This window comes from Eleutherodactylus coqui, chromosome 2 (genome assembly GCF_035609145.1).
Source record: "Eleutherodactylus coqui strain aEleCoq1 chromosome 2, aEleCoq1.hap1, whole genome shotgun sequence".
NCBI lineage: Eukaryota > Metazoa > Chordata > Amphibia > Anura > Eleutherodactylidae > Eleutherodactylus > Eleutherodactylus coqui.
The window spans coordinates 197,773,562-197,844,361 of record NC_089838.1 but is presented as its reverse complement, the minus strand read 5'-3'; the positions used below and the strand labels follow the sequence as shown (position 1 = coordinate 197,844,361).

General features: G+C 46.5%; 1 protein-coding gene across 1 annotated transcript; it reads right to left on the bottom strand.

Moving 5' to 3' along the window:
- Window positions 1–19,540: 19,540 nt before the first annotated feature.
- Window positions 19,541–60,981, bottom strand: LOC136610716 (transmembrane protein 53-like). The gene is made up of 3 exons (XM_066589928.1): window positions 60,725–60,981; window positions 27,458–27,974; window positions 19,541–20,497 (listed from the first exon to the last, which is right to left on the bottom strand). The coding sequence occupies exons 1-3, from the start codon at window positions 60,782–60,784 to the stop codon at window positions 20,133–20,135; spliced, it is 942 nt and encodes a 313-aa protein (XP_066446025.1). The 5' UTR covers window positions 60,785–60,981; the 3' UTR covers window positions 19,541–20,132.
- Between the last annotated feature and the right edge of the window lie 9,819 nt (window positions 60,982–70,800).

Below are 70,800 nucleotides of genomic sequence, written 5' to 3'. Positions count from 1 at the left end.
GTCCTGTGCAGAGCTGAGGAGGAGCTTGCCTTCTGAGAGGGGAGCAGTACAGCTGCTATATGATCTACGATGTAGATGCCACTGTAGTTCTCCACACACTTAGGCCTTATTCACACAAACGTTTTATCGCAGGTATTTTGCCAGAATAAAACATCGGCTAAAAATGGCGACCATCTGAAGCATTGACTTCCAATGCATTCGTTCAGATGGGCGACTTCCCAGTGCATAAAATCATCCGGCTGGAACAGACAGCACATATGCTGTGGATGCTGGCCAGTTTTACGCGTCTTGCCCTATCTTTTAGCTACGATTAACCGGCAGCTCCCATAGAAGCCTGTAAAAGTCAATGGCCCTGCAGTGTTTTACGCATACACCCATGGGCATGAGCCCTTAAGCCTCATTGACACGCAAAGATCATTGCTCAAAATTTGTGCAAAAGACAGTTTGAGTGACAGTTTTGAGCAATCATTTTGCATAACTACTAATGGGCACTAATGCACTAACTGAATGTAGATAAGAGCGGGTGGTCTATTATCTGCATACAGCTCCATTGTTCTCCCATGGGACAGCACCTAAAAACAATTGTCAGAGCTCCTGTGGAGAATTGCAGCATGTGGTCCCTGCAATCAGTTCTCTGGCTGAACAATGGTTTTTATGCTGAACTAAAAATCATCGTTCGGCCGAAAAGCTAACAATGGTAGCATTTACATGCAACAATTATCGCTCAAAAGACATTGTTTGAACGAATTCTGAGCGATAATTGTTGTGTGTAAATGGGCCTTTACACTCTCTATAGTAGACAAGGTATTACCTTCTAGATTATGTAATAGGAGTAACTAGACAGTTTGTCCAGCTTTCAAATCTCTCTATGTCAAAGTGACCTAAACTACAATTGTTAAAAATACTCTGACCCGAGTGAGCTCATTGCTCTTTACACTTGGCACATACAGGTTAGTGAAAAAAAACTGGCAATCATCTATTTCAGGAGTCACTTCATTATAAACAGATGGCACAAAACATCAGCGATTCTGTGATTATTTCTACCTGTGCCCTTTGTAGCTAACAATTTGTACAATTCCCTGTTTATCATGTGTACGGCTACATTCTTATTATCATGGTCATTAGCCTGAACAGACCAATCCTATCTTGAAGGAATGCCAAGTTTTAGGCATAACAAACAAATTAACACATTAAATAGATTTGGAAGTATTTTAAAATATTAAGCTGAGGGCTAATACGGTAAATCACACTGCTATGAATGGCACCATTGACACACATTAATACAATTTTAATGCAATTTCCATGCACCGATAAGCTCTCAAAAAGCCCATTTACTGTGGATAAGCATCAGTGTTGACAGAATAACTAGGCTAAATTACAGCCATTGCTGACTACTGCATGGAGAAACATTACAGCGCTGTAGTGGTCACAAAGCTAAAAAGGTTGCCAAATTATTCTACGCACTTATTTTTGATGAGCCCATTATTACGAGGGTGAATACACGTGTCACATTTCTTTGCAGAAATGTCTGCCGCTGTCACATTCAGCTGAATGGGGTTTACAGAAATCTAAGTGTTCGCTGCAGGGACCCAACCATTCAGGTGTATAGGACAGATCTTTAGTCATTCCCATGGCAGACCGTTAAGGCCAAAATTGGAATACCTAACTCTGTGGCAACCAAAATTACAAAAAAATTAAAAAAAACAGCCATGCTGGCTCTGCTACACTGGCTCTGCTACACTGTATCCAAAACTCCCATTCATTTCTGGAAGCAGTAGCACAGTCAGCTCCTGCAACCACACGCAGATGAGTTTTCCCACCGGAGCCGTAACTGTCTGAGATGGGAATAACCCTTTAAAAATCAGTATTTTTAAATACACAGCAAATATTAGGGTACATTCACACATCCTGGAAATGCTGTGGATTCTGTGTGGATTTGCTCATGGAAAATCTCCTATGAACTATAGTATCAGGTATATGGATAGGATTTAGACAGTTCTTATCCACATGCAGTGGATTTTTCCTGCATGGAAATTAACTGGGTGTTTGTTTTTCTCAATCCACAGCATGTACATTTGTCCAATGGATTATCACAGTGGATTTCACCTCTTTAGATGTAGCAGGGCTGCACAAAATAGCCAAATTCACTGGTGGATTTTTCTGCTGTGTAGACGTGCCGGTAATAAACCGCTCTGGAACCAGTTATCACCACCTTTGGATGTGAGATCACCCTCCTTCACAAAGGTTTTGTGCTCTAGTAACATTGTATGTATCCCAAAACACATGGCATGTACCCCACGCCAACATCCTCTAGTCTTTTATACCCAACAGTTTAATAGTACCTTGTGCTTTTATACTCCATAGTATACCGGTACCTTTAATGGTACATTATGCCTAGTGATTTGGTGCATCAGGTAGTAACTTGGTTGGATGCAGCTAAGTGATTACCTCGCTCTTCTCTACAAGATGCATTTAAAAGACTTAAAAGATGTTCATTTTCCACACTCAGTTTATTGCAGAAAACCGACCCCTTGAAGGGAGGCTCTAGTACCCTGTTGTACCGCCTCTAGCTTGGATACAAGATGTGATACGGGCGCGCATGGAGGCTCTAGTATCCTGTTGTACCGCCTCTAGCTTGGATACAAGATGTGATACGGGCGCGCATGGAGGCTCCATTAACTTGTTGTACCGCGTCTTGCTTGGATGTAAGATGTGATACAGGCGGGCATGAAGGCTCTAGTACCCTGTTGTACCGCCTCTAGCTTGTATACAAGATGTGATACGGGCAGGCATGGAGACTCTAGTACCCTAACGAAAAGTGTATCCACAACAGCAGCACTTTAAATCCCCATAAGGGTGGGACGAACCTGCGATGCAGCAGCCACTGGTACACGGATCAAATCCCAAAATTGCAGAAATAAAGATGAAGTGGCAGCATCAAATGGTGCAAAAAACTTCAAGTGCGTTTATTCTCCCATACAGCAGCAACGTTTCGACTAGCAACCTAGTCTTTGTCAAGCTTGACAAGGACTAGGTTGCTAGTCGAAACGTTGCTGCTGTATGGGAGAATAAACGCACTTGAAGTTTTTTGCACCATTTGATGCTGCCACTTCATCTTTATTCCTAAGACTCTAGTACCCTGTTGTACCGCCTCTAGCTTGGATGTAAGATGTGATATGGGTGGACATGGAGGCTCTAGTTACCTATTGTACTGCCTCTAGCTTGGATGCAAGATGTGACACAGGCGGGCATGGAGGTTCTAGTACCCTGTTGGGTCACTTCTAGCTTGGATATGCCCCTGGCCCACAGTAAGAGTCTGATTAGCAGGCAATAAATCCCAACTGGATTGCATTATAACAAATACACGTGGGCATTCATCTCTTTAATGTAGCCTCAGACTTTGGACCTGTGACTTTAAGCAATCATATTTCACCATACCTGTAACCTATTTTGACTCCATTCACAGTTATGTTTGGTTTATGCCCTGACCTATGGTATTGCATCCATTTTTATAGGTCAGCAGAGCAGATTAGGCTTTGATATCCAGTAAGAAAAACAATGGGGCTATGCAAAAGCATTCCAGCAAAGAGTATGCAAAAGGGACACTCTTAGAATATGGTAGACACATCAAGCCCCAGGAGGTATATTCAGCGCTTATCTAGGAGCAAATATCAAACATATTAACAGGTGAGTGAATAGAGCCATAAAATGATTTTTTTTATTATTTATACATTTAACGTACTCTAGAGACCCATTTTATGTTTCTTGCACTTGAAATCTGAAATTCATTTTTGTAATGATATCACTGCAGTTTTCTATTTATTATTTAATCGCTAGATCATGGCACATGTATGTTTAACTGTTTGAAACATTACAGCAATATCACACCATAAATATTTTATATTAAATTTCTGTTGCAGACTATTTCAGAGTTATGATATATATAATTTTTTTTTTTTTTTTTAAGCTGCAGGGAAAGCTATGAAATATCCTAAAACCCTCCATTCAGTCCGCCGCCGGTCAGTGCAGACACTTTAGTCCTTCCTGCAGTATTGATGTCCTGTCTGCACACAACCTCTGCAGCTAGTAACTACCCTCAGGGGTGTACAACATGAGACTATTGAGGCCAGTGATCGGCTGCAGCAACCCTCTCTATACTGTAAGGTTAAGTATTACATATTTTATAACATTCTCAAAAGTTAACGTTCTGATTTGTGACTTTTCCTTTTTTTTTTAACACTATTACCACATAAAGATTGTATTACCTGTCACAAGGCACAGATTGGAAGAGAACTGGTTAAGGCACATTTCATCATGCAATATCATTACAAATCAAGCTGAATGAAACCTGAAACTTGTGCATACAGAGCAGTTCGGTCACCTGACAGTAAACACAATAAGAAAAGCTTAGAAATTACACACCGTAAAAGCAATGAGCCATCGGAAATTTACTTATTGTTTAACCCCTTAGTGACGAAGTCTGTTTGCGCCTTTGTGACGGAGCCAAATTTTGGAAATCTGACATGCGTCGTTCAACGTAGCATAACTCCGTAAAGGCTTTACATATCCAAGTGATTCTGACATTGTTTTTTCGCCACATGTTGTACTTCATTTTGGTTGTAAAAAGAGACTGATATAATTTGTGTATATTTATTAAAAGTACCAATATTGGAAACATTTAGAAAAAATTGTCATTTTTTTCACATTTTCAACTGTAATATCTCAAATATGTCCAAACATACTGTACAAATTTTTTGATAAGATATATATTTCCATCTGTTGACTTTATTCTGAATGCACACTTGAAAAACTTTAGTGTTTTGTTGTTTTTTTTTTAACCATTTATAGGACATACAAATTTAACATTACTTTTCAGCATTTTGAGGAACACTTTGTTTTCCTGCACCAAGCCAAGTTTGCAAAGGCTCATGAGTGTCAGAATAATAGATACCCCCCCCAAATGACCCCATTTTAAAAACTACACCCCTTAATGTATTCACTGAGGGGGGTCAGGAGTATTTTGACCCCACCAGTTTTTTTTCAGGAATTAATTCAATTTAGAGGAGAAAAAATAAAATTTCATACTTTTGCAAATATGTCATTTTAAAGACATATTTTTTTTCCTATAGTGCCCATGAAAATTTGGATTTACACCCTAAAATGGATACCCCCGTTTCTCCCGTGTTCAGAAACATACCCAATGTGGCCCTAATCTTATGTGTGGATGCACAACGGGGCCCAAAATGAAAGGAGTAGTTGGTGGCTTTCAGAACAGAAATTTAGCATGAAGGTGATTTACGCCACATTGCCCACTTGTAGAGCCCTTGAGCGGCCAAAATGACAGAGAACCCCCACAAATACCCCATTTTGAAAACTAGACCCCTTAACGCATTCATCTAGGTGTGTACTGTGTATTTTTACCCTACAATTTTTGAATAAATCTAAGCAAAGCAGTAGGAAAAAAATTACAATTTTCATTTTTTTTGGCAGTTGTATCAATTTAAAAACTGGGTTTTTTTGTACAGCACACATAGGAATGAAGACTTTCACCCCAAAATGGATACCCCTGTTTGTCCCGTGTTCAGAACCATGCCCCTTGTGGCCCTAATCTACTTAAAGGACACATGGCTAGGCCTATAATGGAAGGAGCACCCGTTGGATTTCAGGGTACAACGGAATAAATTCCAGGCCCCATTGCCCACTTATAGAGCCATTGAGCATCCAAAACGATAAAGAACCCCCACAAATGACCCAATTTTAAAAACTAGACCCCTTTAACGAATTTATCTAGGGGTGTACTGCGTATTTTGACCCCACAGTATTTGAATAAATCTAAGCAAAGCAGAAGGAAAAAATTACGATTTTCATTTTTTTGGCAATTTTGTCAATTTAAAAACAGGTTTTTTTGTACAGCGTACATAGGAATGAAGACCTTCACCCCAAAATGGATACCCCCATTTGTGCCGTGTTCAAAAACATACCCATTGTGGCCCTAATCTACTTAAAGGAGACATGGCTAGGCCTATAATGGAGGGAACACCCGTTGGATTGCAGGGCACAACTGAATAAATCCCAGGCCCCATTGCCCACTTGTACGGAATAAAAATTGACTCCCTCTAAATATACCCCCCCCCCTCCCCCTCCGCGCCCTTTTCGGCGTTCCCCAAATCTTAGATAAAAGTAATAATGTGAACTGTGTGGTATTTCCGAAGACAGGGGTAATTACGGAGGCTGGTTGGGATGGGTACATGGGGCAATAAAACCGTGTATCCCCCCTCCTCTCATGCTTTTTGGGGTATTTCGTGACCTCAGTGGCGGGTATGGGGTGTTAAAAGTGGCGCTCTGTGAGTCTCCGTAAGCTTGATGAGGTGCGGCGGTCTCACACAGAAGACGCTCAACAAGCTGCTCCTGGAACTGCAGGAAGGCGAACGTTCCCGGGGCTTCTTGTAAATTGCGTATTACAGGTAGCGGTCTGAATAACGCCGGACTCACGCAGCCGTAGGTGGAATCCGCTTGCGGAGGCCCACAGCGGATCCCAGCTGTGAGCCCGGCTGTGACCCTGCGTACGGCCGCGTAATGTACTGCGCATAACTGCCTACTCACACAGGCGGTCATGCGCAGTTTTTTTTTGTTTGTTTGTATTTCCCGCACCGTCGCTTAGCGATGACGCTGGTGCCCGTATACAATGTAGTTGCGTATGGGCTGTGGGTATATCCGCGACCATGGAGCACAATGGGATCTATGTTGCAAATATCCGCGGTAAAGTAGAACCTGCTGCGTTCTCTTTTCTGCGAGTGGATTACACAATTTCAACCCACTAATGTGAGCGGAATTGTGTAATCCAATGCGATTGATCTGCGTATTACCGCGGATCAGAAGCATGCGGAATCCGTAATTCCTATCTGGTCATGTGAGACTAGCCAAAGGTAGATCGCTACCTTTTTAACACGTACCGGGGACTACTCAACGAGGCCACCCGTCACTGCTCCAGGCTCTCGGCGACCGTTGGTCACTGGGAGCAAGGAGATTTTAAATTTCCTGGGCTCCCCGACTCCTGCGCATGTGTCCGGTGTTTTGCTGGCGGTCGCATGCGCAGAATCCGGGAAAGTTCACAGAGGAAGATCGCGTCGGGGTGCAAATACGGAGGCCTCCGGTAAAAAGTTTCATCTCCTCTCACTGATTGCATCAGTGAGGGGAGATGAACCTTCACCTTTTTTTTACTTTTACGTGATCGCCATTATCAATTGGATAACAGCGAACACGTGATCAGGAACCGCTCACCGCGGCCCCCCGTGAAATCTCCAGGCTCTCGGCTAAGTTTGGTAGCCAGGAGCAGGGAGATTTTAAATTATCCTGGCAATCCACGGCTTTTGCGCATGCGCCCGCCATTGTGGCGACGGGCGCGTGCGCAGAAGCTGGGATAAGGTCCGCGGATAAATCCGTGGGCCTTAGGTACGTCATTTCATCCTCCCTCATGGATATAATCCGTGGGGGGAGATGAAACGCAAGCTTTTTTAACTTTTTTAAAACTTTTGTAAACTTTTTTTTTTTACTTTTACACTTTTTTTTTTTTTTACTTTTTGCACTTTTTTTTACTTTACATGATCATCATGTCCCCGGTATAATCTCTCTGCTCCTGGCTACACATGGCAGCCAGGAGCAGAGGGATTTTGAATTTCCTGGGGCTCGAGCCCCTCTGTGCACGCGCCCGATGTCAATCATCGGGCGCGCATGCGCAGAGGGCGACTTCGGGTCCCGGAACACCGGGGACATCGGCGGACCTGAGGTGAGTATTTTCACCTCCCCTCATGGATCAGATCCATGAGGGGAGATGAAAATGACCCTTATTTCTTACTTTTGTAACTTTTTCGCGTGCCCAGGGACCGCTCACAGCGGTCCCCTGTAACACCTCCTGGTTCCCGGCTACCTTCAGGAGCCAAGAGATTTCAAATTTCCTGGGGGCTCCAGGGCTTCTGTGCATGCGCCTGACGTCATCGTCTGGCGCGCATGCGCAGAAGGCCGGCGGCGGGTCAGGGAGGACCCGATCTTTGGGGGACACCGCGGACAAGCCGGGTGAGTATTTTCAGCTGCCCTGATGGATCCGATCCATCAGGGCAGCTGAATAACTAACTTTTTTGACAGTTTTGTTTACTTTTTTGCGAGCGCCCATCGCAATGCCGGGGGGGAATTGCCCGCATCCTGGGATGACCGCTCCATGCTGTCGGCTACCTGCGGGCACCGACAGAATGGAGCTGTCACGTCCTCAGGAAAGTGGGCATTAATCCAAAGAGGATGCATAAAACTACGTCCTCTAGGATTAAAGCCCACTTTCTGAGGACGTGGTTTCCCGATGGGGCCGTTGTTAAGGGGTTTTAATTAAGTTCTTATGCTAATTTTTTTCCATGGTGCTATGTATATTTAAAAGGCATCTTAATATCTTGCAATTTGCCACTGAGGCCCATAATAGACCAACACATCCTTTTCTGTACAGATCAAATCTTAGCAGTTATCTAATTAGCACAGGCAGGATTACAAATGTAAGGCAACACTTATATACAGATAACTTTAGTGAATAGTGGATGCTGTGTTGATGTCACAGCTCACCTCCTCCCCCTCTCTGCACAATGACTTCTGCCCATCACAGTGCATGCCTACAACTTTCTCCTTATTTACGACTCGACTCGTAGGGCTACTAGACATAACAGAAAGTCTCAGTCTATTACTAAAGGGGGTTGTCAAGGACTTTACTAATGATGACGCATCCTCAGGATAGGTCCCATTAATAGTTGATCGGCAGAGGTCTGCTGCTCGGGCAACTGAACGATAAGCCAGATACTGAGCCTGCTGTCATTGCAGGCAGAGCCAGAAGCCTATAGTTCCTTCCATAGTGCAGTAGCCCAGACTGGTATTGCAAGCGAAACCCCCATTGAATTCAACGCGACTACCCGGTTGCATCATCAAATGGCGCCACAATGCCGTGGGAACATTAACCTACTGTGAGTTATTGCTTTATAAGTCCTCTACCTGTATGTAATAGCTATGCTTGAAGACACCGTCTTACATGCCGAAACACGTTGCAGCTATTTTTTTAGGTCTTTTTTTTTGTTTAGTTGTGTTGTGAGCCACGTGCATACTGTAAGTGCATATGGCATGTACATATTGAGTCTTTTAACGTCTGTGTATGATCTGTAAGATTAGAAGATTAGAAGATTTCTGTAAGATTAGAAATCAATATAATCCAAAGGCTGACACTACAAGTGGATTGTGATTAACGATTGCTACTTAGGCGAGTCTCTGATGCACCTGAAGGCTCCCCTCATTATGTAAGTCTGCTTTGTTCATTCTCGCCAGCTATAAAGTAAGCACAGATCTGATAACTTTTTTTATCATCTCCCATATTTTTTCTAGTATTTTTTCTGGATTCTTTGCTATAGTGCCCAGTGTTATACCAGTCATGCTGTTCTCCACTGTCTAGTGGATATACTTTTAATTGTAGTTATCTTGGTTGAGATATATAGGCTTATATTTAGTACTTCAAGTGCACTTTCATTGTTGCTGTGGTATTATTGTATCTTGACGCCACTAGGAAGTCCTGGTGGAGACAAGATTGACAGGGGGGGTGATGCCCCCTGTACCTGATTGGCTGCACAGCTGGCTCGGCTGCAGGTCCTGGCAGACCACTAAGGTAATCCTGCTGTTGCAGTCCTTTATATCAACGGCGGCCGTTCCAGCCGCGCATTGCTCCAGCAGAAATGGGCTGCACCTCCATTCCTTCATGGCCCCCACTGCACGCGTGCATTGCCCCAAGTGAAAGGCCCTTCCCCGCCGGCGGGCCAGAATGCGGCACCCCTCTGTGTTGAAGCGCAGAGCGGGTCGGCATGAGGGAGGCCACACTGACGTGAAGCAGCTTTGCCGGCGGTGCAGCACAAGGCGCCCCTCTCCATCCTATGTGTGTTTTACATTGCGGTCTGCAGCAGGGAGGACACAGCGCCGGGGGGGGGACAGTCACTCACACACAGCGGCTGCACACAGCAGGAAGCAGTCAGCGGCGCAGGACAGTCCCTTACATGCCTCCCCCACACAGTTCATTAGGACAGCAGGGAGGCAACAGTGGCTGGGGACTGTGAGTTAAGGGCAGTGGCCGCAGACAGCAGTAGTAGGACAGCAGAAAGGCCACAGCGCCGGAGAGGGGGAACAGGTGGTTATCTGCGGTAACTGCGCTGGAGCAGAGCACGGAGCACGACTCACTCACATAGAGTTTAGCACCTTCTAGGAACTGCAGCTATTGAGCCAATCGCAAGCTAGGGGTGTGACAGGGGCGTTCCTCCATGGAAGCCCTGTCAAACCCCTAGCTTCCGGTGGTATCAAGCTACAACAATACCCGTTGTTGCTTAGTCCTATATCTTACCAAAGTGCTCTCCTGTTTTCTCTTTTTCTTTTTTTTTTTAATCAATTTTTATTGAAATTTTCACAATAAAAGACAAAAGAGAATTTTACAGCGTACCGTACATATGTAGAACTGTAGACAAGGATAAACATATGCATTAACAATCTGCTATATCTAGACATTACCGCGGGGCATGTACAGTATCTTTGGGTTAAGAAAGAGAAGGAGGGGATCATCAGGTCTCAACCGAGGCCAGTATTGTGAGTAATTATTGCAAGGACCTGTTCCAACAGAACATACTGTAGAAGAAAAAAAGGGGGAATGGGAAGGGTTAAGAGAGGATGGGTGAGGGGGGGGAAACAAGGGAGGGTGAGGGGAGAGTGAGCTCCCGAGAGGGGGGGGGGAAGGTTATTTCCAACGGTGGGGCTCTCACCAGCTGTGCCCCCAATGACGTTCCCGATGTCAGCTTCGTTCTAAGCCAGTAATGGAGGAGGAGGGAGAGGAAGTATTATTATTATTATTATTAATAATATATAATATTATTATAATATCATTATTAGCCAGTAGGGCTAAGGTAGAACCTGAGCTGTGAGGGATAGTGAGGCTGTCTCCCTCCTGTGTGTGGGCCAGAGAAATATTCCCTTCTCAGCCCGACTGCTGCACGTCGCTGGCACTGGGAGACCCTCCGACCACGTCGCTCCTAATAGCCCGTCATGGGCTCCATATTTTTAGAATATTATTATGGGTCCCCTTAGACCACCTGTAGAGCTCTTCCAAGTTCGCCAAAAGATCCGCTCTGTCCCTCCAGAGAGTCAGAGTAGGAGCATCTTGCTGCTTCCACATCAGAGGGATCAGGGCTTTTGCTGTATCGATCAAAAGGGCAATCAGTTTGTGTTTACGAGGGTGAAAGGCAGGGGATGGCCTCCACAGAAGAACCACCTCAGGGGAGAGCGCCAGATTAGGGGAAAGCTTTTTCAGCACCATCTCTATGCCTTTCCAGAAAGAAGTTATAACCGGGCAATCCCACCATATATACAGAAATGAGCCAGTAGCAGATTCACATCTCCAGCACCTGTCCTGTAAGGCCAGCTTATGGTCAAACAACCATTGCGGAGTCCGGTACCACCTCACCAGGAGTTTATAGTGGGATTCCTGTGAGGTGACACACGGAGACAGGCCGAATGCATAATTAAGGATGAGCTTTCTTTCATCTCTGGATAGAGATATGCGGAGCTCCCTCTCCCAAGAAATGAGGAAGGCAGGTTTCGATATCAGCGGAAGGGAGATGAAATGTTTGCGAATATAAGCTATTCTCCTAGGGGCTACGGAAGCACCATTGATTGCGGATTCGAAAAGGGTCAGAGGCCTGGTCGATTTGTGTATCCCGAAAAAGTCCTTAAAGACTTTCACTATGTGAGTCGCTACTAGAAAAGGCAAGTTCCGGTTTGGGAGGAGATCTTCCAATAAGGAGGAAGGAGGTTTATGGGAGCGAAAGAGGATGTCCTGAAAGCATTTACCTTCAAGGATCCTCCAAGCACCAGCCGAACATGGGTCTAAGGTTAAACCCATGAATTTATATAGCGCACATAAGTGCTAGGAGAGGGGCTAGGAGCCAGAGTCTCTCTCAGAGTCTACCATGTCTCAAGAGGGCCTCTTAATAGGGGGTTGAGTCCACGGCCCCTATGAATTTTCCTGCCAGAAAACCATAGATCTTCTATGAGAGAAGGGCCATACGTTCTTCTAGCTAATGTCTGGATAAGAGGATCTCTGCTCGGACGGGAAAGTTCCATCCAATAATTCAATTGATTGGCAAGGTAGAACTCCCGAACACAGGGAAGATCCACTCCTCCCTCACAGTGGGCTTTTTCCCATCCACAAGTACCTCGAGAAAATTGATCTGAGAGTCTTAAAAAAAGAGGTTGGGATGAAAATAGGAAGGATTCTGATCTTATATAAGATAATGGGGATGACATACGATTTTAGAATGTTTTTCCTACTTAGCCAGGAAATAAAGGGTAAGTCGTAGAAACTTAGTAAACTTTTAATTTTGGTTATTAGAGGGATAAAGTTTGCCGTGAAGAGGTCTTCTGCTTTTTTAGTGAAACTTATGCCCAGGAAATCGATGTTAGAGTTAAACCAGGAGAAAGGGGAGTTGCTGCTAAGGACCTTGTATCTGGAGGAAGAGATGGAGATGTTGAGAACTGTAGATTTACTGAAGTTAATTTTAAAATTAGAGAGGACTCCACATTCCTCTAAGAGTGACGTAAGTCTGGGGAGGCCCTGTTCAGGATTCGTGATGAGAAAGACTATGTCGTCCGCATATGCTGCCACAGACAAGGTCTCTCTGCCAATTTTCAGTCCCAGAATCAAGGGGTCCCTCCTTCCTTACCTTTTGAAGAAAAGGTTCCAGAGCCAGTATGAAAAGGGTAGGGGATAAGGGGCAGCCCTGGCGTGTTAAAGGGGGGGGGAGTGAATTATTGATTTTAAGTCTGGCATGGGGCATAGCATATAGGGATAGGATTGCAGAGACAAATTTGGGTGGGATGTTAAAATGGAGGAGAACAAGTTCCATGTAGAGCCAGTTCACGCGATCGAACGCTTTTTCGGCGTCCGTGCCTACTAGCACCAAGGGAATATTGTGGACTTGGGAATATCTTGCAGCGTGGAGAAGTCTAAGGCAGTTATCCTTGCCTTCCCTTCCTTTTACGAAGCCCGTTTGTTCCGGGTTGACTAATTTAGTAATGTTTTTCTAATCTTTTTGTGAGCAATTTTGGGAGATAGGGCGATAACTCTGGATCCTTGTTATCCTTATGCACTACTGTAATATGGGCTTCTTGTGTTTGCTTGGGAAGGGGGGCACCCTGCAAGAGCGAGTTAAAAAGTTCGGTCAGATGGGGGACTAAGGTGGCTCTAAATGACTTGTAGTAAATTAGGGGGAGGCCATCTGGGCCCGGGCTTTTACCAGATGGAAAGGAGGTGATAAGATCCTCTATTTCTTGAGGGGAGACAGGGGACATGAAGTCTGCGGTTTCATGGTTTTCTATTTTAGGTAGATTTAAGTCTTCCAAAAAGGATTCTATGCTGGTCTTGGCGTTAAGTCTCGATTCGGGTGTCAGGGTAATATTCTAAGTACAGCACCAATCAGGCCCACCCCACTTGCCCCGCTGCCGGCGGTAAGAAGAGACACCACACAGAGGTCTGGTATAGTTTCTCACTCGGGGACATGGCTGCGCTTCGCGCTTTATTACAGATTACATGAGATCTTATACCCTTTGTCTCATCACCAGGAATGGGTGATGGGCTCATAACCATATATGGGAAGTCCGGATTTCCGGCCTGAGACAGTGAAAGTTATGTACATAGTTGAACAGTCGTTATCTTAAGACTGGCGCCTCCGGGAAAACAGCCAAGTACGCGTCCTTCGTCCGATTCTTCTTTGCTGTGTTTAAAATACATTTTGTTCAAGATACATTTTGTCTTCGCCTTGCAAGGCCTTTGGAATATCTGATGTAAGGCGACATATAAGTTTTTTCTCATTTGGAATTGAATAGAACTTGCATATAGGTATAAAGCATAAAAAACATTTGGCAATATATACATATACCCTCACACTGGTGTTAGTCTCAAAGTATAGATCCGCGCCACCACACAGGGATCCGAAATGGAGAATAAGGGGGTTTTTTACTCACCTCGTGCAGAGCGGGATCTCCACCTCAGGGAGAATAACCCGCTTGCACCGATGATCCCCGATCACCTGTAAAACTATAGATGTTCTTCTTATGCAAGATCCCCAAGAATCCTCAAAAGAGGAGATGCAGCAGTAGGGAGAACCCCAGTGGGTATTGCACCACACAAATGGGGAAGAAAGCAAATACAACTATGATAGAAAAATCCTCCTGCGCTCTTTTTTCGGGGTCTTGCAATTCAGTAAGGGAAACTATAAAGTCTCCACAGTGGGGAAAATATATTTAATTGTACAATTGTACATAAAAAACATATATAACATATAAGGCCTCATGTCCACGGGGAAAATCAGATCCGCTGCAGATTCTCCATGGAGAATCTGCAGCGGGTCCCTCCTGCCCCGCGGACATGAGCGCCGAAAATAGCAATTTAAAGGCATTTACCTATCCGGCGCGGGCGACGAAGATCAGCTGTTCCTCACGGCCGGATCTTCATTTTCGGCCGGCGGATGAATTCCTGACGCCGGCGGCACGTCGCCGACGTGCCGCGCGCATGCGCCGGGCACATCCGCCGAGCCGAAGCAAGGGAGATGCGGCCGTGAGGAAGAGAAGAGCTTCGCGGTCCGCTGCGGGTGAGTAAATGCTTTAAATTCCTATTTTAGGTCTCCCGCGGATCCGGACGGCTTCCATAGGCTTCAATAGAAGCCCGCGGGAGCCGTCCCCGCGGGAGACCCGCATGAAAATGGAGCATGGTCCAGATTTTTTCATGCTCCATTTTTTTTTAAATCACTTTTATTGACGATCCGCGGGTATTTATGTACCCGCGGGTGGTCAATGCATCCCTATGGGATGCGGATCCGCATGCAGGAAATCCGCTGCGGATCCTAAATCCTATTTTCCCCGTGGACATGAGCCCTTAAGAATCTTGCAGCGCCTGGTGTTAGGGATCTCGGAGATTGTAAAGTTGGGAATAGAATAGCTGGAATTCCTTGGCTATCTCTTGGGTGGAAGAGACCTTGGGGCCCGCTTGGGTTTTGATCGAGTTTCTGGAGTTTCTGGAGCAAGCCTTTTTAATAAGGGTGGACATATATTTGCTACCCTTATTACCTTGTTTCTCTTTTTCCTATTGAATTCAATGGGAGATGGTGTTTATCATTACCAACCAGGTCACTGTACTATGGGTGGAGTGGTTGTCTTCTGGCGCCTGCAGAAACAGCCAGCTCAATATTAGCTGACTACGAGTGGTGGACCCAGATGATCAATTACTGATGACATATCCTAAGGATAGATCAGCAGTAAAGTCCCAGAAAGCTCCTTTAAAAACTTAGTGCCAAAGATGAAACTGCAGAAAATTATTTATTTTTTTGTTAAATGTACATAGTGACATACAAAAGAGATTAATATAAAGACAAGTTTATGCAAGAAATCATTCTTTTGAGGCAACTCTCACACGGCCAAGAAAATCATAGATTTCTGCATTGCAAGAAGGACAAATATGAACCCCATTTTTTTGAATAAGGGTCATATACATAAGCCATTTTTTTTCTCGCATCGCTGTAGAGGAAAAAGAATGTCCTATTTTTCAGTGTTCCCTTGGAATGTCTCGCCCATTATTTTCAATGGGGCCGAAAAAAAACATTGCATGGCATGCGAGGTGCACAAGAGTGTGATGCGAAGTTTCCCATTGAAACCAATGGGAAACACTTGCCGTTCCTCTCTCTGTCACCTCCCCTAGCAGCACCACAACTTAGTTTATAGTGCTCTAGGGACACAACAGGCTCCCTTTGAAAAACCTACAGGCTTAAATTGCAGATTCACAGAAGGTGCCAGTATCAAAATTTGGAAAATATCCAGCATTGCCAAGTTTGGTGCATTAAGTATAGCAACTCTAATTCAATAAGTAGTTATCAGTTCCCCTTGACATAGGGCAACAAAGCACAGCAATATGGGCCAGTATACTGTTTTAGGCTGCATTCAGATGACCGTATATCAGCTGGGTTTTCACACCGGCTGATATACGGCGTCCCTGTCTGAAGGGGGAGGAGGCTGGAAGAGCCGGAAGCAGTGCTCTGAGCTCCCACCCCTTCTCTGCCTCCTCTCCACCCCCTCTCCGCCCCTCGCCACTATTTGCAATGGAAGGGGCCGGAGCGGAGGTGGAGCTAAGTCTTGAAACTTAACTCCGCCCCTCCCATTGCAAATAGGGCAGAGAGGGGGCGGGAGCTCAGAGCACTGCTTCCGGCTCTTCCAGCCTCCTCCCCCTGCAGAGAGAGACGCTGTATATCGGCTGGGCATGAAAATCCAGCCGATATACGATCGTCTGAATGCACCCTAAGACTGTGTTGGCATTAAAAAAACTGGCACGTTAACACAGCCTAAAATAAAATTTAAAAAATGTTATTTGTATAGCGCCAACTTATTCCACAGCGCTTTTTCAAGTAATTTTATGTATTACCGCCCAGCAATCTGGGTGCTCATTTTACCAACCTTGGAAGAATTGAGGTCAACTTTGAGCCGGCTACCTGAACCAAGCGGGGATTGAATGCTCAACCTTCAGGTTGTGAGCCAGAGCTTAGAACTGCCTTAACACTGTGTTACACACTAAAGTCACCTCATCCCCTTCATTGTCTTCCAGGCCCAGCTCCAAAACTCAGTCCAATTCAAGTGAACATATTCAAAGTCTATGCGGCTGACGAGGATAGCCGAATACAGAGCTTGGCTGTTTCTGTTGGTCTCCTGGATACCGAGCAGTGTGGAGCATGCGTGACCTTTGATCCATTGAATGTCCTCCGCATTACAGTCGTGCAGAGAGCAGGAGTGAAGGGCTCAGTACTCCTGTACTACCCTGTTTCCCTGAAAGTAAAACCTACCCAGAAAATAAACCCTAGCATGATTTTTCAAGATTTTTGAAGATGCAGTATGATTTTTCAGGATGCTTGAACTATTAGCCCTACTCCAAAAATAAACCGTAGTTACATGTTATTTAAAAAGTCTATTTAAAATCTATTGGGGCCTAAATTAATTTAAGACCCTGTCTTATTTTCAGGGAAACAGGCGGAGCTCCCACTAATCATACATTTATCACCGATCCTGTGGATGGTTAATGTTTTTCATGAAAAGCCCCTTTTATTAAAAAAAAAAACATATCTTTTTTAGTTTAGAATTTATAATCATTTTGTACAACCAAAGTCCACAACATGGTGGTGGGTGCAGCGATCAGTCTCTCTCGTTGACTAGGATATCTTTTATCTTCAGCTTTACACCCCGGACTGACGGGGAAAAAAAATTAATTACTTTTCTTGTATTTACTTTTACGATATTCACAATGTGGTTTAAATATTATGTCACCTTTATTCTATGGGTCATTACAATGACCCCACCAATTTCTAGAGATTTTTCTACTTGTCACTACACTTGTCACTACACTCCAAGACCAGAGTATTTTTAATTTTCTCTCGACAGCGCTGCATGTGAGGTTGTTTTGTGTGGGCCAGATTGCAATTTTCATTCGTACTATTTTGAGGTATATATGGCTTTTTACTTTTTATTTCTGTTTTGGGGGAAGCAGGATGAACAGAAAAAAGACTATTTTCACTGAATAAGGCCCCCTGTCCACGACCGTGAATTCGCCGACAGTAAATCACCGGCAAATTACGCAGGCTGGAGCTTTCTGTAGCGTTGCTATGGAAAGCGCCGGCCCCATGTCCACGAGCGGAGAATCATTGTGATTCTCCGCGGTCAGCCTATCTATTAGACTAGGCTGACCGGCGGAGAAACCTGTGCGGCTTCTGCCCCCGGGCAGCGGCTCACGCGGTGTAGATCTGCCGCAGGACTTTGCAACACCCGTGGACAGCCGGCCTTAAGGGAGACTACCGACTAGCATTTGCGAATTTGCGTTTTTTTTCCAGGTGTCTATGGGGCTTTCTAATGTTAAAAACGCATTGCGGCAAAATCGCAATTTACCACAAAATCGCGATTTTGTGCAATGCAATTTTAACCTTAACAAGTCCCATAGACCCCTACATAAAAAAAACCCTGCAAATTTTGCAGTGAAAAAGAACTGTAGTGGGTAGTCACCCTAATTGTGCTGGATAATGGATGTAATATTTCATAATATGGGTTGTTATGAACGTGGCTATACCCATTTTTTTCAATATTTAAAGCCTTCTGTGAGGTGGAACTTTTACAATGTTCTGTAAAAAGGTTTACATGCCACGGTCAGCATTGACTGCAGCATCTGCAGGGCTAATTGGTGTGGAGATTAGATGACCAAGTTCTCATCAGTTCATTCTTTTTCCCTATCTGTGAAAAAAAAGACCCCTATGTGACAACGAGAGCACAAATATGCTCTCTGATTAATGGGGATAGAGGAGTTGTAGAGGTGATAACATGAGGAAAAGTCCATGTCACCTTCCCCAAACGTATGTACGGATACAACCAGAGCTACACTAGTGTGAAGTTGACTGAGCTGTGTTCGTCGAAAACTATGCCCTTTTCCTGCAGGATGAACATGGCTGGTCCTAAACTGTAGGGAAAGAAGGAGTGTTCAAAGCAAGCAAAAATAAAATAAAAATTGTAGCATACTGAATAACCTTTTAGAATTCGTTAATTTAGAACTGGCAATTAGACAGTAGGCTGGTAAAATAAAGAAATTAAAAAACAAAAAAGTATCATTAACCTTTAAGTGACAGCCCAAAAGTGTTTTTATATCCTGCCATTGTAGAACGTGTATGGAGGAAGATAAACAGCTGACACCCGTGATGCTATTACAGCTGACACCCGGGGACAACAGCCCCAACACACCGCATGGCCAATCGGTGCTGTTAACCCTTTAAATGCCACTGTCAATTCCGACAGCGCCATTTAAATCACCCAAATGATGTTCGGGGTCTTGTACAGTCCTCCCGCAGTGAGATCGGGGGAGCCGCATGGGTGTCACGACAGCCGGGGTCCACCCGTGGGGTGGCTTGATAGACTACCTGTCAGAATGCAGTATTATGTAATGCTATGGCAGGAGCGATCAAAGCATTGCAAGTTGTGGTCCCCCCTGGGGACTAAAAGAAAATGTAAAAGTGAAATCGATTTTTACTAAAAGTGAAAGTTTCTTACTAATTGTCTAAAAAAAAAAAAAGAGTAATAAAAAAGTTAACAAAAAAAAAAACCCTTTTACCATATTTACAATAAAAGAATCTAAATAATAAAGCAAAAATAGTATTTGGTATCGCTGCATCCGTAAAAGCCAGACCAAAGTAACGTATTATTTGGCCTGCACAGTGAACGTAATCCAAAAAAATAAATAAATAACGCCAGAAATGCACTTTTTTTGGTCACCCTGTCTAAAAGGAAAAAATGTAATAAAAAGCTATCAAAAAGTCGTATATATTCAAAAATGGTACCAATTGAAAAGACAGGACATACCGCACAAAATGAGCCCTCACACAACTATGTCGATGGAAAAATAAAAGTTATTGTGTGCAGAAAATGGAGACAGAAAACAATTTAAAAAAATTTAATATTTGAAAAAAATAAAACTAGTACTACAGCAAAAAAAAATTATTCATCGTACTGCCCCATAGAATAAAGTTATCATGTCATTTTTTGTTGCAGTTTGTGTGCCGTAAAAACAAGAGGCACTGAAAGATGGCGGAATGTCATTTCTCTCCATTTAGAATTTTTAAAAAGTTTTTAAATACATTATATGGTATATTAAATAGTGCCATTGAAAAATACAACTTGTCTCGCGAAAAACAAGCCCTCATACAGCGACGTTGATGAATAAATAAAGGAGTTATGATTATTTTAAAAGGTAGGAGGAAAAAACAAAATGGGGGGAAAAAACAAAAAAGCTCCTTCACTAAGGGGTTAAAGGGGAACCTGCCAATTAGATGAGTACTGAATTGCTGGGTATGCAGTTTTATTGTTTGAGCATCAGTTAAAAAAGGGAAATGAAAACGTGGCGATTTGTAGAATCGCCCTGAGAAACATCCGGAAAACCAAAATATTATAATTTCAGCATACCCGCTCTAATCCAGTATATGCCGTGAAAGAACTGGGCAGCACTCCAGCTACAGTTTGCTTTTTGGTACTCTTGCCTGTAGACCGTTAATGAAATTGTTCAGGATATTGGTGTACTCCTGTGTGTGCTCTCGAAGATGCCCTGCATGTACAGACTTCTCCCATTTCTTGCCCTGTACTTCCATTCCCTTCTTCTCCCAATCCCGCAGGAGTTTATCCACTGTAGTATGGTCGCTCATTGGGTCATCTACGCTGTAGAAGAACAAGGCAGGACAGGCGACTGGGGTTTCCCAAAAGGCTTCAATCCCTTTCCTATAGTAATCCGTAGTGTAGGATTTTAGGAGTGAGAAGTACTGTAGTGTCATGCCTACGACCAACACCTTTAGAAGAGGGAAAGAAACCATGCGTGCCACACCTGCAAAAGAGTAGGAGTAAGTTTATTATACTGTGGTATGAATAGTATACAAAGACATTCACCCTTTTTTGACCAAGGGTTATTGACGCGGCTGCATCCAAGTCACATTCTGCAGTTCTGGTATCCACACTTGCAAAACATAATAACTTTTTTATTTTTCAAGTGACATCTACAAGATATATTTGTATTTTCCAATGGCACCATTTAACGCATCAGAATGTACTGGAAGATTTACAATAATTTAAAAAAAAAACATTTTGGTGGGGGTGTTATTTTTATAGCGTTCATGTTGCATTAACCCCTTGAGTGGCGGGTTTCTTACCACCCTGTCAGACCCACCAGGGCAGGTTTTTTAAATGGGCCAATAATGTAATTTCAACTAATTTTGCAGTCGCCTTCCAAGAGCCATAACTTTTTCATTTTTCCATTGACGCAGACATATGAGGACTTGTTTTTTGCGGGACAAGTTGAACTTTTTGATGGCATTATTTTTTGTTATATATAATGTATTGCATAACTTTTGTAAAAAAAAAAAAATTGTAGGGAGACTGGGGGAAAATAAAAAGAAATTCTGCCATTTGTTTTTTGGATTTCATTTTTACGGCGTTCAGCGTGCAGAATAAATAATGTGATTATTCTGAGTCACCACGATTCCGGCGATACCAAGTTTAAACAGTTTTTTTTATGTTTTGCTATTTTTGTACATTTAAAACATTTTTTTTCTTAAAGGTTTGCTTTTGTGTCGCCACATTCCAAGAGCCGTATTAGTTTTTTTTCCCCATTGCCACAGCTCTAGAAGGGCTTGTTTTTGGGGGATGAACTCTAGTCTTCATTTATCTAATTTATAGGAACATGTAAAGTTTTGATAATTTTTTATTCCATTTTTTTCTAGGGGCAAGATTAACAAAATCTGTAATTCTGGCATGTTTTTTTATTTTTCACAGCATTTTCTGAGCAGTCTACATAATGTATTAAAGTCATTCTACAGGCCAGTACTATTATGCCAATACCAAATTGTAATAGTTGTTTTCTTTTTCGCTACTTTAAAAAAAATAATTTTTTTTTTTTATCGCAGCACTCAAGGACCCCCAGCATTTTAATTTTATCAACGGAGCTGTGTAGGGGTTTTTATTTTGCGGGATGAGTTGTACTTTTTTATTAGTACCACTTGTCGATCCGTGCAGCATTTTGATCACTTTATATTCCATTTTTTGTATGGTGAGATAGGCTAGATTAGCTATTTTTACTATGTTTAAAATTTCTTTTTTTCATGCCGTGCACCCTGCAGATTAAATAATGTACTAACTTCCTTCTCTGCATCATTACAAACGCCGTAACGCCACATGTGTAATTTTGTTTTTAATTTTTTTACAAAGTAAAGGGAGAAAGGTGGGGTTTTGGCTCTTATTTTTTTACAATTTGTTTTTTTCTTTTTAACTTTTTTACATTTTTGTCCCTTTTAGGGGACTTGCATAATCCTTTTTTTTAATTCTTCTAATACTCTGCTATGCTGAGGCATAGCAGAGTATTGGACAAGCTATGATGTTCAGACAGAGTCTGAGCATAATAGCCTAATTTAGCTGGCAGTCCAGGAGACTATATTCAAGCCTCCGGGTGCCACAGAGACCCATCAGGACCTCCCTGATCACATTGCAGGGGGTCCGATGGTGACAGTCCTTTACATGCTGTTGTCGCACAGACAATGGCATGTAAAGGGTTAAACAGCGCAGCTCTCCCTGCCACGGGGACCATTGGATGGCTTCTGACAAGCCGATGGTCTTCGTGGCAACTTGTAAATAGTGCAGGAGTTTGAAAAAAGAAGTGGGAAGTTGCCGGCAGATCGGTTATATCTTCACGCTTTTTTTTAAAGTCCTGCACTGGTTCTCTGTAGGACTGTGCAGGCGGTGTGTGTGCAGAACACAATGCCACAGCTTATGGCATTGTGTTTTGCATGGTCCCATAGTGAAACATAGCCCGGAAATCTTCCAGGCTATATCACTATGGGCAGTGGAGCTAGTCCTGGAAAATTTCCGGACGTGCCACTGAAGGGGTTAAGAGTGACACGTCTTTATTTGGTGGGTCAGTAAGAGTATAGTGATGCCAAATAGTATTTTTTTTTTTTTCCCATCAATAAGGTTATAGGAGGACTCCTTTTTTAGAGGGATGATCTCTATATTATATTGCTATCATTTGTGCGGAACATTCGACTTTTTGATAGTTTCCTATCCAAATTTTTTCTTGGTGACGGAATGACCAAAAATAAGCAATTCCTGCATTTGGATATTTTTATTCTGACAGTTAATCATAAGGGATTAATAATGTGATATTTAAAAAAGGGGAAAAAATGGACCTTTAAGATACAGTGATAATCATTTTTAGATGTAATGACTGAAAACTTTTTTTTTATTCGTTTATTTTTTGAACAGGAACTTTTGTGCCTGACAATATGCGTCTCCCATAAGGCCTAATTCCCACGGACGGATTTCCGCTATTAAACCTAATAGTGCAATGCTCATGGTGCGGAATTCCACCGTGGAATTCCACCCCGTGAAAGCACACGTAATCACCTGTGGCATGTTCTATTTGTTGCGGGCGGACGGCTTCCATTGCAGTCAATGGAAGCCGTCTGTCACGTTATCTTTCGCTGTAGCACAGCGGAAGATAGCGTGAAAATGCTTCCCCGCCCACAGACGCCCGCATCATATGACGCGGCCGGCGTGTCATGTGACGCTGTGGGCGTGTCATATGACACTGCCGGCGCGTCATGCGCTGTGCTGCGCATGCGCGCCGGCACAGGATGCGGGACATCGGGTGGCGGATCCGGAGGTGAGTATGGGGTCTTTGAGAGGGCACCGTGACGGACTCCGCTGCGGAATTCCACTTGCGGAGCCAGTCATGGCCGTGGGCACTAGGCCTTAGGAGGTCTTTAGAAATGGAGCGCTTGCTGGACATTGACACAGATTATACAACAGGGTCGGTCCTCGACCACCTCCTTTTTCCAGCCGCTTGCGGGGAGGGAGTAATGGGGGGGACGAGCTCAGTTAGGGTTGTTAAGTTCGTTCCTATTTTTCTACATTTCAGGTTCGGTCCTGGAGGAGCCTTCCACCTACCAGAGAAATGAGAGGGGATGGTTATTTAAAAGGTTTACATAATTTCACGGGTCCTTGATGCTCTGGGTTCATCATTTGAGACCTCATGCGTTTATATATATATTTAGAGTGGTCGCAGCCGAAGGGCACGTTCTAACCCCTTGAGCGCTTTCACTTTCCCTATTGGGTGATGGAGTGTGACCTCTGGCAAGTCGCTAGCGTTCAAGGTTTACCACGTAACGGCTGTTCTATGCCATTCACAATTTTTCTCCTCTTTATTCCTGCTTTCTCTTTTTCTCTTTACTCTCCTATTTCCCATCCTCTGTCCCTTTTCTGTCCGGTCTCTGAGGGATATCACACAGCAGTCACATGATGGCTAATTTCCCATTTGGCACCTTAAATGTAAATGATGTCTTTCTGGAGATGAAGACTATTATAGGTTATAAATCCTAGGTTAATTGTTATCTGGGTTTAAAGGCAGGTAGGAACTATTAGAGATTGATCCAGGAATAGTCTGACTGCCATTAGGGAGTCGGGAAGGAATTTTTTCCCCAAAAGGGATATTTGGCTCCTGCTCTTGGGGTATTTTGCCTTCCTCTGGATCAACAACACAGAAGGATAGACAGGCTGAACTAGATGGACATTGTCTTCATTCGGCCTTACGAACTACGTTACTATGTTACTTCCTAAGCAAACCAGCAAAAAGAGGGCAAATACTAGACTATTTGCACAAACATTGCATAATGATAGCACTATATCAAGAGACGCATTTTCAAGTAGAAAGTATTCCTGGGTGCAAACCTCGCCATTACACAACCTGGTACCACAGCCCTCATCTGCAGACAAAAGCGGTAGGCACATCTTTTGCCATTCATAAACAATTCCTGCACAAACTCCTTTTGTCTGAGATAGGGACTATAGTTACTACTCCCCAGCACACAATAGTTACCACCGTCTGGATTATTTATTCATTTCACATGGACTACTAGACAGAGGTAATAAGTGTTCCATTGAGTCGATCCTATGGTCAGACCATGTTTTGGTCTGGGGGTCTTTAGAGTGGCGCCAGAGAAATAGAAATAACAATAACTAGAGGCTTAATGACAATCTGTTAAACGATGCGGTATGCCTACAGAAGATCCAACAAGCAATAGAACAGTTTAAGATCGATAGCTTATCAGATAACACTCCGGCTCCAACTAAATTGGGGGGCACCCAAATGCGCGCTACGAGGTATTTTTATTTCGCACGGGGCATGATTGAAACGGGACAGAGCCAGGGCCTTGGAGGAACTGGTTGCTAAACTGAGTCTCCTGGAGTCATCCAACAAAAAGGCACTCTCGGACCAAAAGCCAATAGAAATATCAGATGTTCGCAATAAGATCCTACTTCTTTTAGACCAAGCTTTGCTATGTCAGTGAGACAGAGCCAAGGGGAGCTTTTATAAATATGGGAACAAATGCAGCAGGGTGTTGGCTAGGGCCCTTAACCCGAGGACCCCTCAGACATATGTTTTCTCCATCCAGTTGCAGAGAGGAGGGCAGGTATACACTAACACGGTGATCTTGGACAGTTTTCATTCCTTCTATCACAGTTTGTATAATCTGCCAAAAGACCACACGGGGAGGTTAAGGGACAGACTGGGTGCGGGATGCCTATCTATCACAGAACGCCTGAAAGTATCCCTGAGGTTAATAGGCGTTTATTAGAGGAGGATTTTTCCCTCGAGGAGATGACCAATATATATTTCAGACCCTCAAGGTGGGCAAGAGCCCCAGGCTGAACAGTTTTACACCACGCTTCTTTAAACTGTGTGGGGAGGTGATAGCTCCTATAATGTTAGACTGTTTTAATGCCGTCTCACATGAGTGTTCTTACTCACCACAGGCCCTGCAGGCCACCATAACGGTTATTCCTAAACCTTGGAAGGATCCCTCCGTATGTAGCAGCTACAGGATATCAAGATTTACTCTGGGATGTTGGCAGCCCATCTGACGCCATTTATCCCCTCACTGATAGACAAGGACTAGGTGGGATTTGTTGCAGGAAGGGAGGCAGGGGACAATGCAATTAGAACTTTGGCCATCGTGTCCAGGGCATGTTGCTCAGGAGACCCACTGTGCTTACTATCCGTAGATGCCAATAAAGCATTTGATAGGGTAGATTGGAAGTTTCTCGAGACGACTCTGCAGATGGTTAGCATAGGCCCATGATTTTTGAGCAAGATTCTGGCCCTCTATTGTGGCCCTACTGCCAGAGTGCGAGTTAATGGACAGTTGTCCCAGCCAATACAGATCAATAACGGTACTAGGCAAGGTTGTCCCATCTCCCTTCCTCTATAGATTAGTGATGGAGACATTAGAGAATGAACTGAGAGCCAATCGCAGCATCCAGGGGGTCAAGATAGGCAGTGCGGAACATAAGGTTGCTCTATACGCAGACAATCTGCTGATATACGTCACCAACCCTAGAGTAGCACTCCCATGTATTTTGAAGGAATTTGAGTTTAGCAGACTATCTGACTTAAATGTTTGTGAGTGAGGGACCTTTGTCCCCTTATGGTAGTCCTGCACACTAATTCAGCCACTATGGTGAGAAGTGGGAGCTCTGTACGCAGCTATTTGTAAAAACTCGCTCAACCTTACTCCTGAAATGGCACTGTTGTCCATGATTCCGGGGTCATTGTCACGAGCAAAAAGCTCCCTCGGAAATGGAAGTCCATGACCCCCTCTTTGGGACTGATGTGGCTGGAAGCCATGAACAACCTAAAACACATGGAGGAACTTTATGCCAAAGACCAGATGCGATTTTCAAAATGTTACTATACCTGGGAGGTTTGGCTACAGTTTTGGGCTTTGCCTGAGCTTGGTGCATGGTTGATTAATGGTGTTGTCGCCCCCTGAACAGACTTGACACACCCTTTAACACTGAAAACATGCTATGATCCACTGGTGAAATTGCCTTGGAGATTTACTCAGACTGGACAGACTTCCCCTGTACCCTTACCCCCCCCACTCCTTTCTGGGGTCTTTCTCACCTTCATAATCTCATTCTATTTCTTTATAAGGTTTTGATACCTGCATTTTTCTTCATAGTCCCCAGATAATGGGATATTCTGCGACAAATGCAAGGAGGACTGTTATGTTTTGTTTTACTATGTTTTATCAGAAAATCTTCACAGGTTGTTGATTATTCCCGAAATTAATCAATATAACCTTGTCTTTATTATATTTTGATTTATCCTGTGAATGTATTGTTATATCTGTTGCAGCTAATAAAATACTTTTGAACCATAAAGAAAATCAATAAATAAAGCCACACAGTCCAAGGCCTCATGTCCACAGACATGCATTGATTACAAGTGCAGAATCCCGCAGCAAATTCCACCCGTGTCCACAGCCATGGACATTTTCTCACCTGTTCAGATGCGGTGCGGGTCTTTTCTGTCCCGGGCAGATCTTCTTTTTTAATGCACTGCGGTATGCTGCGCGCATACGCAGTGCATTTTTTTCAAATCTCCTGGTTTCTCATGGATCCGTGGCATGTCTGCAGTGTCAGCTGTGGGTGTGCCAAGGATCGAACAGCTTCCATTGACTTCAATGGAAGCAGTCCGTACGGGAATCCACAGAAAATGGAGCATGCTGTGATTTTTATGCCGCGTGTGTGGTCCGCATGCCCAGATAAAATGACATCCGCAGGTATTTAATTGTCTATGGGCATATTGAACTGCGGATGCCCCGCAGGGATTCCGCAATTCAATTTCGCCCATGGACATGAGGCCTAAACCATCTAATTATCCATTTATAAACTCACTCGTGTTTTGAAACACTCGCTAAAGATGGATTCATTTAAACGTAGGTGCTACACTCACCTGTTGCCATCCTTTCTATGCTGCCAATAACAAGGCTGTCGTACACTTGACCATGAATCCTCTCCAGCATCTCCCGCTGCTCCTTGGAAGACTCCACCAACATCTGTGCAAATATGTAGCCTCCGATGGACATTGCATGGAGGTAAAGTTTGCGGGAACAAAGATCCTTTTCTCCCATTAGGAGATCTAACAAACGTGCTGCATATTCCAGACCGCTCTTGGGCCATAAAAACTGGGATAATGAGCTTTCTGCCACCAACACATCAAAGCCCATTTTAAAGTACAGCTGCATATATTTCTCCCAAGATCGAACATTTGAACCCAACCAAGGAAGGAACAATAACAATGGACGAGAAGATGGACAATTTTCAGATCTCGCTGGGTTAGTGTACAAGGAGACAGAGTTTGAATATTTTTTCACATGAGGCAATGAGGTGGTCAAAGGTTGTTCTCCGGAAGTTGCTTTCATAGTGAGGTTGGCAGGTGAAGTGCTTGATTGATACTGGAAAAAGTCACCCTGTAGTAGAGGAAGAATCAACAATATTAAAATTCACTAAGTACAGCAACACCTGCTACCAAGGCAGCACCTTAATCTTGCATTGATGTTGCAATAATTAATATTGTGTAATTAATTAACTCCTTAACGATGTGACCCCCTCTCCCCAATTCTCTTTTTTTTTTTTCTCCTCCCTTTCAAAAAAAAATCATAACTTTATTTATCCATCAGTGTACTCCTCTGATAGCTTGTTTTATGCGGGACAAGTTGTGTCTTTTAAAGGGCATAATTTAATGTACCATATAAATGTACTGAAAAACTTAAAAAAAATTCCTAAGTGGAGTCATATGGGAAAAAAACAAATCTTAACGGAGTACACACTGGAAAAAATGACATAACTTTATTCTATTGATCAGTAAAATTACGAGAATACCAAATTTATATGCATTTTTTGCTTTACTACTTTTAAAAAAATAAAATATATTTGGAAAAAAACTATTTTCTGCTGCCATCTTCTGATAGCTATAACTTTTTTACTTTTGCCATTGACGTAGTTGTGTAAGGGCTCCTTTTTTGCAGGACGTCTTGTAGTTTTTATGGCTACCATTCTGGAATACATACAACTTTGATTGCTTTTTTAAAAAAACAAAAAAAAAACACCACACGATTTTTGGAGATGGGGTGACCAAAAAAAGCGCAATTTTAATGTTGTGCATTTTGTTTTCCTGATAACATTCACCATGCGGCATAAATAATGCATTACTTTGATAGATCAGACTTTGGCAGACATAAGCCGATTGCACACGAACAGATTTGATTTGCGGAATCTGCGGTCGGTGTCCGCACCCACCGTGGTTCCGCAGCAAATACCATTTGTAGCTTACTATGGAAAATTGCTTCTTCCTGCACACTTACGGAAATCAATTGCGATTTCCACGAGTGGAGGAAAAATCGCAGCATGATCTATTTTTGTGCAGTGCCCGCACGGACAGCTTCCATTGAAGACAGTGGAAGCCGTCCAACCCACGACCCGTCCGCAATTGACATTGCAGATAGGTGGCAGGTACTGTGTCATCGCCTACTGACAGTGCAGGAAAGAAATTTTTGGAAAAAAAATATCTGTACTGCGCATGTCCGACAGCAGTTCACCACAGCCATCTGCAATACAGATGAAGAAAAGAGTAAGATAGACGCAGACGCTGGCCACGGTCAGGGCTGGACTCAACTGTGGGCTTCCGTATGCAGAATCTGACTCGGTCATGTGCAGCCGGCCTTAAATGAGACCAACATTATAATTTCATGTTCTTAAAAAGTAATAAAAATTATTGACAGAAAATTTACAAGATAAACTATTCGTTTTGCGGATCACATTTTTCACAGTCAATATTTGTGCGTTAAAACAAAATAGTTCTTTACAACATATAGACCTCATGACTAGACAAAACATGTGGAGGCTGCCATTGTTGTCAAAGGCGGCGCAACCAAGTATTAGGGAATGTGCTTTTAAAGGAAATCTTTAACGTCCCCATAGCACCATCTTATATATAACTAGCTGATTACCCAGCGTTGCCCGTGTAATTAATTTTTAGACACGAAAAGAATTTAAATGGGTGTGTGTGTGTGTGTGTACACTGATTTAATACATTAGTATATAAGGAGGAAGAGGTCGTCTGTGTAATATATTAGTATATGAGGAGGAGGTCGTCTGTGTAATATATTAGTATATGAGGAGGAGGTCGTCTGTGTAATATATTAGTATATGAGGAGGAGGTCGTCTGTGTAATATATTAGTATATGAGGAGGAGGTCGTCTGTGTAATATATTAGTATATGAGGAGGAGGTCGTCTGTGTAATATATTAGTATATGAGGAGGAGGTCGTCTGTGTAATATATTAGTATATGAGGAGGAGGTCATATGTGTAATATTAGTATTTGAGGAGGAGGAAGTTGTCCATGTAAGATATTATTATCTGAGGAGCAGGAGGTCTGTGTAATACTGGCATAATTAAAAATTATAAACTCACCGACTTCCCCTGTAATTTTTGTTGCCAATAGCAACCAATCACAGCTCACTTGTTGTTCTGCTGAGGTAAAATGAAAGTTGCGCAGTGATTGGTTGCTATTAGAAATGAGCGAGCGCACTCGTCCAAGCTTGATGCTCGTTCGAGTATTAGGGTGTTCGAGATGCTCGTTACTCGAGACGAGCACCACGCGATGTTCGAGTTACTTTCACTTCCTTCCCTGAGACGTTAGCGCGCTTTTCTGGCCAATAGAAAGACATGGAAGGCATTACAACTTCCTCCTGTGATGTTCCAGCCCTATACCACCCCCCTGCAGTGAGTGGCTGGGGAGATCAGGTGACACCCGAGTGTTAAAATCTGCCCCGCCCGCGGCTCGCCACAGATGCATTCTGACAAAGATCAGGGACAGTGCTGCTGATGCTGCTGCTATAGGGAGAGCGTTAGGAGTTATATTAGGCTTCAAAAACCCCAACGGTCCTTCTTAGGGCCACATCTGACCATGTGCAGTACTGTTGAGGCTGCTGTGAGCAGTGTTGCACTTTTTTTTTGTATATCGGGCGTGCAGAGCATTGCGTCCTCAGTCTGCAGTCATTGTACAGAGTAAAGGGCCAGTACTGGTGAGGCAGGGACAGTGGTACAGGGAAAGAGATATACAGGCTATATAGGCAGTGGGCTTTTTCAAAAACATTGGGGAAAAATAGTATATTTGAGCTGCCTGTGACCGTCTTCAGTGTACTGCGTGTCTGCTGGGGGTAGTAGTCCTAATTAATACGCAGCTAAGCGTTACAGCAGGCTTGATTGCTTCTGCGCTGTGAATTCCACTAGCTGAGTCATACGCACCTACGTCACAGTGCAGGCGTGCGCAAAATTGTTTGCTGGCTCTGCTGTCTCCGTTACATCACCGCCGTCATCCCGCCAGAGGGAAACAGTATACATAATATACGCTGCCTACAGTATCTGTCTGCTGTACCAGCTCTGCATTTAAAAATATTAGAAGCTAAATACTTAGGGCCTACTAGTGGCCTTTGGCCACTTGACTGCTTCTGCGCTGTGAATTCCACTAGCTGAGTCATACGCACCTACGTCACAGTGCAGGCGTGCGCAAAATTGTTTGCTGGCTCTGCTGTGCGTTCCGTAAGTGAAGTCAGCCTCCAACCACAGGCCAATAAGCGACACATTTAATTACAGCGTTCTGTTTCTGCTATACTCGTAATACACCATGCTGAGGGGTAGGGGTAGGTCTAGAGGACGTGGACGCGGGCGAGGACTCGGAGGCCCAAGTCAGGGTGTGGGCACAGGCCGAGCTCCTGATCCAGGTGTATCGCAGCGGACTGCTGCGGGATTAGGAGAGAGGCAAATTTCAGGGGTCCCCAGATTCATCTCACAATTAATGGGTCCACGCGGTAGACCTTTATTAGAAAATGAGCAGTGTGAGCAGATCCTGTCGTGGATGGCAGAAAGTGCATCCAGCAATCTATCGACCACCCAGAGTTCTACGCCGTCCACTGCTGCAACTCTGAATCCTCTGGCTGCTGCTCCTCCTTCCTCCCAGCCTCCTCACTCCATTACAATGACACATTCTGAGGAGCAGGCAGACTCCCAGGAACTGTTCCCGGGCCCCTGCCCAGAATGGGCAGCAAAGGTTCCTCTCCCACCGCAGGAGTTTGTTGTGACTGATGCCCAACCTTTGGAAAGTTCCCGGGTTCCGGGGTATGAGGCTGGGGACTTCCGGCAACTGTCTCAAGAGCTTTCAGTGGGTGAGGAGGACGATGACGATGAGACACAGTTGTCTATCACTCAGGTAGTAGTAATTGCAGTAAGTCCGAGGGAGGAGTGCACAGAGGATTCGGAGGAAGAGCAGCTGGACGATGAGGTGACTGACCCCACCTGGTTTGCTAAGCCTACTGAGGACAGGTCTTCAGAGGGGGAGGCAAGTGCAGCAGCAGGGCAGGTTGGAAGAGGCAGTGCGGTGGCCAGGGGTAGAGGAGGCAGGGCCAGACCGAATAATCCACCAACTGTTTCCCAAAGCGCCCCCTCGCGCCATGCCACCCTGCAGAGGCCGAGGTGCTCAAAGGTCTGGCAGTTTTTCACTGAGAGTGCATACGACCGACGAACTGTGGTGTGCAAGGTTTGTCGCGCCAAGATCAGCCGGGGAGCCACCACCACCAGCCTCACCACCACCAGCATGCGCAGGCATATGATGGCCAAGCACCCCACAAGGTGGGACGCAGGCCGTTCACCGCCTCCGGTTTGCACCACTGCCTCTCCCCCTGTGCCCCAACCTGCCACTGAGATCCAACCCCCCTCTCAGGACACAGGCACTACCGTCTCCCGGCCTGCACCCACACCCTCACCTCCGCTGTGCTCGGCCCCATTCACCAATGTCTGTCAGCGCACCGTCCAGCCGTCGCTAGCGCAAGTGTTGGAGCGCAAGCGCAAGTACGCCGCCACGCACCCGCACGCTCAAGCGTTAAACGTGCAGATAGCCAAATTGATGAGCCTGGAGATGCTGCCGTATAGGCTTGTGGAAACGGAGGCTTTCAAAAACATGATGGCGGCGGCTGCCCCGCGCTACTCGGTTCCCAGTCGCGACTACTTTTCCCGATGTGCCGTCCCAGCCCTGCACGACCACGTCTCTCGCAACATTGTACGCGCCCTCACCAGCGCGGTTACTGCCAAGGTCCACTTAACAACGGACACGTGGACAAGCACAGGCGGGCATGGCCACTATATCTCCCTGACGGCACATTGGGTGAATTTAGTGGAGGCTGGGACTGAGTCAGAGCCTGGGACCGCTCACGTCCTACCCACCCCCAGAATTGCGGGCCCCAGCTCGGTGCTGGTATCTGCAGCGGTGTATGCTTCCTCCACTAAACCACCCTCCTCCTCCTCCTCCTCCTACGCAACCTCTGTCTTGCAATCAAGATGTGTCAGCAGCAGCACGTCGCCACCAGTCGGTGTCGCACGAGGTGGCAGCACAGCGGTGGGCAAGCGCCAGCAGGCCGTGCTGAAACTACTCAGCTTAGGAGAGAAGAGACATACGGCCCACCAACTGCTGCAGGGTCTGACAGAGCAGACCGACCGCTGGCTTTCGCCGCTGAGCCTACAACCGAGCATGGTCATGTGGGAAAACGTCCGTAACCTGGTGGCGGCTCGGCAGCTCGGCAGCCTCACGCACGTGCCATGCCTGGCTCACGTCTTTAATTTGGTGGTTCAGCGCTTTCTGAAAAGCTACCCACGCTTGTCAGACCTGCTTGGAAAGGTGCGCCGGCTCAGCGCACATTTCCGCAAGTCCAAAACGGACGCTGCCACCCTGCGGACCCTGCAACATCGGTTTAATCTGCCAGTGCACCGACTGCTGTGCGACGTGCCCACTCGGTGGAACTCTACGCTCCACATGTTGGCCAGGCTCTATGAGCAGCATAGCTATAGTGGAATACCAACTCCAACATGGGCGGCGTAGTGGGAGTCAGCCTCCTCAATTCTTTACAGAAGAGTGGGCCTGGTTGGCAGACATCTGCCAGGTCCTTGGAAACTTTGAGGAGTCTACCCAGATGCTGAGCGGCGATGCTGCAATCATTAGCGTCACCATTCCTCTGCTATGCCTCTTGAGAAGTTCCCTGCAAAGCATAAAGGCAGACGCTTTGCGCTCGGAAACGGAGGCGGGGGAAGACAATATGTCGCTGGATAGTCAGAGCATCCTCATGTCTATATCTCAGCGAGTTGGGGAGGAGGAGCTTGAGAAGGAGGGGGAAGAGACAGCTTGGCCCACTGCTGAGGGTACCCATGCTGCTTGCCTGTCATCCTTTCAGCGTGTATGGCCTGAGGAGGAGGAGGATCCTGAAAGTGATCTTCCTAGTGAGGACAGCCATGTGTTGCGTACAGTTACCCTGGCACACATGGCGGACTTCATGTTAGGATGCCTTTCTCGTGACCCTTGCGTTACACGCATTCTGGCCACTACTGATTACTGGGTGTACACACTGCTCGACCCACGGTATAAGGAGAACCTTTCCACTCTCATACCCATAGAGGAAAGGGGTTTGAGAGTGATGCTATACCACCAGACCCTGGCGGACAAACTGATGGTAAAATTGCCATCCGACAGCGCTAGTGGCAGAAGGCGCAGTTCCGACAGCCAGGTAGCAGGGGAGGCGCAGAGATCAGGCAGCATGTACAGCACAGGCAGGGGAACACTCTCCAAGGCCTTTGACAGCTTTATGGCTCCCCAGCAAGACTGTGTCACCGCTCCCCAGTCAAGGCTGAGTCGGCGGGAGCACTGTAAAAGGATGGTGAGGGAGTACGTAGCCGATCGCACGACTGTCCTCCGTGACGCCTCTGCCCCCTACAACTACTGGGTGTAGAAGCTGGACACGTGGCCTGAACTCGCGCTGTATGCCCTGGAGGTGCTTGCTTGTCCTGCGGCTAGCGTCTTGTCAGAGAGGGTGTTTAGTGCGGCTGGGGGAATCCTCACGGATAAGCGTACCCGCCTGTCAACCGACAGTGCCGACAGGCTTACACTCATAAAGATGAACAAAGCCTGGATTTCCCCAGACTTCTCTTCTCCACCAGCAGACAGCAGCGGTACCTAAACAAAACGTAGGCTGCACCCGCAGATGGAAGCATCGCTCTCTATCACCATCCAAAACGGGGACCTTTTAGCTTCATCAATCTCTGTAGTCATCCTCCTCCTCCTGCTCCTCCTCCTGAAACCTCACGTAATCACGCCGAACGGGCAATTTTTCTTAGGCCCACAAGGCTCAGTCATATGACTTTAGTAAACAATGTTTATACGTTTCAATTCTCATTAAAGCGTTGAAACTTGCACCTGAACCAATTTTTATTTTAAAGGGGTTGTCCCGAGGCAGCAAGTGGGTCTATACACTTCTGCATGGCCATAATAATGCACTTTGTAATGTACATTGTGCATTAATTATGAGCCATACAGAAGTTATAAAAAGTTTTATACTTACCTGCTCCGTTGCTGGCGTCCTCGTCTCCATGGTGCCGACTAATTTTCGCCCTCCGATGGCCAAATTAGCCGCGCTTGCGCAGTCCGGGTCTTCTTCTTTTCTGAATGGGGCTCCGTGTAGCTCCGCCCCGTCACGTGCCGATTCCAGCCAATCAGGAGGCTGGAATCGGCAATGGACCGCACAGAAGCCCTGCGGTCCATGAAGACAGAGGATCCCGGCGGCCATCTTCAGCAGGTGAGTATGAAGACGCCGGACCGCCGGGATTCAGGTAAGCGCTGTGCGGGTGGTTTTTTTAACCCCTGCATCGGGGTTGTCTCGCGCCGAACGCGGGGGGGGTTTAAAAAAAAAAAACCCGTTTCGGTGCGGGACAACCCCTTTAACTGGGCTGCCTCCAGGCCTAGGTACAAATTAAGCCACAGTAACCAAAGCTATTAATGGGTTTCACCTGCCCTCTTGGTTGGGCATGGGCAATTTTTCTGAGGTACATTAGTACTGTTGGTACACCACTTTTTTTGGGCCCTCGCCTACAGTGTAATCCTAGTAATTTTTATGGGCTTCGCCTGCACTCATGGTACAGCAAGGTGTGTGGGGTTGGCCTACACTTTTGCTACATAAATGTAACTGGGGCCTTGTCTATTCTGCAACTACTGAAATGTGCAAGAGACTGTTATCTCCCTAAACTGCTGCAACGGGAATGTTACTGTGGACTGTCTTGACTGCTACAACTACTGAAATGGAACTAATACTGTGCTCCCCCCTATACTGCTGCTTCGGAATTGTCACTGGGGCCTGTCTGGACTGCTACTACTACTGAAATGGAACTAATACTGTGCTCCCCCTATACTGCTGCTAGTGATATATTACTGGGGCCTGTCCCTCATGCTACCGCTGAAATGTTACTAATTCTGGGCTCTACCTATACCGCTGCTAATGCTATGTCACTGGGGTGTGGAAACGGAGGCTTCCCAAAGACATGATGGTGGCGAGGCCATTTCCCACCAACGCAGTTACTGTTAAGGTGCATATAACCACGGACACGTGGAGAGGACACGTAGTGCCACAAAAACATCCCCCTCCTCCTCCAACAATGAAAACATTCTTGGCAAATACCTTTGCATAGGTCCGTCTGGTGGCAGTCCAAGAATTTCACCTTTACCGACACAACAAGAGAGCCCCCCCCCCCCACCATCCCCCCGCCATGGCCCACTTAATCCTGGCCGCATTCCAAAAACCAACTAAATAAAACCGCGCTACTAGGTCCGCAGTCGCCACCACATTCCCACCAACGCGGTTACTGTTAAGGTACATATTACCACTCTGACTGGGGCATGCACTGTGGGCCGAAGCACACCTGTATTGTATGTGACGTTAGCTCTGCTGAGCAGGGCACTGCAATGGGATACATTAATGTACCGCCGAAGCCCACCTGCATTTAATCTGACGTTAGCTTTGCTGTCCAGGGCACTGCAATGGGATATATTTATGTACCGCCGGTGGCTTCCTGGGACCCACCCATGCTGTCGGTCCACACGGAGTTGTGACTGCCTGTGTCTACTTATAAAGAACCCCAATCTGACTGGGGCATGCAGTGTGGGCCGAAGCCCACCTGCATTAAACCTGACGTTACCTCAGCTGTGATGGGCAACGCAATGGGATATATTTATGTACCGCCGGTGGGTTCCAGGGAGCCACCCATGCTGTGGGTGCACACGGAATTCCCATTGCGGAGTTGTACCTGCCTGTGACTATTTATAAAAAAACCCGGTCTGACTGGGGCATGCAGACACCTTGACAGAATGAATAGTGTGTGGCACATGGGTTCCCCATTGCTATGCCCACGTGTGCCGCTCCTGATGGAGGTGGTACAGGATTGGATTTCTCATTGCTTCTGTACATCATTGTGGGCTATCGCCCCGCCCCTTTTAAAGAGGGTCGCTGCCTGGCCGTGCAAACCCTCTGCAGTGTGTGCCTGCGGTTCCTCCTCATGGCAGACGCACTTATAAATAGACATGAGGGTGGTGTGGCTATGAGGCCAGTGTGTGGCATGCGTGCAGCTGAAGGCTGCGCAGGGATACTTTGGTGTGCGCTGTGGACACTGGGTCGTGCGGGGGGGGGAGGGGGGGTTGGGCAGCATGTTAACCCAGGAGAAGTGGCAGCGGAGTGTCATGCAGGCAGTGATTGTGCTTTGTTGGAGGTAGTGTGGTGCTTAGCTAAGGTATGCTTTGCTAATGAGGGCTTTTCAGAAGTTAACATTGTTGGGAGGGGGGGCCCACTCTTGCCGATATTGTGGCTTAAAGGGGATGTCTCGCGAAATCAAGTGGGGTTATACACTTCTGTATGGCCATATTAATGCACTTTGTAATATACATCGTGCATTAAATATGAGCCATACAGAAGTTATTCACTTACCTGCTCCGTTGCTAGCGTCCTCGTCTCCATGGTTCCGTCTAAATTCGCTGGCAGCTTGCTTTTTTAGACGCGCTTGCGCAGTCCGGTCTTCTCCTTTCAGCACGAGCCGCTTCAGTGTGCTCCCCGCTACAGCTCTTCTGCGCATGCGCAGACGAGCTGTCACTGCTCGGGAGCGCGCTGGAGCGGCCATTCTGTACCATCCTCTGTTAGAGGAAGGTGCAGAAACTGGAGCTGCCCAGCCGAGAAGCCGCCCAGCTGTCCCGAGAAGCCGCCCAGGTAAGTGATAGGTCGGGGGTGATGTTCACTAACAGGTGAAGGCCCCGGAGCCCAGCACTAGGCCCCCGGGGCCCAGCGCTAGGCCCCGGGGCCCTCCGGAACCCAGCGCTGGGCTCCGGAACCTAGCGCTGGGCCGAGGGGCCTTTGTCTGTTGTCAGGGCGTAGCGCTGGGGAGCCGGGGCGTAGCGCTGGGGAGCCGGGGCGTAGCGCTGGGGAGCCGGGGGAGGGGAGCGCTGGGGAGCCGGGGGGGGGGGGGGAGCGCTGGGGAGCCGGGGGGGGGGGGCGCTGGGGAGCCGGGGGGGGGGGGGGGGGGAGCGCTGGGGAGCCGGGGGGGGGGGGGGGAGCGCTGGGGAGACGGGGGGGGGGGGGGAGCGCTGGGGAGCCGGGGGAGCGCTGGGGAGCCGGGGGAGCGCTGGGGAGCCGGGGGGGGGGGGGGAGCGCTGGGGAGCCGGGGGGGGGGGGAGCGCTGGGGAGCCGGGGGGGGGGGGAGCGCTGGGGAGCCGGGGGGGGAGCGCCGGTTACCTGCTGCCTGGCGGTGGGTGACTGGTCGGCGGCGTTCAATCCCGGGGTCCGGTCGGCGGCTGCGGGGCGTTTGGTTGTCAGGGAGACACAGCTGGTAGCGTCTTGGGAGCGCGCACGTCGGGCTGCAGCGAGCGAAGGGAAAAGAGCCGGCGGCCATCTTGGGGAAACTTTTATAAGTTGCTGAAACGCTGGAACTGTAAGTAGAAACCAGCTAGAAAAGTCATTTACAGGGGGGCTTAGTAATGTATGCTTAATTAGGGGAACTGGGGAAAAAAAAAATTCACTGCTTCCTCGAGACATCTCCTTTAATAGTGGGACCTGGGAACTTGAGATGCAGCCCAACATGTAGCCCCTCGCCTGCCCTATCCGTTTCTGTGTCGTTCCCATCACTTTCTTGAATTGCCCAGATTTTCACAAATGAAAGTCCTTAGCGAGCATCGGCGATATACAAAAATGCTCAAGTCGCCCATTGACTTCAATGGGGTTAGTTAGTGGAAACGAACCCTCGAGCATCGCGAAAAGTTCGTCTCGAGTAACGAGCACCCGAGCATTTTGGTGCTCGCTCATCTCTAGTTGCTATGGGCAACACAGATTTCCTTTTGGCCAGCTTTTATAAGAGGGGGCTCATCTCTGTGTGGTACATAGTGGTTTAGTGCTGGTGGGAAGCTGTGTGGTAGTTGGAGCAGAGGAGGAGGTTCTCTGTGTAATATATTATTATCTGAGGAGCAGGAGGTCTGTGTGATATGTTAGTATTTTGAGAATGAGGAGGTTGTCAGAGTAATAGATTAGTGTATGATGAGGAGGAGGTTGTCTGTGTTAGATAAGACTGTGAAATAAAAACGATCTGCTTAAGTGCAATTCTGGCTTTCCCCTCTCCCCGGGTTAATGGGGCTGTCTTATCACCCCATAATTTGTCCCCATGGGATGAGTTATACATGTACTAAGTTTGGTTGAAATTGCTCCAGGGACATGGTGGAGTTATGCTGGCACATACACACATACATTCTAATATAGATAGATAGATAAAGATATGCTAAATCTGTTTGTTTGTCTCGTATACAAATCCGCAATTCTGGTCCGATTTGAGTGAAAGTTTGCACGAGTGTTCTTCAGCACCAGGCGACAAATACTGGCATAACTAAAAATCAAAAACTCAGCAGCTTCCCCTGTAATTTTTGTTGACAATAGCAACCAATCACAGCTCAGTTTCCATCCAAACTAGTATGAATGCAAAAGTAACTCTGTCAGTTCCCTTTCCGCGGCTAAATGCTGAAGCGATTTTGATGAAATCTGACAGGGAGAAAGGCTACATTTTATCCTGAAAATTTACAGAGTTCTCTAGCGAGCTCAACAAGACACATTTATTTGGTGATGTGCAGATGCAGCTCCGCTGAGCCGTGTGGCAAGACAGAGGGGAAGGGGTGCACATCATAAGCTATGCCTACACAAATGGGCAGACGTTGCTGCCGCACATATGCGTTTATTAAGTTAGCAGGGATACCCTGCATTGCCCGGGATTAAAACTTGAACGAAAGACACATTAACATAAATTGATATTTTAAAGAGAATCTGTGTTGCCTGTAGCAGCCAATCACGGCGCAGCTTTTATTTTACCTCAGCAGTATAATAAATGACAACCAATCACAGAACAGCTTTTATTTTACCTCAGGATATTATTGTATCTTGACGCCACCAGGAAGCCCTGCTGGAGACAAGAGTGACTGCCTGGTGACGCCCCCTGCACCTCATTGGCTGGAAAAGATGGGTTGTCTGTAGGTCCTGGCAAGCCAGTATAACTGTTGTGTTCCGGCTTCCAAGCCGTTAACTGTGCTCCCCGCCCCTCTGCTCCCAGCTGGTGTGCTTTCGTCCCCGCAGCTGTGGTCCCTGCTACTGCTGTTGCGTTCCGGCCCCTCTGCTCCCATCTCCTGTCCTTTTGTGAACGGCGCGGTGCTGTAGGATCCCAGGTGGTGTTGGTAACTTGCCGCCGTGCTCCCCAAGCCTGCTGTATTGTTCCTGGCGCACTGCTTCCCGCTCCTGCACTTTACTCATGTGACGTTCGGCGCTGCTGTGCCTCATCTCCACTGCCAGGTAATGTGAAACATGCCATCCCGGCTCCTCTCCCCTGTTCACGCTGCTGCAGGGTGTTCAGCGGCTGTTGCCGCTGCTGAATCTCATCCCCGGAGACACTCTCCCCTCTGTCGTGGCTGGTGGCGGCTGCAGATCCACGGCAGTGCTAGAGGGCTTGCTGCTTAGTTTGTAATAACAGTAGCCTGCCATTGATGCTTAGGGATGTTTGACCAGTTAGCTAGTATTATTGTATCTTGATGCCACCGGAAGCTAGGGGTTTGACAGGTCCTAGGAGCAGCATCTGTATAGACTTTTGCCACGGCTGTAGAGTTATGGTTAATTTTTATGTTAGGCGTACATCATTAGCTGTATCTACTTCCAAGTTACAGCACTAACATGGAAGCATTAATAGTGAATAATCTAAGCCTAATATAAAAAACAACCCAAACCCTAACCTGTTTGTTCTCGCGTGAATCTATACAGACGCTGCCGTCCCCTTTTCCCCAGGCCTACCGGTAGCCGCCACCTCAGCTCACTGTGTGATCCTGGGTCCGTGGGAGGAATCCCAGTGCAGTGAGGGACTTCCTTCACTCTCTCACTGCTTCTGCTGTGCTGGAGCCGCTGCCGGTGAGTCTGCTGCTGCTGCCGGTGCTCCACGTCTTGGCGCTGCAGTTCGGGGATTTTTCCTGGCTCTGCATCTGCTGCCGCTGGCACCCCCACTGCTCCCCTGCCTGTGGATCTCTTAGCGCCGGCCACCACTTTTACAGGATCTGCTACCGTTGCCCCTTGTGTGGATGCCTCTGGATGGTGTGGATGTCCTGCCGGCGCTCCCAGCCTTCATGCTGTAGGACACCCTTAGTGGCCGCCACTGTCTGTAGATCTGCTCTCAGGCCGCTGTTGTCCCCTGTCTCTGCTGTCTGTCGGTCCTGTCGGTCTCCCACTGGCGCTAGCAGGCTTCAAGCTGTAGGACACCCTTAGTGCCCTGCCAGGACCTGCACGGGACCCAGCTTTCCACCCAATCAGGTGCAGGGGGTGTGACCGGCCAGTCAGTCTCGTCTCCACCAATACAATATTACCCTGTTAGCCTTACATTATGAACTATAAATGCTTTCATGTTACACGTCTAACATACAAGCATTTAGAACTAACAATTTAAGCCTAACAGGTCAAACATCCCTAACACTGAGCATCCACAGCAGCCAACAATCAATACACAGCGTACTACTAGGACCTTTGACAAGTCACTCTATCTGGAGCTAGGGGTGTGAGAGGCATTTCTCCTGTCAAACCCCTAGCTTCCTGGTGGCGTCAAGGTACAATAATACCTTACCTCAGCTGTATAAGGAATGAAAGCTGAGCTCTAGCAACCAATCACAGGGCAGCTTTCATTTTACCTCAGCAGTAAAGGAAATTATTTCCTTTTGATAATCATATTTCCTATCCATTTTTAATTTTAGTATGCCGTGCAAGCGCCAAACCTTTATATCCTAGCAAAAGATGACATACAAAACTGTGCTGACATAGCAGGTTGCAGCCACATTCCTTTCACCATTTCAATATGCAGCAAAACACAGATTAGATGAAAAAAATACAAATTCCACGTGGACAAAGTCACGGGTAACGAGCTAGTTTCTTCTCACAGTGGAGGTAAAATGAAAGCTGCGCTGCGATGAGTTGCAATTTCTTATACTGCTGAGGGAAAATGAAAGTTGCGCTGTGATTAGTTGCTATGGGCAACAGATTTTCTTTGGGCAGCTTCCATAAGAGTGTGGTGCTGGGCTCATAAAAATCGCCGTACAACGCAGGGTATATCACCTAGTAAACTAACCTGGGATGATTTTTTTTTCCTAACCCACTCTTACAATTCGGCACTGTCCCCCTTCAAAGTTGGCATCTGGCACCAAAATCAGACTCTTTTCAGAGTCTTGTGCGCCCGCCGACTTCAGAGGGGGCACCTCTGGATCAAGTGAGGATAAAAACCCATCACTCAGCTCTGTCACATCCTCTAACACCACCATAACTTAGTTTATGGTCCTGTAAGGACGTGAAAAATGCCCTTTAGGCCTCCCTCACACAGGGCGCTTTCAGCCCTGTTCTAAACGCTGTACAAGGCTCCCATTCATTTCAATGGGGTTGCTCACACAGGGCTGAAACCGCTGCTTTGAAAAGCGCTGCGTTTTGAAAGCGCTGCATGTTCTATTCTTGGGCGTTTTCAGCTGAGTCTCTCATTTAAATGAATGGGCAGCGTTTTCAGGTGGGCTGAAAAGGCTGCAAACGCCCTGTGTGATGGAGGCCTTAGTTCTGTCCAAGTCATAGACTAGGTGTAAGTGACCGCATGCAGGGTGACAGGAACTTCTGCTGAGTACATTTGGGCAGGCTATTTCAGCTATTCTGGTGATACAAATCTTGTACATGTCACTCATTTCTGAAGATAGTTGGGCTTAGTTACTGTTCAAAATTACAACAGTTTTCTGGCACAAATTATGCCAGAAAATGGTCTTACATGTTTGCGCCACATTTATTTATTTATTTATTTTTTTTCTTACTGTAATTTTTATTTGAAATTTTTTAAACTTTACAATAATGTAATAAACATTTAATTGAAATACTTCCCAGTCGGTGACTTTGGCATGGCAGCATGAGGAAGCAACAGATCAGGGCTCCGGTCACCTACACCAGTGTTCCCCAACTCCAGTCCTCAGGGACCGCCAACAGGTCATGTTTTCAGGATTTCCTCAGTATTGCACAGGTGATGTAATTATTGTCGGTGCCTCAGACATTGCCACAGGTGTTCTTGCTATAGGATATCCTGAAAACATGACCTGTTGGTGGTCCCTGAGGACTGGAGTTGGGGACCCCTGACCTACACCAAACTTAACAGTCTGGACCCAAGCAAACAGTCTCCTACCACCCTCCTGACAGCATGGTGAAGGCTGGCAAAAAGAAGGGGAGCATCTCGCATGCCACGGACCCCCCGCTCTCAAGGTACCTCTACAGCACTCCTTCTCTCCGCCGGCCGGCAAACATGGCACCCAGGGACCACGAGGTCGCACTGACAGAGAGGTCTGAGAACTCCCTCTCACAGCACCCGGACTCTGCTCCCCCTGCTCAAAACAGCTCATCTGAACTCACCAGCAGCGCTGCAAATCTCCTCACAGAGCAGGGAGACATGCGGAGAGCGGCTCCAGCGTCACACACCAACAGGCAGAGGAATGTGTCACCCGATCTGCCGGGTCTCCACAGCAGCAGTGTGCTCACACTACCTCCGGCAGCCAGCACAGGAGAGACAGTGCAGGAGGGAGGAAGGCAGCCAGGAGACTTTCTGACAGGGGCTGCCTGTCCTTCATTGTGGCAGGAGAGCAGGGAGAGGGGCTCACTACAAGCCAGCACCCTGTCTAACATGGTGCCTGAGATACAGGTGCTCCCTCCCCCACTCTACCAAGCTGCAGCTTCCATGCCACAGCAGAGCAAGGATAAATCCATCCCTCTGCAGAAGTGTGATAAAACACCTTTAGTGAACATGGTACCACAAGTCCCAGCAGTAAACATGGCTTTGCAGATGAGTTCACATATAAGTCAGGATCCAAGCACCCAGAGGCAATCCCCTCAACCAAGTAATATAAGCACTGCAGCTCCCAGTCCTGGGGCCACTACTCCACGGATTCACACTAATCCCAGAGATGTTCTCTCCCCCGTAGCCAACACTTCGCGGTACACGGACAGCGCTTTGACCCCTGCCGTTTCAGCTTTCTGCCATCAATCCGGACTACAAACTACAGCGGACCCTTCTCTCTGCATACCTACAGACCTAAACCATACTTTGAAGGAGCTATGGAAGATGGTCAGCACCTTACCAACTAAGACTGACCTGGAGCTGCAAATTGGCCGGATAGAAGAAAAACATGCCACAGCGATCCAAGCTGTGAACCAGTCAGTCCAATCCCTAACAGAATGGGTCCTGGCCCTGGAAGAAACATCCACAACCACCTCCCTGGAAGTGCAACAATTAACCCATTCCCTGAACAACCAGGAGGCACAGATAAGAGATCTTGCTCTACACCTTGATGACATCGAAAATAGGGAGCGCCGCAACAATCTGAAACTCAGAAGCCTCTCCGAAAATATCCCACCTGTTGCCCTTCATGACTGCGTAGTAGCCATCTTTAACAAGCTCCTGAACAGACCAGATGACAGATTAAAGGGGTTCTGACACAAATAATGTTTTTATGCTTTAGCAGCCATTGTTCCCTGGTCTGCCTAATGGACCCAGGGAACCCAGGGTTTAATGGCTGCTAAAGCATAAAAACATAATACTTACCTGTTCTTCTGTTGTTGTTGACATCAGGGGGGGGGGTCATCTCTCGGCAGGCACTGTTCCTCCTCTTCTGTCTGCACGAGCCGCGCTGCTCCGGGATCGCGCGCATGCGCAGTGGAGAGGTGCCCTCTGACAGGAGTCAGGACGGGCTGCGTCTCCACTGCGCATGCGCAGCATTCCGGAGTTCAGCAGGACGGACGGGCCGCCCACAGCAAGCACTGCTTGTGACGTGCTTGCTGTGGGCGGTCCGTCCGTTCACCTCGGAAGTGCCTGACGGACGGACCAGAGCAGGAAGCGGTCTTTTTGACCGCTCCTGCTCTGCTTTAAAGGCACAGAAGAAGATGCCGGCTGGAGGGGACATGCCTGGCGATCGGGCCAGGCAAGGTGAGTACAATTTTTTTTTTTTGATGTCTGAACCCCTTTAATAGAATTGGACAAAGTACACCGCCTAGCAGGACCTCGTAAGCGTAATCCCAACTTTCCAAGAGATGTTATCTGCCGTGTTCATTTTTATAGACAGAAGGAGGACATTCTGCGCTGCGCCTGGGAGCAAGGTCCAGTCAACTTCAAGGGCTCGGAGAGCACTATCCTCCCGGATGTCCCCAGACTAACTTTACACATGAGGAGAGTCGTGAAACCATTATTGGAGGCCGCGCGAGCCGCAGATGCCTGTTGCTCCTGCTGGCCGGTGCGGATCTAATCCGGTTCGGAGTCGATCAACAGAGCGCAACCGCCCTTCTGTAGGGCCTTGTCTTCCTGCAGTTTCCTAATCCTTGCCCGTCTCCCAGTCGCTTCTTGTGTGTCTTATTTTTTTTTTCCTACTCCCATCCCTTTTTGCTTTACCAGTAAGTCAATCTCGGGGCTTCCCCCGTTCTGTCCTTTTTCTCCCCCTTTCTCTCTCCCTTGGTCCGTCCCGTGTAGACACTTATCTGGGTTTTTGGTGTGGACGTGCCTCTAATTTAATGATGTCTTCTTCTAATGCTAATCTGAATATTGTTTCCATCAACGCACAGGGATTGAATATACCAGAGAAAAGGTCTTCTCTCCTCCGCCTTTTGTGGCAAAAGAGAGCGCATTTCGCTTTTGTCCAAGAAACTCACTTCAGAGCAGATTCGATTCCTAAGCTGAGAGATGGTCGTTTTTCAGATGTCTTCCACAGCGCCTGTCCGGTCTCCAAGACCAAAGGAGTCTCCATTCTGGTGGCTAGCTCCATTCCTTGGGAACACCTAGATACGCGGGAGGATGGTGCGGGAGATACCTCTTCATAAAGGGTAAGTTGGCAGATACCCCAGTCACCCTGGCTTCGCTTTATCTTCCCAACTCCTCCCAGGTTTCCTTCCTTGAGGGGGCCCTGGAGGATCTGGAGGAATTCCGGGAGGGCAATCTGATACTTGGGGGCAACCTAAATGTTCCTCTTAACCCGTCCATTGACACATCTAGAGGGGTTGGTAGCTTGCCTAGGTCCACATATCGCAGGTTCCGCAAGATACTACATCAGTATCAATTAGTGGATGCTTGGAGAATCAGTCACCCCTCCACAAAGGATTTTACTTTCTTCTCCAGTCCACATAATTCCTACTCAAGAATTGACTACTTCCTACTTCAGCAAGCGAGTCTCCCCCTAATCACATCAGCACATATTGATAACATATCCTTCTCAGATCATGCCCTTGTCTCCATCTCCCTCTCCTTTCCCTCATTACACCGCAAGACATGGCATTGGCGTCTTAACGAATCCCTTCGACAAGACCCATTAATTAAAAGCGAGATCCAAAACACCTTAGAGGAATACTTCAATAACAACACAAATCCGGAAACAGCCCCGCTCTTCGTGTGGGAGGCCCATAAATGCGTTATTCGGGGGTCCCTCATCAGTATTGGATCCAGAGTCAAAAAAGAACGTAGCGCCCAACTACGGCTCCTCCTCGATCGCATTCAGATCCTGGAGTCGGCACATAAACAAACTCTAGATGTTATGGCAGGGTCTGAGTTAATACAATTGCGAGATAAGGTACGCTCTCTGATCATGGCGCGAGCTAAGGGCATGTTGACAAACTGTAGGAGACACTTTTATGAGTACGGCAATAAGCCCAGTCGCACTCTGCCCCGGGCTGTGCGGAAGGAGCGAACTCGTTTATACATTCCTTACATCTCCTCTCCATCTGGCGTTAGCCTCCACGGGCCGCAACAGATCGCTGAAGCATTTAGCGATTATTTCAAGTCCCTCTACAACCTAGCCCCATCCCCTCCTGAGCAAGTACGATCCTCTCGTAGATCTTTGATTCAAACCTATCTCCAAAACTCAAGCATGCCTCAGCTCCCACAAGACACAATTCAAATGTTAAAATCTCCCATTTCGCAAGAGGAACTCACCCGCGTACTAAAAGAATCCCATACAGGAAAAGCACCAGGCCCGGACGGTTTTAGCCCCCAATACTATAAGACATTTGTTGAAACTCTGTCCCCTCATTTCCTCAATGCCTTCAATTCGCTTACCTCGGGTAATAGCCCCCCAAGAGATACCCTGAAAGCGTTTATTACGGTTATCCCGAAGGAAGGTAAAGATCCTTCTCAATGCCAGAGTTATCGTCCCATATCTCTCCTAAATGTGGATCTAAAACTCTTCTCGAAAATCCTTGCCAATCGCTTAGCACCCCTTCTCGGGGATATAATTCACGGAGATCAAGTGGGGTTCATGCCCCTGCGGGAGGCACGGGACAATACTGTCAGGGCTATTAACATCATTCATCAGGCGAAAATAACCTCCCTGCCCATATGCCTTCTTTCTATGGATGCTGATAAGGCCTTTGACAGAATTGACTGGGATTTCTTGAAAGAAACGCTTTGTCACTTAGGGCTGAGTCACAACATGCTGAACTGGAACTTTAGCCTATACTCCTCCCCCACAGCCTCGGTCAAAGCAAATGGTATATTTTTCTCCCCCTTCAATATCTCAAACAGCACGCGACAGGGCTGTCCTCTTTCTCCTCTCCTCTTTATCCTGTGCCTGGAACCCCTCCTCTGCCATATTCGATCCAATGTCAACATAGGGGGCGTGCAAATGGGGGGAACAATACACAAAGTAGCCGCATATGAGGACGATCTACTGTTCTTTCTGGCATCCCCCCGGGTCTCCTTTCCTGTCATTCTGCACGAAATTCGTACCTATGCCACGTTCTCAAATTTTAAAATTAATTATCAAAAATCGGCGGCTCTAAATATTTCCCTCCCCTTCTCCCTGATGGCCGAGATAAAAGACTCCTTTGCTTTTAAGTGGGCCAGAGACAGCATCAAATACCTAGGGGTATATCTCACGGCAGACAACTCCGGCCTTTACGCAGCCAATTTCCCAAATCTCTTAAATAACATCAAAAGAGACCTTACCTCATGGACAAAGGGCTTTTTCTCCTGGTTTGGCAGGTGTTCAATATTTAAGATGAACATCCTACCCAGGGTACTATACACTCTCCAAGCTTTACCCATTGACATCCCTAGACTTTTTTTCCGACACCTGTCTTCCCTGCTCACGAAGTTTGTCTGGGCAGATAAGCCTACCCGTATAGCCTGGAGTCATCTGTCCAGGCTTAAGGAGATGGGGGGCCTTGGCCTTCCAGACCTAGTGGCTTACCACCAGCCTTCCCAATTGATGAGAGTGGTTGACTGGGTCAGGCATTCGGAAAATAAGTAGTGGATCTCAATGGAACAGACATTTTCCTCAATACCCTTGTCGGCCCTCCCTTGGGTTCAAGGAGACATCCCAGCGGAGATTAGGTCGCGTCCTACAATAGGACCCACTCTTAAAGTGCTATCTCGGGTACTCCACAGGCCTGGGGTTTCACCGAGTCCCTCACCACTGTTTCCTATCCTAGGTAACCCAGCCTTCCCTCCTAATCTAAAGGTTGGTGGGTTTCAAGCCTCGCTTCATAACGGCAGGTTTAGAGCGTTCCATTTTATCTCAGAGGGACATTGGTTGTCAGTAGATGAGTTGACCAACATCACAGACCCAGTGCCGCTGAACTTCTGGCAAATTCATCAAATTAGGCATTTTCTCCTTTCTCTACCCTCAACCACGGGATTTTCACGAGCAAAGACCCTATTTGAGCAAATTTGTAGTGGGGCGGGTCCCTCACGCCATACCCTCTCACGCATGTATAATATTCTATCATTGGAAGCGGAGAACTCCACACCTCCATATGTCTTGGCCTGGGAGAGGGAGTTGGGGATGTCATTTACACCTGAACAGTTAACAAAAATCTACACTTACACGCATAAGTCCTCCATTTCAAGCAAGATTCAGGAAACAGAATTCAAATTTCTCTCTCGCTGGTACAGGGTGCCCTCCCGGTTACATAAAATGTTCCCCGCAGTATCCCCACTTTGTTGGAGATGTGGTGCTGGCTAGAGGACTTTACTACACATTTTCTGGGACTGCCCGGTGCTGATGGGTCTTTGGTCCGAGGTGTGGCGTATTGCCTCCAAATTCACAAACTTCGCTCTGCCAAAATCGCCCGCATTCTTCCTCCTGCATCTCAGTGACATCCCGGAGTATACCTACAGGCGCTCGGTGGTGAGACACCTGGTAAACGCAGCAAGGGCTTGTGTCCCCAAACTTTGGAGACAAACACTACCACTCTCTATTTCATTGTGGTTTCATCTTATATGTGAGATCAGAGAGATGGAAGAGCTCACAGCATCACTCAAAGACGCTCATGAAAAATTTGCCAAAACGTGGCATCATTGGCTGGAGTTCCAAAACACTGATGAATATAAGAATCTCTCTGGACAGAACGTTAGATAGCTTTTCCAACAGGGGTTCTCAGCCAGTTATTAAATCCTTCACTTCCACGCCTTATATGCCTTCCCTTACGGAACATAGGGACCTGTATTTGTTTTTCTCCCCCCCCCCCCTTTTTTTGTCTTATCCATCTTTGTCTTCTTGCTTTTCCCTCCCCCTCAAAACCTATTATGTTCCCTTTCCCTACTCTTGCTGCAAGTTAAGGTACATATGGTCAGGACCTACCTGGTCCCATATTGTGACTGATATTTTGGAATGTTAAAGATGTATGTACACATATATTTTGTTTTTGTATTTGGGAAATGTTGAATTGCAGTTTTATATGGAAAACTTATAAATAAAGAATTAAAAAAAAAAAAGAAATACTTCCCAGTCTCAGTAATACAGAACAAAAGTAGTTTGCAACGATATAGATTAGGAGGAGAGAAAAAAAGACAACATGGCTTAAATTCAATTTTTGGATAGTCTTCTCCTTATCCTCCCGGTCCAATCGTGAAACTAGACTGTAAATTGAGAACAATAGAATATTAACGGCCTGGTCAGGGCCTAATCTGAATAAAGGGGGGGATTGGGAAAATTTGGGAAAAGGTAGGAGCGGAAGGGGTGACTCCTAAAACTGGTGGAGTTTTTCCCACGGGGTGGACTCTACCAAAGACAGCCTAGGGCTATAGGGTGGCAATTTAGTAGGCATTTCCTATTGCTTTTGTTTTCACAGGGAGGCTAGGCATCTATTACTTTGCAGAGGGAGGGAGTATTCTATGTATGAAGTCCATATTTTTAAAAATTTCTCATGCCTATCAGCTAGAATAGAGATCAGTTTTTTTCATTTATTAGATACCAGTCCACCCTGCACTTATCCTCTGTAAAGCCCAGAAAAGCTTTGTGCCACAAACGGGCAATAACTTGTTTCGTGGCCAGAAAAAGGAAGGAAATTAGTCTCCTAGAGTCAGGGGAGACATTACTTATGCGTTTGTTTAACAACTCCTCCCCATGGTTTTTGCGTATGTTGTGGCCTGTAACTGAGTAAATTAGGGAGTATACTCGAATCCATGGCCTTTTAACCAGAGGACAGGACCACCAGATATGGAGCATATCTCCCGAAACTAAACATCCACGGAAACAGTTGGGAGAGCGTCCAGGTATTACATAGGCTACTCGATCTGGGGTTAAGTACCAGCAAAACAAGATTTTATATAAAGTTTCTAGCATTAGTATATTTCTGGGACTACTGTTAGTAGACTCCCATATCTGGGTCCAGTTTTCCTCGGGAAGCGTTAAACCTAGATCCCTCTCCCAACGCGTTATGTACAGTAATTGCGTACGGTAGAGAGTATACCAATCCTGAGTAAATCTGTGAGATGAGGCCTCTTGCGTGTGGGTATTTATAGCAATATCTCTCAAATGGAGTTAAAGTCAATGGAGAGCTTGTGCTCTTAAGGAGAGAGGATATAAAATGTTTTAGCTGCTGGTATCGGAACACTTCCGCAGGCAGCAAATTATATTTTTCCTGTAGGGAAGGAAAAGGGGTGGGTCCATTTATTGAGAGCAATTGGTACACTTTGAGGCCTGATCTCATCCAACTCCCAAACAACTGGGGTGACTCCATTGCCGGCGGAAACATAGGGTTTCGCAGGAGTGGCATAAGAGGTAGGTGAGGGGAAATTAGCTTCCCTGAATACTTTATAGAGTCCCAGATATGAAGGGAGTGGCTAGTAATGGGATTACTAATTGGGGGCCTACGTTTTGGCGGTATCCATAAGATGGAGTCGGTAGTAAGGGGGTGTATTTCAGTTGCTTTCAAGGATACCCAGAGAGGGGTGTTTGAGGAGGAGTGCAAGAGAGCTTATTGAGCCACCTGGGCCGCCTGGTAGTATTTTAAATAAAAAAAATCACCCCTCCATCTGTGTCTATACAAGGTGGATCGCAAGACCCTTGGAACCGAGTCACTCCAAACAAATTGAAGGGACATCTGCTGAAGAGTTTTCAGTATATATACAGGTACCCGTATCGGGAGTGCTCTGAAATAGTATAAAAGCTTAGGAAGGAGTGTCCTCTTTAAGGCATTGACTCTCACACGGCTCCAACTCTCCAAGAGTGCTCTTCTCTTGCAAAGGAGGGGAATGTAGTTTTGACTATATAAAGATGCATAGGAGTTTGTCAATTGGATGCCCAGGTAGCCCAAAGAGCCTGTCGCCCATTGAAAGGAGAAGTTTGTCTGAAGCAAGTCTACTGACTCAGGAGGTAGCATAAGGTTAAATGCTTTGGATTTTGTATGGTTAATTGTTAAAACAGAGAGAGACCCGAATCTGGATAGTTCCACCATTAGGTTAGGTACGGTAGTATCAGGGGAAGATATGAACATTAGCAGGTCATCTGCAAACATTGAGAGTTTGTGGTGTACCGAAGCAACCTCAATCCCCTTTATATCAGGATTATTGCGGAGTTTAATAGACAGAGGTTCTATGAAAGTAAAGGGGACAGAGGGCGACCCTGATGCGTTCCCCGGTGGATTGGAAATATGTCTGAGCAGAAGCCCCTATAGCGTACAAAGGCCCTGGGGTGGGCGTATAATATCCGAACCCATGAGAGGAACTCCCTGGGGAACCCCCACCGGTCAAGGACCAAGAATAAGTATTCCCAACCTAAAGTGTCAAAGGCTTTGTGTATGTCGAGGGATAACAGCATGGCTGGGATGCCTCTAGTTCTACAGAGGTGGGTGAGGTGGATAACTCTTCGAATGCTATCAGTGGCTTGACGGCCTGGGACTAATCCAACTTGATCTTTACCAACTAATGAAGGAGGGGACATATTTAAACGCGCCGCTAGGATTGTGGTGAGGAGCTTTACGTCCACGTTTATTAAGAAAATGGGGCAGTAGTTTTGTTTATCTAATGAATCCCTATCTGGTTTAGGTATCATAGAGATCAATGTCAGAAGGGCTGTCTGGCCGATTTGAAGACCGTCTCTCATTGCATTGAAGTAATCTGCTAGATAGAAGCACAGAATTGTTGAAAATTTTTTATAATACGGGGCTGAAAAACCATCTGGGCCGGTCTTTTATTGGCCTTCAGTGCTTTAATTGCATTTAAGAGAGTAATTTTAGATTCAATATTGGCAAGGAACATTTCTTCAAGTGTAGGTAGTGATATTTCTTGGAGATAAGAGGTGATTTGGTTTATAGGGTGGGAACATTCCTGTGAGTACAATTTAGTTAGGAACTTTTGGAATTCTCGAGTTATCGTGAGTGGGTTTGCAGCGACTCCATTTTGGTTTGTACATAGTTTGTAAAAGGGATTTATGTTGGGGCGTGAGCGAAGTCTGCGGGCTAGAGGCGTGGAGGGTTTATTGTTAAATACGTAATATCGCTGACAGGACCAGCGTAATTTCTGTTCTCTAGTGTCAGTAAGGTAGAGATCCAGCTCAGCTCTAGCTCGAAATAAAGCTTGAAAGTTATTTTTAGATGGATGGGTTTTTTTGGCCATCTTAAGCAGAGAGACTTGCTGTTCTATTTCTAGCTATATAGTAGCTGTGACATACGTTCTTGTTTACGGCTGGCGTCTATTTGTATTAGATGACCTCAAATCACTACCTTGTCTGCTTCCCAGAGAGAAATGGGAGAGGAGGTAGATGGACTGTTAATTTGAAAATATTCTTCCAGTCGTGGTGTTAATAGGGATACAACCTCCGGGTTTGATAAAAGAGAGTCGTTCAGGGTCCAGGATGTGTTTGTGGGTTTAGACATCAGGGAATTACAGGTGATCAGACCATGGGACCGACAGGATTTTAGACTGCAGTATTTGAGGTATGAAAGTGTTGGGAGCTAGGATGTGGTCTATTCTCCTGTATAGGAAGTGTGGAGCTGAAAAATGTGTCTAGTCTTTGGTGGCTGGGTTTAGTTCCCGCCAAATGTCTACTAAGTGGTATTGTTGTAGGAGGGCCTTAAAGTTGTGCGAGATCTAATGTTGGGGTAGCGAAGAATGAGCTGGGAAAGTGATAGATTTCCTATCCAGACTCGAGTCTAGAATGCAGTTCGAGTCACTGCAGAAAATTACTGTGCCTGTTTTATTGGCCTCAACCAGTTCGAAAGTTTTTGCGAAAAATTGAATTTGCCTTGAATTTGAAGCATAGTAGGAGACGATGGTCACTGGGACGTCTTGGATGGAGCCTCTCAATAATAGGTAGCGACCCTCAGGGTTTGCAATAGTGGAAGTGTGCGTGAAAGGGACTGTCTTACTGAAGCAGATGGTGACTCCCTTTGGTTTTGGTTGGTGTTTTTGCTGAGTAAAATGTGGGGTATTGGGGAGAGAGGTAGCGTGGTGCAAAATCAGTGGAGGCATAGGTTTCATGCAGGCATACTATATCTGTGTGTCTGCTTTTGTAGTATCAGAATGGCTTTGAACCTTTTTGTGGACAATTAAATCCTTGTACATTGTGAGATATTATTTTTAAATTCATGGGGGAAAGTAAAGTATGTTATGAATGGAAACTGTCTCAGAGCCTCCACCCCATGGGAGGGGAGGTTGGGGGGGAGTGGGGAGAGGGAAGAAGCAAGGGAAGAGGGGCGGGGGGGGGGGGAGGATTTACAGGTGGAAAACCACGTCAGCTCCAAAATGGAGTGGTTTATAGTGCTGATGGCTAGAGATAGAGAAGATAGGGGAAGACCCTATGGGAGGTGTGGAGGAGAGGGGAGGAGGCAGGAGGGAGAGGAAGCTGACCAAAGAGTCAGAAACAAAGGCAAAAAAAACATCTTGGCGGAGATGCCTTAATTTCACTCATTTGTAGGTGTTAATCTATTTAGAAGATGCGTTATTATATTCTTCTAAAGTTGACGCCAGGAGCGTGTCTGTCGTAGCTCTTTCTCCTTGTCTACTGGGTAGGAACATATTGGTATAAACGCGAGGTGATATCCCATTCATTTGGATGCAAAGAAATGCTCACAACAGGTGAGAGAAAAAGAGCAGGTTGAACAGCTCCAGGTTAAGTTATCTCGATTATCTTGTGTAACCACTACACCTAGGTATTATGGGTCATTTCTGGAAGTTGCAGCATTTTTCTCTCTGACTCTAGGTGTAGGTATAGGAGGTGAGAGGGATGTAGGAGATGAAGTCACAGAGCCTGGCTGAGGTGGTGGTTGTTGAAAGCTTAATTCCTTGAAGCAGCATCTGGTGCCCTCAGGAGATAAGATAGTGTGCACTTTATCCTGATATAAGGACAGCTTAAATGGAAAGCCCCATCTGTACTGTATCCTTTCCTGTTGCAGGATCAATAAATACAGCTCCAGGGCACTCCTCTTGGATAGTGTCGATGGTGCAGGGTCAGGGAACAGCTGGTAATCAAAGCCCTGAAACGTTAGCTTGTGGGAAGATCGAGCAGCGTGCATGAATTGCTCTTTAGTACAGTGGTAAAGGAGTTTTAATGCAATGTCCCTGGGGGGGCGTTTGGGTTTGGTGCGCGCAAAGCTCTATGAACTCTGTCAAGTTCCAATTGGTTAATGGGGATGCTCTCGGGCGGAGCTCCTGGAACAGTGCCGTTACTGTTGATTGTAGGTCCTTAATGGATACTGGGACTCCCCAGATGTGTATGTTGTCTCTACGCACCCCTTTTTCAACATCTTCGAACTTATAGTAAAGAAAGTGTATCTCTTCATGGAGCTGCTCGATCTCTTTTTCGTGGGAATCTAGGACTAAGGTAGCATTATCTATTCTATCTTCAAGAGCAATTGTCCTCTGACTGAGCTCTCGGAATTCGTTGGAAAGTTTAGTCGTTATTTCGCAGTAAATTTTGAGAGTGTTCTTTCTGTAATAGTGTTTGTATTTGGACTAGTATATTTTCTGGCAGAGTGCAGGCTGGACACTCTGAAAGATTATGGTTAGGGCTCTCTATGTTTGAGGGAAGCTGTAAGCCTTCCATCGACGAGCGAGATATATCATCAGAAGATATGGGGGCCTCCTGCAGCTTGGATGATTTACTAGCACACTGCTGCGAGGATAGGCTGTTTTTACCTCCTCTGGATTGATTAGGGCGCATGGGTGCTGTGTTAGAATTAGGTAGACTAACAGATGCTTCGTTCAGGCTCCTAGACAGGGTGGAGCTTAGGGTCCTTCCTGAGTAATGACCACTATTCGGAGCTGTGTGTGGTTAACGCTGCATTAGTAGGACATTATTTCATTTAGAAACCAAAGTCTTTTGATACACTTTCAAAAGGGACGCACTGATTGCGTTTTATGTATATTATACCACAGAAGCTACAGAAACTTTGCGTCTGCACTGTAAGTAGAGCATTTGTTTTGTGTCTGCTACATCAATGCAGGCCACCAGGTGACAGCTGAATCCACTTACTGAGTATATCTAGCAAGGTGTACTGCAGTTGAAGAAAAATTGGAGCTTTGCAGTAAGGCTGGGGTCACACAGGGCGGATTTGCCGCGGTTTTGCCGCAGCAGATCCGCCCGCGGCAAAACCGCCCGCGGCCGCTAAGCCCGGGATTAGCCAGCCATGTGGACGAGGTTTCTCAGAAATCTCGTCCACACGGGACGGCTAATCCGCTGCGGTAAATCCGGTTGAAACCGCGGCTGCGGCGGCCGCAGCCGCGGTTTCAAAAGAAGCAGCATGCTCATTCTTTTTTTCATTCCGCTGCGGCCGCGCTCTCCTCTATGGGAGCGCCGGCCGCAACGGAAGAGCAAGCGGCCGGACCGCTTCAAAGCCGCCGCGGCTTAAACCGCGGCGGCTCTGCCGGCGGAGATCTCGCGGTTTTTGCTGCGGCCAAACCGCGAGATTTCCGACGGCAATCCGCCCCGTGTGACCCTAGGCTAAGTCTTGACTACCAGCACTGACCAGTGCAGGGGGGGGAGGGGGTGTTATTCACAGCGTTGAGTGGGATATAGAGCCCCACACAGGTTCACAAAGTAGAGAGTGTCCTATAACAGAGCTGACACTGGTTATGTCCTCAGGTTGAGAGATAGGGTTAACGAGGAGTAGTGGTGGAGTCACAATTTAGTGGAGCTTGAAGGTGTTGTGGCAGCATGGACTCTGTTAGAGGCAGGGTGCAGTCTGTCCTGTTTGTAGATGGTGTCCCTGGTGCACGTGCTGCTGCCTCTGCTGTGCGGGGTGTAGCAGAGCAGCAGAGGACTTACCCTGGTTGATGCTGCTGTCCTTTTGCTGGCACTCTGCAGATCCTGCTTCTGTACCTCTGCTATGAAGCCTCATTCTCCTGAGGTCAGGAAACTCTCTGGCGCCCAGGGGTATGTGCTGCCAACTCTGCTGAACGGGGTGTAGCAGAGCAGCAGAGGCCTCACCCTGGTGGTTGCTGCTGTCCTTTTGCCGGCACTCTGCAGCTCCAGCTGCCGTGCCTCTGCTGTGAAGCCTCCTTCTCCCGGGGTCAGAGGATCTCTCTGGCGCCCCGGGGTACCTCTGCCTGCAAAGGAGTGTTGTGAGCGTCTCCCGCTCTGCCCCTGACGAGAGGCAGCTCAATCGTGGGTCTCCCACACGTGGTCCTATATGCTGCTGGAGCTCCCGGAACAAGCAGTGTGAGGAATGCGGTGAGTGGTTTGTCGCTAGTCACTCCGTAGAAGCCGGCAGTAGGTGAAGTGGGTTTCCGTCTCACCACAGCGCCCAGGGATGAGTAGGCCGCTGCTGGTCTCAGGCTCCCTCTCCTTTCTGGCCGCTGATATGCTGGCAGGCTGGTCTCCTAGTCGGTTCTCTGATGACCGGGTGAGCTGCTGTCAGGTCTGCGGCGGGTGTTTAGTTTGCTGGGGGAGCAGGATGGCTCGACATTTCTTAGACTAGCCGGAGCTTTAGAAGAACACGTCCGCTATGGACAGATGTCAGGACACACCCCACATTTATGTGTTTTTAGACCCTTTCACACAGTTTTTGCAACTTGTCCAAAAAAGGGATATGGTAAAAGTTGAGCCAAAAATTGTGACAAAGTGCCGGGGACAACGCAAAAATGTTGGTGCAACCTTTTCCATAAAGTAAACCAACTAATAGGTCTAAACAGACTAGAGTGTTAAAATGAGACATCTAGACAGTATTAGTAAATAAGCCCCATTGGCTTTTTTGGGCTGGGTGCAGGCGGTGCGGAATTGCCACAAAATTTCCACCCGCAATTTTAATCCCGAGATTAAGCAGCAAAGATGGCTGCAGTGAAATACAGGCAGTGAAGCCGCTTCAAAACTACGGGTTTTGAAGCTGCATCTCCGCTGCAGAAATCTTGCGGAATTTACAAGCGGTCCCTCTGTGAGACTTCCACCCCGTGTGAACCCAGCCTTATACTAAACAATCGGGAGTAGCAATTGGGCTGCCTGCACATGGCAGGGCTGGATTCCGCATGTGAAATCCCACTGCGGAATCCAGCCCTGGGAGCAGCAGCATCCGTGCATACCTGTTACTTTCATTTTTCATCTGTACTGCGGACGGTCTGCACGGCGATGCTGTCACACATGTGCAGTACAGATTTTTTTTTTAAACTCCTGCTTTTCCCGCGTCTTCGCCTAGTGGAATCTGCGACCTTTCTGCAATGTGATTACAAAAGAGCCGCGGATTGGGCGGCTTCTATTGACTTCAATGGAAGCCATCAGTGCGGAAACTGCACAAAAATAGAGCATGCTGTGATTTTTCCTCCGCTTGCAGAAACCGTAATTGGTTTCCGCAAGTGTGCAGGAAGAATTGATTTCCCATAGCATGCTATGGGCGCTATTTGCTGCGGATCCACGGTGCAGATGCCCGCTGCGAAGTCCGCAGCAAATATTAGTCTATGAGTAATTCGGTCCACAACTTTAGGTCTTTTTAGTTCACTACAGTCAGCACTAAAACATGAGTAGTGCACACTGTTCCACCAAGACATACCTAGACCTAGTTTATTTCTCTCTGTACCTTTTTAAAAAACGATTCTTGGGCCAAGGTGTGTCCATTCCTGAGGTGTAGGCTGGTTTCATGCAGCACTTAATTATGCTGTGGCACCACCCTAAGGCCTCCCTCACACAGGCTTTGCAGAAACGCAGTGTTTTTCAACGCAGCATTTAATGCAGATTCAGCCCGGTTTCAGCACCGCTGGCATTCTTTATACTCACCAAGCAGCAGCCATCCGGGTTCCAGCCGCTGATCTCTGTCGCTGCTTCGGGCTTCCCCTGCACTGACAACTCTATTGCCATAGGCCAGGTTTGAGAATCCTGCCTCCAGCAATAAATTGCTGTGATTGGGCATAGAGTCTGCGCCGAGAACCAATCACAATCCTTCATTGACTGCCTCAGCCAATCAGAGCTTGCCAGCTTATATTGCAAGCGCTCCCCCTGAAAATCGGTGTGCAGTTAACGCTGCCGAAAACGTGGCACCAGGTTTTGCCGCGTTTTCAGCAGTGCTGAAACCGCTACTCATTCACTTCAATAGGCGACACAGGGCTGAAAACGCCCGAAGATAGAACATGCAATGCTGTCAAAGTGCAGCATTGAAGACACTGCGTTTTCAGCCGTGTGTGAGCAGTCCCATTGAAATGAATGGGTGCGCTGTACAACGCTTAGTGCAGCGCTGAAGAAGCAGACTAAATGCTGCACAAAAACGCCCGTATGAGGGAGGCCTAAGGGTGAAGTCACACAGGTCTACACAGTTTTCAGTCGATGAATATTCAGCACTTTCACCAAAACTCTGGATTCCCTGCTTCCTTTTTTTTCTGCACATATATTACCAGTGTTTAACGGAAAAAAAAGTTTAGTACTGTGTTAGCCAGTAGTGCAAAATGTGATTGTTCCCAGTGAGAGAAACCAAGTAATCTTGTAGCTATGATACCTTTTAACCGCTTAAGCACCAGGCTGTTTTGTACCTAAGGTCCAGACACTTTTTAGGGATTTTAGCCATGTGATGGTTTTACTGCCCTTTTTTCCTTTAGCTATTAAAATTATTTTTGCAGCGTTTTTTTTCCGTGACATATAGGGCTATTTTTAAAAATCTTTTTGACTTACTTTTTTTCCCATTTTTTTTTTTGTTTTATTGGGGGTAAAAAGCTTAAAAAAAAATGATTTTAACATTTCTAGTTATTTTTTATTTTTTAAATTAGTATATTTATGTTAGCCAATCACAGCCAGCACTTCCAAAAGGCAGAGATTTTTCAATCCCTGGCCAGAAGATGAAGAAAACAAGCAGGGCCGGGACCCGGGGAGAAGCTATGGCGGTGACCCATACAGTGCAGGGGAGGTGATGCATACTTTTCTTTTTTTTCCCTTCAGCTACAGCCTATTTTTGGGGTAGGGCTTATATTTCAAGCACCCGCCTCCCCGAAAATCCTTGCTTGTAATGCTACAAAGTTGCAGTATTGCAGCGAGAAGATGCCGTGATAGCGCACAGACCAGCGATGCCATATCGCTGCGATTTTCTCACGGCGAACCTATGTCGCCCGTGTACAGAAGGCCTGAAATAGATGGGTATGTTCTTGTCCAGTTATGCCCATAACGGGACAAAAATAAACCATTGATTTTAACGGTCATTTTCAGTAGCACCATTCTCACCTGTTAACTAGTACAAGAGAGAAAAGATATGACTTCCCCTATCTTTATCGCATGTTGTTAACACTACATATGGGAAAGATGGGGCAGGACCTATCTTCCTGCTGATTTTTTTTCAAACTCACACGCTATCACGTGGAGTTTGAACGTCCCGAAAAGGAAAAAAATAAATACCCCTGTTCATGCGCAACTATGCTCTATAGCAGCGGGCAGCGCTACACAAATATGTAAAGTGCTCATGTTTTATACGTAGATTTCAATTTTCCCTTTTGTGTGCACGGATCCACAGATATCACTGAAGGGTCCTGCTGCACACTAATGAGGGGGGAAAACACCCTGAAACAGCTGTCTGTGCATGGAGTCTGGCTTTACTTTTAATTCCCAGTTATTGTTGCAAGGCTTGTATAAAGAGTCTAACTTGTAGGAATGCTGCCTTCCAATAGGTGGCGCTGTGGAGGTATTGTTCCGTCCCCCTTATTTGAAGGCTCCTTCACTCGGGTGGATTATGCGAGCCAAGACCAGGAGTGGGTCCAAAATACAGAAGACATCTGCTGCACATTTTTACACTCTGGAGGGTTGGCTAAAATACTGTTCACAAACTTTGAAACTTTTTTTTGTACTTTGTTAAAAAATTTCAAAATTCCACAAGTACACTTTCAGTGTTTTGTGGTAAAATGCATTTCTTGCCCTGTTTACCTTACAAAAAAAAGAAAAAAAATGAGATCTTTTTCATGACCAGCTCTATAGAGAAAAACACTGCATGTCAGAAGTACATGAAGAATAAAAACACATGACCGTTCTGTCTGTAGCTGCCCGCAGCACAACGGCGTGCAAGAAGTCCAGTCCTTTACCCCCCCCCCCCCCCCCATTCCTCGGGGGGGCATCAGCCGCTCACTTACCGGCCGGAGGCAAGATGCTGTGCGGACAGCCGTCCACTTGACGCTGCTCTGTATCATCATCGGCCACAACAGACGGGACGCCCCGAGTAATAAGGGAGTGTTTGCATGTTACGTCACAACTCCCTACTATTAGAACAGCTGCTCAGCTGCTATATGAGGGTGTGAGGGCTGCAGGGATGAAGGAGCAGTGAGTACCACCAGGTCGGGGTGGCTGCTGACAGGGTGGCGGGGGCGCCCTGCTTACTACTACTACTGCTCTTAGGAGTTCTGCTGCGGCTGACCCTGGAATGACAATTGTGACACTGCATTATAGGAAGGACTATTGGTAGACGCTCCCTTATGTTCCTCACTGAGGCGGAAGGGATAGTGTGTGAGGGGGATAGTGTGTGAGGGGGATAGTGTGTGAGGACTTTACCCTCACATTGCCGTGTGCGGCAGTCTGCTGAAGGGAAGGACAGTGGCGTTGCTGGGGCAGAGCAGCAAGGAGTGTGGTGACCCCACAGAAATATATATTATATTTACTACATAACAAGTGGCGTAACTACAACCCTATGGGTCCCAGTGTGGTGCATCGGGGGTTAATACAACAGGCTAGCAAGGGCTATAGCTCTCATGTCACGTGGCAGGGTGGCTTCACTAACCTGATGGTCCCGGGTTCCACACCATACCCTTTTGTCAAGGGAGCTGCTTCAGTTATACGGAGTGCAGGATGGACTTCTGACACTAGGATTTCATGAAACAGCTTTAACTTTACTACAATTGCTTATGTACATTCCAGGTTACCAGTCAATCAAAGTATAGCATGCGGTATTACAAATAAGCAGTAGATGGATGATCATTTGGTTATCGTGACATTAAAGGTAGCTCCTTCAGCAGAGATGTTGACGATACAGTCTATGATGCTCTTGGGAATGTCTCTTACTTCGCTTGTAGCAGGAATATCTTTGCTAACAGTTAGATTCAATTCTCGATATACACAGTCCAGTTTAGATTAAAGGGGTTGTCCCGCGAAACAAAGTGGGGTATACACTTCTGTATGGCCATATTAATGCACTTTGTAATGTACATTGTGCATTAATTATGAGCCATACAGAAGTTATTCACTTACCTGTTCCGTTGCTAGCGTCCCCGTCTCCATGGTGCCGTCTAATTTTCAGCGTCTAATCGCCCGATTAGACGCGCTTGCGCAGTCCAGTCTTCTCCCTTCTGAATGGGGCCGCTCGTGCCGGAGAGCTGGTCCTCGTAGCTCCGCCCCGTCACGTGTGCCGATTCCAGCCAATCAGGAGGCTGGAATCGGCAATGGACCGCACAGAAGACCTGCGGTCCACCGAGGGTGAAGATCCCGGCGGCCATCTTCACAAGGTAAGTCAGAAGTCGCCGGAGCGCGGGGATTCGGGTAAGTACTGGACGGTTTGTTTTTTTTATGCCTGCATCGGGTTTGTCTCGCGCCGAACGGGGGGGCTATTGAAAAAAAAAAAAACGTTTCGGCGCGGGACAACACCTTTAACCTCTGCTGTGGGGCTCCATTCACATTGCATTACAATTTTCACTTGATACTCACAATTCGGTTCCGTCACGCGGTAACTGGAAGGACGCATGCGGGGACAATTTCATCAGCGTGCTAGCTGACCAATACTGCTCTCCGCCAAAAGTTAGTAACAGCACACGCAGGGAAGTCCTTGTACAACTAATCCTCTCTGTCTTTAGCTTCAGCTCTGTCTCGCTTCCTCAGAGCTCATTACACAATAATCCCCTTTACAGTGTGGACTGACACAAAAATGGCAGAGTGGGTTAAGATCCCAGGAGCTCTCTCTGTCTGCCCTTTGTTCTTGGCTCACATGTTACTCTACCCCCTTCCCCCTCCAAGAGACAACTGACTCCCTTTGCTGTCGGGTCCCTCCCACCTTCTTGGGGGATGTGGAGCTCTGCAGCATCTACTGAGGGTCTGCTTGATAACCAAAATCACATCTCATCTGTACAATTTAACCCTTGTATCTCTGCATGGCCTGAGCTATGCAAGGTTCTGCAAATATAAGGCAGCGCAGTGCAAAATACAAACAATATGTTTTATTATGCATTGTGAAAAATATTTTATGCAACCACACCAATACTTTGCACTGGGGTGTAACAAGGACTCTGGTTCTGGGACACTACACCAGTGGATCAAGAGATATCATTCTATGCTTAGCATTTCCCCTATCACCACGATCCTTTACAATCCTCAAAGCAGCCCACCATCATCCTTCACAGTCCTCCAAGCAACCCACCATCATCTTTCACAGTCCTCCAAGCAATCCACCATCATCTTTCACAGTCCTCCAAGCAACCCACCATCATCTTTCACAGTCCTCCAAGCAACCCACCATCATCTTTCACAGTCCTCCAAGCAACCCACCATCATCTTTCACAGTCCTCCAAGCAACCCACCATCATCTTTCACAGTCCTCCAAGCAACCCACCATCATCTTTCACAGTCCTCCAAGCAACCCACCATCATCTTTCACAGTCCTCCAAGCAACCCACCATCATCTTTCACAGTCCTCCAAGCAACCCACCATCATCTTTCACAGTCCTCCAAGCAACCCACCATCATCTTTCACAGTCCTCCAAGCAACCCACCATCATCTTTCACAGTCCTCCAAGCAACCCACCATCATCTTTCACAGTCCTCCAAGCAACCCACCATCATCTTTCACAGTCCTCCAAGCAACCCGCCATCATCTTTCACAGTCCTCCAAGCAACCCGCCATCATCCTTCACAGTCCTCCAAGCAACCCGCCATCATCCTTCACAGTCCTCCAAGCAACCCGCCATCATCCTTCACAGTCCTCCAAGCAACCCGCCATCATCTTTCACAGTCCTCCAAGCAACCCGCCATCATCTTTCACAGTCCTCCAAGCAACCCGCCATCATCTTTCACAGTCCTCCAAGCAACCCGCCATCATCTTTCACAGTCCTCCAAGCAACCCGCCATCATCTTTCACAGTCCTCCAAGCAACCCGCCATCATCTTTCACAGTCCTCCAAGCAACCCGCCATCATCTTTCACAGTCCTCCAAGCAACCCGCCATCATCTTTCACAGTCCTCCAAGCAACCCGCCATCATCTTTCACAGTCCTCCAAGCAACCAGCCATCATCCTTCACAGTCCTCCAAGCAACCAGCCATCATCCTTCACAGTCCTCCAAGCAACCCGCCATCATCTTTCACAGTCCTCCAAGCAACCCACCATCATCTTTCACAGTGTTCCAAGCAACCTACCATTATCCTCCAAGCAGCCCACCATCATCCTCCACAGTCCTCCAAGCAAGCTACCATCATCCTCCTAGCAACCCACCTTATCCACCACAGTCCTCCAAGCAACCCACTATCATGCTTCAAGCAACCTACCATCATCCTCCACAGTCCTCCAAGCAACCTACCATCATCCTCCACAGTCTTCCAAGCAACCTACCATCATCCTTCACAGTCCTCCAAGCAACCTACCATCAACCTTCACAGTCCTCCAAGCAACCCACTATCATGTTCCAAGCAACGTACCATCATCCTCCACAGTCCTCCAAGCAACCTACCATCATCCTGCAGTCTTCCAAGCAACCTACCATCATCCTCCACACTCCTCCAAACAACCTACCATCATCCTCCAAGCAGCCCACCATCATCCTCCACAGTCCTCCAAGCAAGCTACCATCATCCTCCTAGCAACCCACCTTATCCACCACAGTCCTCCAAGCAACCCACTATCATGCTTCAAGCAAGCTACCATCATCCTCCACAATCCTCCAAGCAACCTACCATCATCCTCCACAGTCTTCCAAGCAACCTACCATCATCCTCCACAGTCTTCCAAGCAACCTACCATCATCCTTCACAGTCCTCCAAGCAACCTACCATCAACCTTCACAGTCCTCCAAGCAACCCACTATCATGTTCCAAGCAACCTACCATCATCCTCCACAGTCCTCCAAGCAACCTACCATCATCCTCCAGTCTTCTAAGCAACCTACCATCATCCTCCAGTCTTCCAAGCAACCTACCATCATCCTCCACAGTCCTCCAAGCAACTGTAGGGGTGCGCTACAGAGAATGGCCTGTAGGGGGCAACAGACAGTCAGTCTGGTGCCTGAGACAAGAGGAAAAACACCCACAGGTATGGTATGGAATGGAAGATGTATGTCACAGAGGTTGTTAGCTTCTGTGATGTAGATTGGTCCAATAATACTTCAGGCCAGTTCTTCCACCTGAACCAGTAAGCTATGTAAAGGGGCAGGTGGAAGTAAGGAGAAAGGTGTATGTGTCTGGGAGAACCAGACTTGTGTTGCGACCAGACTTCTGGTCAACCTGACTCCTGTTGCAAGCAGAGAGAGAAGCTGTGACCAGGTGGAGAGCCGTTGTCCTGGTGGGACGCTTGGGGAGCTCTGGCCCTGGGAGCAAGAGGTCTGGAGAGAGACCTGGTTACTGGAAAGAGACTGTTCGTGTGCCTCAGGAAGGTTGGGGTGAAGCCTTTCTGAGGGAAAACAGAGTGAGTCCTGAAGACCACTGTATGAAGCTGCCCTGGAGAGTGGGTGAGAACCACAGTTGGACTGTTTATCAGAACCTTGAAGTAAAAGGACATTTAAGTTGATTTACTTGCATAAAGTGCTGTGCTGAAGCAAGCTGCTATTGCTGTGAAGTTTAAAATAAATAGACATTTGGAGTTTAACCCATTGGTGTCTACCTGTGATGTGAGCGAATGATCCCAGGGTTGCTACACAACCTACCATCATCCTCCACAGTCCTCCAAGCAATCCACTATCCTGCTTCAAGCAACCCACAATTCTCCTCCACAGCCATCGCATTGGTTCATCCAGTGCTGCATTAATTGGCTGAGCAGCGGTTAAAGACACTGGAGCCATGAAGAGGAGCAGGGGGGACCTGGACTGAGCCTGCTAGGTAAGTATTAAGAAGACATCCGCACAAAAATAAAACCTAGTGCCTCTTTTGGGGCAAAAATTAAAATAAGACAGGATCTTAGTTTCATGGAAACACAGTAGATAAAAACACACTATAGAAAGACTAATATTACCACTATACCAGATCACAATATTACTGTCAGACCATGACTACTACCGTTATCCCTGCATGGTGACTGAATAATATGACCCTACTGTTACTGCATCAAAACGACTATACAAAGGCCAATATTACCCCCATACAGCGACCATATTGTATAAGTGATTATGGTAGCGTTATATCCAGTGATCACAGGTAACAATATCACTGCCTGGAGTCATTCACTTTCCGCATGTTTTCTGTGCACTTCAGACCTCCAAGAAGATGTTTTGTCTCTGTAAAGTTTGCAACGTAAGAAATCTTTGACATCTCATTTTTACAGTTCCCGAATTCATGCACACCCTTCATCCTGCTGCCACACACGGTGTGTGTCCCCTTAAAACTATAGTGCCTGTGAGTGCCTCTTTAAGGGCTTATTCAGACGTGCGCATATATCGCCCGGGTTTTCACACCAAGCCGATATACGCTGTCCCTCTCTGTCTCTGAAGGGGGAGGAGGCGGGCCGGCTGGGCTGAGAGCAGTGCACTGAGCTTCCACCCCCTCTCCACCCCTCGCCACTGTTTGCAATGAGAGGGACGAAGGCAGAGCTATGTTCCGCCCCTCCCATTGCAAATAGTGACGAGGGGCGGGAGCTCAGTGCACTGCTTCTGGCCCATCCCGCCTCCTCCCCCTGCAGAGAGGGACAGCGTGAAAACCCGGCCGATATACGCACATCTAAATAAGCCCTAAGTCTGTCCCGCAGAGACTCTTGCAGCGATGTCATGTCGCTTGTGTGAACGAGGCCTGAAACGCAAGCTTTTCAATGATTTCCTTCACATTAGCGATCTTTTCACTGATGCGATATTGCGAGAGAAAAAAAATCGCGGCATGCTCTATCTTTCTGCAATGTGCTATTTTTTTATCTACCATGTATCCCTATGGAGCCTCCTTGTTTATTGCATCGCACAAGTTTGTGATTTTCCTGTGATGCGATTTTAACATTAGAAACTCTTATTGACTCTTGTGATAAAAATTTCACAATTTTATTGCAGGCGAAAGCGATATTATTCTCAGAAAAAGCATTGCTACAAATCGTGTATCCAAAGCTGCGATATTGCCACGATTTTTTTAGTAGCGATATCACAGTCACCCACATAAAAGGGGCCTAAAGATAATAATGCCAGCTGTCAGCCACTTTGAATACAATAAGGTCTGCCCCTGCCTATTCACTAATGGTACCCCTGAGTTACGCTAACTCAGTAATGGTGCACCTTAGTGCCTCCATTTAGTTATGGTGCCCCCCTCAATCTTCAAAAGTAGCCCCAACAGAGTATCTGTCCACCCTTAGAGCCCCCAGTTAGTGCCCTTCCTCAGTAATAGTTTTTCTCCACTCAGTATTGATGCCTCTTAATACCTCTACTCAACAATAGTGCAGCTCTGTGCCCTCCACAAAATGTTGATGTCCCCTTAAGGCCGATTTAGACATAAGGATTATCGCTCAAAATTAGCTGAAAAGCCGTCTTTTGAGCGATAATCGTTGTGTTTTTGTTAAGCAGTCGCTGATCGTTGTCTTTCAGCATGCTGAAAGAGCAGCGATCAGTTATCAGGAAATCACAGCGGGATATAGCTGATACTATTGTTACCAAAAGGTAGAAGAGAACACAAGGGGATCTGCTATCTTGGGCCTAATTTGTATTTAACAAGCAGAAATGCAAAGTCATACATCTGTGCTAGAAAAATGAAGAAAGCACATACAGAATGGGAAGAATTGAGCTAAGCAGCAGCACATGTGAAAAAGACTTTGGTATACTAATAGATCATAGACTGAACATGAGTCAACAATGTTATGCAGCAGCCAAAAAGGCAAACCCAATTCTGGGATGTATTAAGAGAAGCATAGAGTCTAGATTACGTGAGGTCATTATCCCCCTCTACTCTTCCTTAGTCAGACGTCATCTGGAATACTGTGTTCAGTTGTGGGCACCCCATTTTGAAAAAGACATACTGGAGCAAGTTCAGAGAAGAGTTACCAAGATGGTGAGCGGTCTGCAAATCATGTCCTATGAGGAATGCTTAAAGGATCTGGGAATGTTTAGCTTGCAAAAGAGAAGGCTGAGAGGAGACTTAATAGCTGTCTACAAATATGTGGAGGGTTGTCACAGTGCAGAGGGATCAGCCCTATTCTCATTTGTACAAGGAAAGACTAGAAGCAATGGGATGAAACTGAAAGGGAGGAGACACAGATTAGATATTAGAAAAAACTTTTTGACAGTGAGGGTGATCAATGAGTGGAACAGGTTACCACGAGAGGTGGTGAGTTCTCCTTCAATGGAAGTGTTCAAACAAAGGCTGGACAAATCATATGAAGACAACTTCCTTTTTAGATTTATATCTTATTGATGACTCTTTCAATCACAAAATTGAGTCCAAATTATTCAGGAAGGCAGTTGCAGGCAATACCTTACTCTTTTCAGCAAGCTGTCACCCTTCTCACACTAACAACAGTTTACCTGTTGGAGAGCTTGTTCTCTTGCCTCTGACTATGATACGGAAGCATCTGTAATAGCCAATAGGTTTAGAAAGAGGGGTTACTCTAGAGGTACAATCGATCGAGCCAAGTCTATTGTTGATGGCAAATCCAGAAGCTCTTATCTTCCGGATGACAAAAGTAAGACAGATACTAGTAGCTCCTTGGTCTTGGCATTTAGCTGAGCCTTTTACGTTGTAACTAATATCATACACAACAGTTTGTCTGGATGACGCCTTAGCGGCCATTTTGAATTCAGGTGTAGCGTACGTGGCCAAAAGAGCACCCACGATAGGCAATAAAGTCTCATCTGGTGTATACACTCCCTCATCCAAAAACACCAATTGGCTTAGCTGCCAGGGCTGCTGTCCATGTGGAGGTGGCAGATGTAATTTGTGCCATAAAATGATATGAACAAAAGTGTTCTCTACAAACAACAATCCCACAAGTTTCAAAATACAATCCTTTATCAACTGTAACACCAACTACGTTGTTTATCTCATAGTCTGCACAGATTGTCATCTCTACTACGTAAATTGAAGGTCCGCATTGCTGAACACATTTCATCTATTGCATTATATACTAAGAACAATCCTTCCAGCAAGCGCTCCCTTTCTGGAGCTGTGCGCCATTTTATAGAAGTTCATGAAGCTAACGTTTCATCGCTCAGAGTTATTGGTGTAGAAAAGGTAACATGTCCGGTGAGAGAAGGTGCTTGGTCTGGGAAATTGTATGCCAGGGAGGTCTTTTGGATCCTCAAATTAGGTACCCTATATCCCAAGGGTCTCCATTACAGGTCTGATCTGTTATATGTCTACTAAAAAAGAAAGAGAAGGGCGAAGAGGGATAACGGAAAGTGAATGTGTGTGTATATATAGTCATGTACTTCATATACACATATACCCCTATTATATTAAAAGGAGGAGGAAAGGGAAAGGAAAGGAAGAAAATGAAAAGAAAAATGTTTTTTTCTCTGACTGCTGCCACTGCTGGACACATGGCCATAATTGTATTTAGATTTTTTTGACTAACATCTTGGTATGCCTATGCATCTTATGTATATGCATATGTGCATGTCTGAATGCATATGTGGATGCATTAATTTTTTTTTTTTTCATTATTTTGGTTGTTCAGATTGCTAGACACATGACCATAATCATTTTTTGACAAACATCCAAAATGTACATTATTTGCATTGCTGAACATATCCTCATTGCCATGCTCCATGATTGATATAAATGTCCCTATCAATATGTGCTCTATACTAGGGGGGTGAGCACCCTCACATCTGTGATATGTGGTCATCAGCTGATACTCATTCAGTGGTTTGATCTGGAGGCTAATGTCAGCACTCATGATTGGTAGTCCTGGGAGGGGTTGGGGTGGGGGTTGGACTGTTGGAACATGTCATATCCTTCTATACTTTTTAAGATCTTGATTTCTACTGTGATGCCATACTATAATTAAGGCTGTGTAACAGCCGAAATGCGTCAGCTTGTCTTTTAATCCCTGTGCGCATGGGAATTTTTAAAATATGTACCCAATAAAGAAGTGATTTTTTTTTTTTATTAAAAAAAAAAACATTGGTGCTGGATCAAACCTTCATACTTTTCAGCTCTACTCCGGAACTGGGCTTGGCCTGCAACATCCGTGCACCTGCGGATTACTCTACAAGGACATTTGATCATTATATGTGACCATCTAACGGTGAGCTGTATCGTTTTTTTCTTTTTTTCTGGACAAATATGTGTCTGGGATGATTTAGTAAATCTTGCACTGAGCAGGGGGTTGGACTAGCTGATCCTGGAGGTCCCTTCCAACTCTACCATTCTATGATACTACTGTTTCAGCTGTATCCCGCTCCCTGAACACAGTCGGGGTATGAAGAACACAGTGGTCAAGCTGTGTTCTTCATACCCTGCTCGGAGAGCTCGGCTGCGCAACAGCTGGGCACTCCGAGCAGAAAACAGCTGGATGCAGAAGACAAGCGGCCCTGCTTATCTTCTGCATACCCCCCTCGGAGTGCTCCAAGCAGAGAACAGCTGGATGTAGAAGACAAATGGCTCTGCTTGTCTTCTGCATCCCCCACTCCTAGCACAAAGTGATCGCTCAATGTTTGAGCGAGCACCTTGCGCTTAAAGGCACACCGATTATTGCTCAAAAGTCACTTGAGCGATAATTGTTGTGTCTAAATGGGCCTTTAGTGCTGTTACTTTCCAATAATGCCCCCCCAACCAGTACTGATGCAGCTTAGTGCTCTTATTTAGTAATAGTGCCCCACCAACCTGAATAGATACCCCCTTAGTAACAGTTCACCCACTCTGTAGAAATGCTCTTTAAGAAATAACTTCCCAATTTTATATAGATGTGTGCTTGGTAAAAGTGCCCCCCACTCTGTATATATACCCCCTTAATAATAGTGTTCCCAATCAGTAGAGATGCTCCTTTAGTAAGTGTCCACACTCAGTATAGATGCCCCCTTATCAGTAGAAATGCCGCCTTAATAGTGCCCCCTACTCA

Coding starts and splice junctions, on each gene's coding strand:
- LOC136610716 (XM_066589928.1), bottom strand. CDS start 60,784: ATGATGATACAGAGCAGCGTCAAGTGGACGGCTGTCCGCACAGCATCT. Junction 27,975..60,724: donor CAGCATCTTGCCTCCGGCCG/GTAAGTGAGCGG, acceptor CCTCTACTACAG/GGTGACTTTTTCCAGTATCA. Junction 20,498..27,457: donor CATAGAAAGGATGGCAACAG/GTGAGTGTAGCA, acceptor ACTCTTTTGCAG/GTGTGGCACGCATGGTTTCT.